General features: G+C 36.2%; 2 protein-coding genes across 2 annotated transcripts; both read left to right on the top strand.

The window, feature by feature from the left end:
* Positions 1 to 33,068: 33,068 nt before the first annotated feature.
* LOC145661468 (uncharacterized) lies at positions 33,069 to 60,704 on the top strand. Its single transcript, XM_081726780.1, has 2 exons — positions 33,069 to 33,135; positions 60,052 to 60,704. The coding sequence occupies exons 1-2, from the start codon at positions 33,069 to 33,071 to the stop codon at positions 60,702 to 60,704; spliced, it is 720 nt and encodes a 239-aa protein (XP_081582906.1).
* A 24-nt stretch (positions 60,705 to 60,728) lies between these two features.
* Positions 60,729 to 64,064, top strand: LOC145661467 (uncharacterized). The gene has a single exon (XM_081726779.1). It carries the CDS (start codon positions 60,729 to 60,731, stop codon positions 64,062 to 64,064), a length of 3,336 nt encoding a protein of 1,111 aa, XP_081582905.1.
* The last annotated feature ends 8,025 nt before the right edge of the window (positions 64,065 to 72,089 follow it).

Genomic DNA, 72,089 nt, shown 5'->3' with positions numbered 1-72,089 from the left:
TTCTTTTTTCTTCTTCCTTCTTTCTTCTTCAAGTTTCATCTCAAACACTATCCCTATCAAACTATAAGTGATATTCTCTTCTATTTTGTAAACAAATGAAGCATCTTGGACACTTTAACTTTGCATTAGGCGATGTATCGGCGCCTTCCTAATTATTGTTTTATCTCTACTGTTGATTGCAATATAAAAACTAATTAGTTTTCCTATAGTGTAAAATAACCTTCATCAATTTTTAGCAATAGGCAGCTCTAACTGTAGGGGAAAGCGTTGTACCTGTGAACACTTTTAGAGTTTTCGAAATTTTGGTGCTAATATTGAGCACTTTTGCCCCAATTTTTGTCGTATATTTGAAATGCCATCTCTTTGCTACCAGATAGGATGATTTTTAAAGGTGTTACATAATTGCAGTAGCTTTTAGAGGATATAATAAGAACATATCCGTTTTGTTCATAGCAGTGGCGTATTTAGGGGGGGCTTCCGGGCTTAAGCCCCCCCCCCCGAAATCTTACTTAGTATAGCAAAGTAAATGAAATATCTTGCAGAATTTTCAGATTCATAGGCAAAGCCCCCCCCGAAAGTTAGCAAAGCCCCTCCGGAAACAAAATCGTAAATACGCCACTGGTTCATAGTTACATTATAGTCATGTACCATTGAACAGACCCTCTTGTACCTTTGAACAAAGTGATAATTACAACGTTTCCGTGGCAATAATATAAAAAGAAGTCACAAATTTTACTAGTTATAAATTGCAATAAAAGGTTTAGCTATAAAAAGTTGCCCAGAATTGAAATTTTGTTAATTAAATTAAAAATTGAAGAGAAGTTCTAACAAAAACTTGTGAACAATAAAGTTGAGCATATACAACTCTTAACATTATGTTATACAATAAGCGAATATTTAGAAAATACTTAAAATCATGATTAATAACTTTATATTCTAACCTAACCTATATAAAATATATCAATTGTTTTAACTACTTACATTGTGTAGCTTTAAAAGCATTATTTATCGCTCAAAAGTACACGATGCATTAATGTTCATAGGTACAAGAGGGTCACCATTACGAAAAAAAAATCTCCACTAACTTAAATATTGAACAGAAGTTAAAACTAAAAATATTAATGTATTCACCAATGATTCTACCCTAAGTTTGGACAAATAAATGTCACAAGTCGCGAAGACCGAAGAGCAAAAAACTCAAAAGGTAACTACAAAAAATCTTCGTTTTGAGGGTGAAAAAATTAAAAGGATCATTACTCGGCACAATACTCATTCGACAACAGCCAAGCGCATTTGTAGTGCTTTTTTTCATTTACTCTTTCAAACGAATTTTAATCACTGCACCTAGATAGCTCTGAATTCGAGAAAAGCACAAGTGTTCAAAGGTACATTGTTTCAAAGGTACAACGCCTTCCTCTACTTAATAAGCTTGCTAAGTCTGAACTTCAGTGGTTAATAACCATGCAACTAAAAAGTTCTCATTATATCAAATTGTGATAGACAACAATAAACTTAGTGGGTATATACAATGTTGTATAGATGTTTAATCCTTAGTTTTTACTTACTAATGTTACGTTATGAACCACTCGCTACATCTAAATTCCAACTACAGTAAACCTGCACACCACATTTCTTATGCGGAGCAGGCTAGTCAATATCTACTACCATCCCAAATTTGGTCATGTTCCTGTCAGTTCCATAGATTGGGTACGATACATGTGTAAAGATTAATATTATAGAAAAATAATATGAATAACGAAAAGTTACGTAAAACAATTAGAATATTCGCTTACTATTCGATATTCCAATTACAGTCTATTTCACATCTCAAATATAACATAGAAAAATCCCAAATTCATTTACTTTGTTACTTATATATGCCTACTAATATAATATATGAATAACTATTGCACTTCTGTGATGACTTCCTTTCAAATCACCATCTTCTGATTTCGCAAAGAAAGAAAAGTTCTCGATAATTGGAGAAAAATACATTTTCGTACTAGTTAAGGAGTTATTTTACCAAGAACCCTTTCATATATTTACTCGGTATATCTACGTTTCCAAGAGACACAAAATCTCAAGAAAGTTCCAAAGCGTATTCACTGGTGGAGGTAATCCATCCAGTTGATCCCAAGATATATAAAAATCAGTTCCACATGTGTTTCGGGAATAATTATTGGTAGCATCCTTCCTTCTTAGACTCCCGCTATTAGGATAAGCGGGTTAATATAGTACTAAAGATACAAAATACTATCCAGTCCGTGAATTCTACGATTTTGATTTCATTTGATTTGATTTTTTAAAATTTACGCCCCTTTCAGGGACAAGGCTTCATGAGAAGTAGACCTACAGCCTAAAGTGAAATCTGAATCACATAAGCTCCCGCCGAGAAGCGAACTACGCCCACGCCAAAGGAGCATACGGCATAAACACAACGAACGAAATACTTTCTATTTGATATATCAAAGGGGGGCCTGGTAGCTCAGTGGTAGAGCGTTCACCTCCAGTGCTTGGAGTTTCTAGTTCGATCCCAGCTCGCGCCGTTTAGAGTTTGTGGTGAACAAACACCGTGTTCGTGGGTTTTCTCGGGGTTCTCCCATTTCCTCCCACTTTCTTCATTCCACCATTTTCACTCATCTCTCATCATCACCGTCTCCTTTAGCCTAACCGGCATAAGCGTGGGACGTAAAACTTAAAGATTTCATTTCATTTTGATATATCTAATATGTTCTGTTCTGAAACACCGATTCATTTTTAAGTATATTTCGTTTAGTTTGAAGTGGTATCCTATATTTATGATTGGTTTAAATATATCATTCCATAAAATGAAACTTTTAGCATGTTAACATGTTTGACTTATCTCAATCTAAATATGACTCCTTCGTGTGGTATACACTGTAAAACTGATATGTCTTTAGTAGTAAAGACGTTTACGAAAGCAGTTAATGTTGGTTCAAAACTTGAATACTCGAGCCGGTTGCTGGGCCGAGTTCTCTCAGTCGGAATCGATATACGCATGTTTACTATCTGTGTATTCAAACTAGTGTTTCCCAATGCTTATTTGAGTTCTGAGCAACTTTCAGTTACAAGTACTCAGCGTCACTGTCCTTTCTTTTCACGGAGAGGATAGGTATGTGTAAAGTATTTGAACCCTACCACTCTTAGCATATATGTTTCATTGAAAGTGTTGTGATAAAAATCAGTAATATCACCACTTACTATCACCACTCATCAGACCACATGCCGATGGTCGGTGAATTTATTTTTAAATGACACCAAGGATGTCACTATTCTTCAGTGTGATCTCAAAAACTAAAACACTAATAACATAAAATACTAATAACAGTTGTTTTAGATTATTTTAACATGTCAACCCCTTTCCATTGTGGGATAGTGATCTCTCACTTCTCTATATTTATATGTATTACATATATTATAGCATGGTTAGAAGAGGTATTTGGTAAATCGTATAACAGCGCTGTTCACCCTTCATCTTTCCGTTCTTTTTCCTGTGTTCTTTTTTTCTCTTTACTCGTCGAACTGTAGAAAATAATACATAGATATGTATATAAGCTTGCCATACGTTCTGTAAAAAACAGGAGAGTCCCGATTTGGGACTGGAGTGTCCCGCGTCCCCCGTAAACTTAGTCAGGACAAGCAAATGTCCCGTATTTTAACCTACTCTCATTTCTACTATCAATATCACCTTATTCGAAAAGTGAAAAATCAAAAATTCTGACAATAGCTGGGAATCCTGTAATTAGTGAATGAACAATAAGTTGTAACATGTAACAACTTCGAGCAAGCTATCACACCACCTTCTCCGATTTAATAGTGATCAAGCCAATCGACTCGCGGCGCAGAGTTGTAATTGTCCGTTAGCAGTCATGGAGATCTGTAATCTTTGATAAAGTGCACGAGCTAAGCGGTCGTTGATAATAGAATTTGAAAAAGTACCCGTTTCTGAAAGCAACGCGGTTGAACTATGAAGTTGAATGCAACATTTGCAATTTTAGTTTCTATTCCTATTTATCATGTGCAAATTCGGACACTCTCCAATACCAAAAAATAAGCAAACATAAGATGGCTTCAAGTGCTTCTACATCTACTATACAAGCACAGGAAGGATGAGTGACTTTTTCTACAGCAATGCATTAGATAAGTTAACAATGATTATAAATAGCCTTTTTGAGAGGCTAGGGGCGCATCATTCTGCTTTGGTCTAGGGCTTAGAAATATACGTATAAATCCGGGCCTGAGAATGACACACGACGTAAGGAGAAAAGAAAAAAACACGCAGCTAAGTTTTCATCAGATTAAACTGACAAAAATAATTTCGGTAAGTACAGCCGCATAAATAAGTATTGCCAAACACAAGAAGAATATTGAGGGTAGATTGTACCTCTGATTTAAGTTAAACGAGATTATTTGCATCAGCGGCGTATTTAGGGGGAGCTTCCGGGCTTAAGCCCCCCCCCCCGGAATCTTACTTACTATAGTAAAGTATGTGAAATATCTTGCACAATTTTCACATTTTCAGGCAAAGCCCCCTCCCCGAAAGTTAGCAAAGCCCTCCCCGAAACAAAATCGTAAATACGCCACTGATTTGCATATTGTTTCCCTGTAAAGTATTTTTATAAAACGTCATCTTGAATTTTTAAGTTTATTCTTTTGTAGATGGATTGTAGATGTCTTCACTCTGTATAATTAATTGCAGGAAACGAGGAGGGAAAAGTAGCTGCAGCTTATAGAATGTTCGTCTATTATGCTGTTGTTCATAATCATAACCAGGGCTACAGTTCATTGTGTTGTGTTGGAAAGTTGGAATTTGGGGGGGAGATCGCAGGTGTCCCGTATTCTCATGAAAAAAATATGACAGGCTTAATATATACAATTTTGTTACTTACGAATTACTAGATGTGGTACCATAGCTATTGGTAGGCGGTCATGTTATCGCAGTCCTGCATTATAATTGGTTAACCGGCCTTGTCTGAGCAAAGAATAGAAAAGAAGGAGTCCATCCCATCACTTTTCCTCTTTGATGATATGTAAGAGCATGAGTTGTATAAAAAAAAAAGTTTTCACTTTTGTTAGTGGTGTTATCACTTGTGTTATTGTTGTATGTGAGTACTGGTATACTTAATGGAGAATAATCTGTCGCTTGATATGTTGAAGAATATTGTTGGTTCGATAGCAACGAGACTGTTCAAAGAAATATGCCCTAAGTTCTTGCTTCAATTTATAATTCTGGAGGTAGCCACAGGAACAAATCTCAAGTTAGAACATGTGGTGTACTATACTAACATGGAAAAATTATTTGTAGATATGAACTCGATAATCAAAGGCAATTTAAGATTCGTATATTTATTCTACTTGCCAATTGTAGAAGTTTATTCTCGTCATTTTATTTTATTTTATTTTACTTTTGTTTGTAAATGAAATAGTGTTACGTTAACTTAATTCCAAGGTGTTATTTGTTAAATCAAATATTTGGTCTTTCCTACGAACAATGAAGGCTGAATATTTAAATGTGCTTCTCTGTTTTCCAGCTCTATTTTCATTTTTACGTGCGCTAAGCGACGTTAAAAAAATATATACCGGTTGGGGATAACTTTCTCAGGAGGACTAACTTTTATTTTTGCGGAAGAGGTTTTGGCTTTTTGTGAAAGTTGGGCTTTCTGGGGAGGGAGACTGGTAAATGACAACATTGCTTACCCACAACAACGGTACACCATTCTCATGCCTTACCCCTTTTCACTCAATGGTGATAATCTGATTATACCCTAAGCAAGGTCATGGCCCACTACTGCACCAAAACTCATCAAATGTAGTGACTTCACTCATCAAAATCTGACTTTAGTGTTCTTACAACGTTAGGACAAAATCTGACTCTAGTGTTATCATTGAATGCAACTCGAGGAAAATTGTAGAAACCATGTCAATCACACAGTTATGCTGACCGAAAATTAATAAGGACTTTTAGTATTGTTTTATCACAAGCTATTCATTTTGTTTAAAATTCTGAATTTCTAACATGATAAATTCTATCGACACCCAGATTGTAAAGCTCAGTTCTAAACTACCAATCATAAATTAACCTACTACTCATTGATATAATCATTACTACCTTTTCAAGGTTGCTCCTGTTTTATAATGAAATTGGAAAAGAAGTAAAACATATTTATATAATCTTCTTCAATGACACGGTGGAGAACCTCACTGAATTATCAATTGAAGGGTAAGGGGAAAAAACAAGGAATGTCCATGTATGTGCTTTTTCGGGTGCTTTGTCCTATCTGTTGGCGACTCTTGGTACTATTTGACTGTATATGCCATGCATGCCTAGATGTAAAAATGTCCATGTAAAAAGGGGCGAAAGATTTAATAATCCTATTCTTTTTACACGGTTTTCAATGTTAAAACGCCGTTTTCTCGAAAATGTAGTTTTGTGACATTCCTTCTTTTTTCCCCTTACCCTTCAATTGTGGTATATTGTTCTTGCATTGGTAATTTCATGCATATAATGCTATCCTCAATACATCTACATTACTACAGAAAAGGTGAATCATTCAATAACAAATACTATATTATATATTGCGTAGAGATGCAAAAAAGCCGGCTTTTTTGAATCGATGTTTTTTTCACATAAAAAGCCGGCTTTTTTGGGAAAAAAACCGAGAATTTTGGAAATTTTGGCTTTTTTCATTTTCATGATTTTTCTATCCAAATAGCTTTCTTATAGTATATTCTATAGTTAGATAAGATTTCCACGACCTGAATGCCATGTTTAGCTCTGTAATTCACCATCAAAATGGATGGAGCACATATTTTACGAATTAAAGCTAACATGAAGAATGTAGTATTTGAGGGCAATTTTACAGGCTATTTAACTTTATTTTAACTTTTGAGTTATCGACATTTTTTCCTTCTCTAGGTCATTTTAGTTTGTCATCCGTGTTTCATTTCTAAGACCTTAGTACTCCAGCTTCTAGCACGAAAGTTAAACTTACGTTTTTCTATATATCCGTCTAAGCATACGTTTTTCAATATGTCCGTCAAACCGTATTTCCACATTTCTGTTATACTGTAGTTGTGCAATGATTTAGCAATAATTTTTCAGATACAACCTTGAATACCAATTTATACAAATAATCAATAGCGGATTTAGAAAAGTACTTTGGGAGGGGTTTCTCTGATTGTTTCGTTCCCTAATTTTATTTGGGAGGTGCTCGAAGTTTATGAGTACAGGCATAACTAATATTTTGTTTTGTTTATATGTTTAGCAGTAATCTTCCGGATACAACCTTGAAGATCATTTTATACTGAGAATCAGTGGCGAATAAAAAAGTGTTTTGGGAAGGGTTTTCTTACTACTAATGTTTAGTTTTTCTAAACATTCGTAATTTTTATTTGACGGGAGCTTAAAGTTTATGAGTAAAGGCATAACTAATAGATATTTCGTTCGTTTTAGACATTCCACAACTTTGGAGAACAGGCTTCAGTCCGAAAGACCGATCCTCTAACCTTCGCAAAACCGTCACTGCTGGTAATTAGTAGTAATAACGATTTAAAAACAATAAGAAAGGAAGTCGGCCAACTCCTACACTCCTTGTCGGCCAGTACACGCACTATTTCTACATTCTCAGATGGAATGAAGGAAGGCTTTGTCAGAATGGTCGAATGCTGGGTTGAATCCCGGACTTCCCGATAGAAGCGCAAAAGCCAACCACTCAGTCACGTTTGTTGTGCAGTTGTATTTAGCTTAACTTAAATATATTCCGTAGTCTTTTTTTTTTTTTTTTTTTTTTGGAAGTTCCGTAATGATATGTTGAATCCCTCTTGTTAAAAATTCAGAAAACTTGAGGATTGGGTAAACCGTGATGGTGGTCAAGGGCGCCCATGTTGTGGTTTCCAAGGAGGGGCAAGTATAAGCGACGTTTCAAAAATAGTTTCAAGTTTTGCTGTAACTAATGTAAAAATCCTATTGGATTTTCAATATTCTGAAGTACATTTTCCTCTAGGGGGGCAAGCGCCCTCTTAACCCCCCTGATGGGCGCCCTTGATGGTAGTTATAAAAAACTTGACTGTAGAATTTCAAGAATATACAGAACCAAAAGTTCCAGATGTGCAGCCTTTAATTGTATCATATAAATCTAAGTATTTCTCTTATGTTTTATTTTAATTTTATTTTGTTTCAAAAAGAGGGTATGAAATATTTTGAAGTAAAAATACTACATACAATTTTGCTAGTTATTTGTGTATTTTTTAAAAAGTTTTTACTCTTAGGGTTGGCTTGTTTACACCAGCTGTTTTTTTTTTTAATAACTGGTTTAAACTAAAAAAATTAAAAGAACAAAAATGCGAATCGTCTGAACTTCATGGTGACGTTTCACATGTCAAACCATTTGCATTAGTCTTATTTCCTTTTCACCTTTTAATCAAGGTGTCCCATGTTCAATTCTCGGTCGAACCACAACCCTTCTTTCATGTGTAAACCAAGTACTCTTTCGGATGTCACTTTAAGCGAAAGAATTCTCCTTGATAACCTCGGTATTACGTAAGGATGTTAAGCCTAAACATACGAAACGAAACCAAATTATATATTTCTGCATGCCTGTTGTTTTATAAAGAAGCGAAGATTGCTTAAATATATTGATTAAAATTGGTAAAATTTATCGATTGCCTACTTAGCTTCCAGCATTAGCTTGGATTGGACTTTCAATGATATCTACATACTAAATTTGTAATTTAATACCTCAGTTTTAACATACTGATTATAATACGTTGACCTTTAAATTTTACATGCAAATTAAATTTTACAGGATTTTCCCGTTATTGTTTTACATTTAAAAGAATGACGGGATTTTCCCGATGCCTAGGGCGGGAGTTTCTCAATTTAAGAAATTTACTGACCGGACTTCTTTAAGCTTATGGGACCTCTTCCAGCATAACCCCGTTGTTGAATAATAACACCAAGGCGAAACAAACTTATTTCTGTGAATATGTAATATAAATACATAAAGCAAAATATCTAAAGCAAAAAACCTGGTTTAAACCCCAAAAAAGCCTGGTTTAAACTGCCCCCCAAAAACGGGTTTTTGGCACTTTCAGAAATAACCATGGTTCTTGCCAACTCTGCTTACTTTTGTATATAGGAGGTTAAAATGTGTTTATTATATACATTGGTTAATCCTTTGGAATTCATAATGTAAAAATGTTGAAGTAAAATTGTTTAAAATATCTTTTCGAAATTCATGGTTTACTTTCGAGGTTTTATATTATTATCGGCATCAACCACTAATTAAATGACTTTCTGGGTTATAGAGAAGCGAAACAAAGTCTGCTTTATCGATTTAAAGCAGAAGTTTGAAAAAAGCCCAAAATTTCCCAAGCAAAAAAGCAAAGCAGAAAAAAACGAGTTTTTTTTTCAAAAAAGCCGGTTTTTTTTCCGAGCCCTTGGATCTCTAATATTGCGTTCTTTGTTAAGCTCTAACAGATTAAGCTGCTTATAACATGTAAATTGCAATTTTGGAAAACTGTTTGATGCAGCAGTGATACTCTCTGCTCTCCCGTCCCATCATAATCGTCAAGTAACTGAGATAAACACAAAACCACCGCCTCCTGTCAAAATCAGCACTCCTATCCTGGTCAGATAATACAAGTAACTACACTAAACATTCTCACTCTAATGTATATATTAAACTTAATTATATTGTATTGAAATAATTATTACTAAAATTATGGTGTTTTCAGAACACTTCGTTTGAAGAAAACTTTCAGACTTTCCGCAAAAGTAATCTAACTTTTGTTTTTCATGATGACTGTTTTTCATGACTTTTGCCACGTATTACGGTTATTAATGAAATTTTCGTTTATGAAGAGACAACATTAAATCGCATACATTTTATTTGGAAAAAATATTTTAAGAAGAGAAAAGACTCACCTCCAAGAATAAATTGCCGTTTGTGAATATTTTCACGAGAAATGATTTTCACAACTTTACAGGGTTACTAATGAATATTTTTTTTTTTCAATTTTTTTATGAACTGCGAAATCACCAAAGTATCTTTTGCAAATCGTCCTTTAAAAACTCACCTCCAAGGGTAAACTGCCTCTTGCGAAGCTTTTAGAACAAATTAGATATACCATATTGTAAAGTAATTAACTACTCATTGAGATACTTGAGGACGTTATTATTATTATTTTTTTTGTATGTATGTATGTATGTGTACGTGTCAGGGATGCTCGTTCGCGTAACTGTAACCAATTGATTTTTCTTTCATTAAATAATCTAAATATATTAATATTTGCATGGTTCTTTTTGAGAAAACTATTTAACAAATTATTATACATAATTTGAGAACGATGTTTCGTTTAAAATCTTCTTATGAGAAAAAAGAACAAAACAGTGTATTTTTAAATTTTATTTTCAGAAATAATGCGGTACACGACGAAGAGTGTAGAATTTGATTGTACTCAATGATAAATGTACGATTCATCCGTATTTTAGTGTTCTTTAACATGAACATACAAGTATCAAAATTGTTACATCTTAAACCAGTTCTATACAATCATGTTGTGGCAATATCATGATCACATGTGCGAATATAACACGTAGAAATGTTATTTTTCCATTTGAAATTGTATTGTGTATATTTTGTATAGAATACTCTCATTCACAACCATCTTCACCGTCACTATCATCAACAAGTATCATTGATATTCGCCGCTCGGCAGGGCCGTAACTTGTGGGGGGCACGGGGCAACTTCCCTCCCCCCCAGGAAAGCTCCGGGCCGTTCGAGAGGTCCCTCTTTAAGGCAAAATATTCTTACTTCATATACTATACTATACGAATATAAAATTATAAATGAAGCATCAAACAGGTTCACTCCATTAAATGAACAAAACTGCACACAAAAAGTAAATAAAACTATAATGAGTCGTGGGCCATTTCAGTAAAAAAAAAGTTTACTATTAGGGGCCCTAGAAATAATATTTATTCGTATTTCTTGGAGGTGTGTTAATATTGCCCCCTTAATTAATTTGTCATGTATGAAACGGGCCCAGGGGCCTAATAGTTCCGCAGACTTTGCAGTGTGGGAGGACCCACAGGCTCCTAGGGATCAATAAAGAGTAAGAGAAATATGGAAAGTTGATGCCCAAGAATTAGAAAAATAGCTTTTCAAGGGGGCTCAAATACGCGTATTAATGCTTGCTCCCCCCGGAAAATCTAAGTTATTGCGCTGCCGCTCGGAATTCGTCGTTTCTTCGGTCATCTCCATTCACATAACCGTCCTCGTCAGAACTGGTATTTGTTAATTCACCAACTGTCTGTTCAACACTTAAATTACGCGCACTAAACTTTCAACGTTTTGAGACATAGCGACAATACTCGCGCGGAATACAGATATAACCCATAGGACTTTCAGAAACAATAACGATGGGTTCATTTCACTTTGACATTCGATCAAACACTAAGAGAGCACAAAGGTGGTTAATAAAAAAGTAAACACAGACCCTTTGTCTTAACATTTCGAACTACTGTGTGAAAAAAGAAGTATTACGGCTGGGCTAGTGGGTGCTGCAGGGTTAATGAAATATTTTATGAAAGATGAAGCAAATCGGGTGAGTAGAGTTTCTTAAGAATATAGTCCAAACCAATCATTCTGGATTTCGCAAAGAGAACCAAGCCTTACTATAGGGACGCTGTTGAAATATTTTTATGCGAAGCATAAACAAAATCGCTAAAGCTGTTTTTGAGTAAATCGTAATTGTTTCACCCTTCAGTAAACTACCCTTAATTTTAGAGGTAAGAAGAAAACATCTATAAAACGTCTCTAGGCATTCTTACAAGAAAAACGTAAGTTTAGAAACTTTGGACCTTATGCGGAGACTTTCTGACGCGTGACTAGTGGCATATTAAAGAGTTCGACTAACATATGTTTCCTGCAGTAGTCAGTGCTTTAGAATGACGCTAATCATACGTTGAGACGACTCTGCATAAGGAACTCTAAGTTTTAACTCTGGTATAATTACATTGAATTGTACACTCTCGACTAGAGGTAACAAATTTACATCGGTGTGAAATGACGGGCGGACGGACAAACACTCAAATATTACTGTTACTGGCTTTTAAGGGCCATGGAACGGTTATACAGGTGAAAGATGTGCACAAATTCCGAGAGCCAACTTGGAATCAAGAATCGAATCTTGACAATTGGAACGGAATAGAAAGATGTGCACAAACTATCTCTGTCTGAGCAACTGCCTCTTATATCATTTTGCTGATGTTCATAGCACATTTCACTCTTACACGACGAGGAATTCGACAATATGCAAGAGAACTTTTTTGTCTTCTTTTGATGTCACGAATCACCTGACGGAGTTTGCGTTCATCTTTCAGGTTCACCCTGTATATGGTATGTTGAAATGTCGAATTCAATTTTAGACGATCATAATACTTTTCTTCGTTACCATCACTCGAAATTAAAACAAACTGAAAATAAATAGAATTAGTCAAATCTGGCGTAAAGGAAATTTGGAAATTCCAACTATTTTCAAGATCTTACCAAAGATACTAACGGCACTTTATTTCCATATATCAATAGGTTACACTCAGAATTCATACTTTTTCAACCAAGTGGCTTATTTATTAAAAGAGCTAACTGTATAAAATTTGTGACTCAATGGGCTTTGTTTAAGAGAACGTAATCGAATGTTGTTGTTACTAACTATCTGTAGAATGTTTAATTGTGATATTGTGTTTCATAGAAGTACTAAAAGATGTGCTAGCATTTATTTCAACTCAAAATAAGCGTATAAATAAAATAAAAGATTAAAAGCATACATTTTACGGTAACAGTGTGCGTTTGATAGCCTCAAAGTTTAAACATGAAAATTCAACTCTTGTAGGACTCCTCCGTATATGTTCCTCTTAAAATCTACTGGAACAAGAAGTGTTTTATTCAAGATAATTTAACATATGCTTGTAAAGGAAAGAAGCCCTGATTCAATTATATAAGTCCTAAAAATTAGATGAAGCAGGTTCGTTCTTGCACGGTATCATTAATGGAGTACCAGCAATGTGCGACGAGGAAGAAAAGGGTATAACGTAACAAATGAAGTCGAGGAACTCAAGTGCCTGGTTTTCCACTTGTGGACCAATAACCTTAGATTTTAGAGCTCCTTCCGCCATAGGATTTTATGTTCCCCTCTGTATTCTTCTTCCACGGCGTTTTAACATGCAAGCGAAATGGCTTCCTTGCTACCCAACGGTTCAATGTCGTTAACTAGTGTCTGTGGCTGGCGGTTAAGTGTGTTTCAGTTGAAGACCTGACTTGAATGAGGTCCAGAAAATTCTAGTAAAAAGGGAAGAAAAGAAAGGAGAAAGAAAGGAAGAAGGTCGCTCTGACACTTTCTCGTAACGGCTATACGTAGTAGAGGGCGTGGAAACACTACAAGAGAAACTACTTTTCTAGCGGTACATTTCTTATATTCATATAAAACGGAAGAAAGAGAAATTTTCGTTGTAATTTAGTGTACTCTCTCTCTCTCTATGTATAGATACATAGAGATACATACGAATCCTCGAATGTTATACACACTAGAATAGGAAGGAAGCAATAGAGTCAATGGTTCAAAACAAAGAAAGTTGGAAAATTTACGAATCGTAGAGTGATCATGGTCTAAGATCTTTATGTTACACGGGATAAGTTCTCCTCTGTATATATAAAATAAAGGAGATATGCTTTGAAACTTGTACAAGTCTAACATGTGACTTCATGAGTAGGTTACCATATACAGGGTATTTACGAAACCATCTATATATTAAAGTGCTAGGTATATGTGTTTGTCTCCAAAGAAGAGTTTATATGTTTGTCTCTATTTCTTTTGACAATGAGATCTCAAAATTAACAAGTGCTAGAAACTTAAAGTTTTCACTGGTCGATTCCAAATTTTGTGTAGGTTGTCCAGTTCTACTGGAATACTTAAAAATCATGGCAGTTATTTCTTTATTACATTTTTTATGGGTATACTGGGAGTGTTAAAATTTTTAAAAAGTAAAGCATCATATCCTACGAGTTATACATTTCAACACATCATAGTTGTGTAAGGTAGTAGTATGTCTATCAGGCGTTTGTTTCATGGCCAAAAAATAATGAAAAACGAAGGATAACCATTACTCCAGTCTAAGATGAATCTCTATTGTTTGGGGGGTGTCTTGCCCAATGAACACCATATATCACTGACATAATTAATTGTGCGTGTAATGTATTTGCTGATTACGTACTGCATGCAAGAAGAAAGAAAATACTAATCATACATGAATTAGAAATTCCAGCCAAATGTGGGCTCAAATCTTGCAAACAGTGCGAGATTTTGAAAAAAAATAATTGAAAAATCTCCCTTTTAAGGTATCTCTTGCCGATTTTTATCAAGTCGTCCTTCACTTGTATCTGTAAAGGGACATGTACAGATGTGAGGAATGACAAGGAGATCCATACTCATATGAATGATGAGCTGTGTAGAGAATTCAGGTTGAGCTAGTGATATTAAGAAAAGTGTAATAAATATGAATCTATAGTTACATGCTCCAAGATTATTTACTTTATACTCAAGTAGACGAATAATTAACGGTACTGAATAATAATGAAACAAATAGTGGTAAAAGAACGTTGGAGGAAACAGGAGGAGCCCTACAACTTAAACAATAACGATAACATGCAGTTGGAAAGGATAACTGACGAAGACGATGTTGTACACTGTAAATTCACATGACCTTGGAGAGATGCAGAAACTCCTCGTGTCATAGGTGAGCGTACATATACTCCGCACCATTATATTAGCTAGAAACCTAATATAGCTAATATAATGATGTGTAGCATTATCCATATTATGCTATTAGCTAACAGATGTGCTATATCATATTCATTATCCATATTATACTATTAGCTATCAGATGTGCTATATCATATTCATTATCCATATTATGCTATTGACTAACAGATGTGCTTCACTATTAGCTATATCATAGTATTCGCTATATTATTAACATAATATACCACTCATCTATAGAAAAATAGGTCGAAACATAGAACATAAGCGTGATAACTGAAGGGAGAATGCAATGCACACATTGAGAGATAAAGAAAATGAGTGAAATATGAGAACTACAAGAGAATCATCAAATGTGATGTTCATTTACCACAATATTCACATGACATATACGACATAGGATCGAATGAAAATTCAATAAATCAGAGCCACAAAGACAACTTGTTCTGCTTCTGTTTCGTTATGTTCAGCGACGAACTTTACACAGTGTACATAGGACAAACCAGAAAACCGTCCGGGGCCCCTCCCATATAAGGACCCCGCGCTTGTATTCTTAAAAAAAGGACAATAATTTAATAAAATTGTGAATGTTACAAACTACCAGAACAGACAAGCTGATTACAGCTGTATAAATAGTCCATCTGTAGAACACTAACACCTTTACCATGAATAAAAATATTCCAATTATTTCCTCCAACTAAATCAGAGATCTCCAAACTACGGGCCGCGGGACAACACTGCACACTACACCTTGAGCATCACCAATCCGACCCTACACAGTTCATTTGGATTAAATTGTAAAATTTACAGTCAATCATGGAAATGACAATCAGATGTTTTTATACGACCAATTCAGAAATAATAACTCGCATACAAAATGAACTATTAAACCGTAAATAAAGATGGTGAGTTTTATACTAAAAACCTACAATAAGTGAACCCCAATAGAGCTAATTTACGTACTGGAATTAAATGTTATTTTTGCGATTAAAACCTTTTCAAATTATATATATATATATATATATATATATATATATATATATATATATATATATATATATATATATATATATATATATATATATATCCTATTTTTAGTATATTGAGCAATGTCTTCATTATTCACTTAAAAAGAACCAATAAAGCTTTTTACTTCTTTTTCTTTCAAGCATGGAGGCATTGTAGGATACGTTTCGTATGGTTTCACGCCTTTCTGTGTCGAGACATAATAGATGACGTCATAACTCACAAAAATAATTTTTGTTAGGCTTACTTTATAATTTTTGGCGGGCTGACTTCTGCACTTACTCGTAGAAGACTGAAATTTTTCACACCCATCCAGTTCACACCCATTCAGTTCGGATTCGTTTCAGATCTCTGTGTTAACACAGGAGGGTTTAGAGGGGATAAATGTAAAAAAAAAAAAAAAAAAAAAAAAAATGGTATTTTTTTTTAAAAACAAAAATCCCCTTTTCCGCGCCCGCCTCAGGTACTTATGGAGACATGTCAATGTACCGTTTGAAAGGCTGTTCTATGCTGAAGAGAACAATATACGAACCTAGGATAAATAAAGATGTCTCAGGAAATTATTACCTGAGATCCTGTTTTATGCAGGAATCTGAGATATTGTCAGGGGTAAAAGTTAGGGGCAACGCAAAGGAACGCCGTTACCCCACTTCCAAAAAAATCTATGGCGTTCCCCACATCCTATAAAAATTACAATGAGCGAAGGTACGCACGGGGGACGTTGTGACGTCTTCCGTCCCTCTACATTTTCAGATCTACTTGTACCCCTGCGTATTATGGGGATATTATTTTTTGGTGGGCTTACTATTACACCTACACTGAGAAAAAATCGTATGTGACATACGTAAAGACGTAGGTTATATGTGTAACTCCTGTAGTTTTTGGACTTAACGTACAGCAAATGTATAACTGAAAAAGTATATTCTTTACGTACTTTCCGCATAAGTGTTCCGAATAAACATACTTTAAGTACGAACGAAAGAACTGTATACAAGACGGCCCATTTTAATCTGTCCATGGAAATATCTCGAAAATGGTTAAACATAAATGAACTGAACAAAAACTCAAATAAAAAATACCATCGGGCAAATCGAAGGATAATGTTGCGGTGCCCCCCAGAGCCGCTCTTCAAGGGAGCCCGGGGCCCAACCTTAAAATTTTAAATGGAAACGTGGGACAACTGACACCCCGTTCAATAGATCTTTAAAAACTAAAACGCGGTGTGGCAAAAGATTTTTCATATCGGTCACCGTATTCAAAATGGAAGCCAAGATATGTTACAGGTATCAGATAAACGTCCAGTACCACTAATATGAAAACAGTTGAAAATAAATGAACCAAACAAAAACTCAAATAGGAAAGCCATGGAGCAAATCGAATGATGTCGCGGTGCCTCCAAAACCGCTTTTCATGGGGGCCCAGGCCCAACTTAGAAATTTTCAACGAAAATATGAATCAAGTGATACCTCATTCGATAGATCTTCATACACTAAACAGCGTTGTGGCAAAAGATTGTTTATATGGGTCACCGTTTTCAAAATGGCCGCCAAGATATGGTGCCTTTAATGTCCATTACGAACGACAGATAAAACATCCACTACCATTAATATGAAAACGTTTGGAGATAAATGAACAGGATAAAACTCGTACAGGTAATCACAGAAGGTATTTATCATTCCACGCCTTGAGAATAATCCAACGCTGAAAAAGATTACTAAAGTATAAGTGACATAATGCTAAAAAGGAAATCTAATTGTTAGAAAATTATCTTTCCGATCACCCTCCGTAAGTAGGTGAAGCGGGAATGAATGGTAAAATCTCAAATGAGAATCTCACTTTTACTTGCAATAGGTATGGTTTGTCTGAAACACTTGGGTGTACAAGTGACTGGTATTGTAATGAACCCGACTTTTGAGCAAATCCAATATTTTTACACATTATTCTAAAATTGCATTGTTCAAAAATTGGTTTCGCATATCAGTTGATTCATTTTTGCAGAAATCATTGGCTGCAAACAAACATTTCAGATAAATTTGTTGTGTAGATACAATTTGCAAAAGCTAAGGTTCTCATTTGCAATTTCACCGTTGCTTCTCGTCCCGCTTCACTCTCTTACGGAGGACGTTGGAAAGATGATTTTCTAGGAATTAGACTTCCTCTTTGCATTATGACACTTTTACTCTAATCATCTTCCCCTCTGTTGCAACATTTTCGAGCCGTGAAATGATAAATACCCTCTGTGATTTCCTATAGGAGTTTTACTCTGGTCATCCGTTATTATCTTCAACCGTTTTCATAGAGCCCCTCCGTGGCTAAGCGGTTAGTGTACGCGCCCTTGGCGCAGGAGACCCCGGTTCGATTCCCGGCGGGAGCTCATGTGGTTCGTATTCCACGTTAATCAGTAGGTCCACGTCTCAGATAGACTCGCTGCTGAAAGGGACACTAAACTGAAATTCAACTCAATTCAACTCAACTCAACCGTTTTCATATCAGCGGTACTGGACGTTTTACCTGGTACAGGCACCATGTCTTGGCGGCCATTTTGAAAACGGTGACCGTGAACAATCTTTTGCCACAACTCTGTTCAGTGTATGAAGATCTATTGAACGAGGTATTACTTGATCCATATTTTCGTTTAAAATTTCTAAGTTGGGCTTGGGCCCCCATCAAATGTGGCCCTGGGAGGCACCCCGACAATCTCATTCGATTTGCTCCATGGCTTTCCTATTTGAGTTTTTGTTTGGTTCATTTATGTTCAACTGTTTTCATATTAATGGTACTGGACGTTTATCTGATACAGGTAACATATCTTGGCGGCCATTTTGAATACGGTGACTGATATGAAAAATCTTTTGCCATATCGCTTTTTAGTTTTTAAAGATCTATCGAACGAGGTGTTAGTTGTCCCACGTTTCAATTTAAAATTTTAAGGTTGGGCCCCGGGCCCCCTTGAAGAGCGGCCCTGGGGGTACACCGACATCACCATTCGATTTGCCCCATGGTATTTTTTTTTATTTGAGTTTGTGTTCAGTTCATTTATATTCAACCGTTTTCGAGAAATTTCCGTGGAAAGACTAAAATGGGTCACCCTGTATAGGAGGACGGGATCTCACATAAAGGACATATATAACACATAGCTGACGTTTGTAACATACGTATATATATATGGAACATATGTATAATATATGGAAAACTGTTAGACGTTAGACATCCTGCAACCTCATAATGTAACATCTAAGTGGGAAAAAGGTGAGTGTATATATAAGATATGGATAATATATTCTCCCTACTGATTTTTGTAGGAAACATAAGGATACAGTATACTTGTACAGTATAAAGCTGTCCGGATAATGGGCATTTCTCAGTGTAGAAGATTGAAATTTTGCACACATATTCAGTGTACCCCTTAGTATGTTTCAGTTTTATCGGATCTCAGCGTTAGAATTGGGGGTCTCAATATGACCAAAAAAATTTAAAAAAAAAGGATACGTTTTTACAAAAATTCCATTTTTTTTTCTTTTGCGACTTCCCTGCCTCAGATACCTGATGGAGACATGTGAAGTAACGTTTCAAATGCTATTCTATCCCAAAGAGAATGATATACTAACCATGTTCCTAGGATAAATAGAGATGTCTGAGGAAATTATTACCTGAGATCCTGTTTTATATGTGAATATGTGGTGTTGTGGGAATATTATTTTTTGCCCGGCTTACTTTTGCACCTAGAATATTGACATTTTGCACACACATTCAGTGCACTCCGCAGTATTTTTCATATTTGTTACAGATCTCTATGTTAACACACGGGCCCAAAGAGGGCAAACGTTTAGAAACTGGGATATTTTTAAACAAAAAAAGATCCCTTTTTCGCAATATTTCCTCCTCAGGGATAGGATAGGGAAGTGTGAATAGATTTGTTTGAAAGGCTGCTCCATTCTGAAGCTAATGAGATACGAACCATGATTATAGGATAAACAAGGATGATACTGTAGCTGCTTGATTGAAACTCTATAATTTACCTTTAAAAAATGAGATTTCCCTTTAAAAAATGAGTCATGTTGCAAAAAAAAATGAAATAATTAACTTTTACGTCCCACGGTTATGCCGGTTTGGCTAAAGGAGACGGTGATGATGACAGAAGAATGAAATGGTGGAATGAAGAAAATGAGAGAACCCCGGGAAAACCCACGAGCATGATGTTTGTCCACCACAAAGTCCACACGGCGCGAGTTAAAGTCATTTTGCGTGCTAAATCGAGTCTGGAGATTCCAAATCAAGATGCAAGGAAGAGCGCCCATCAGGGGGGCAAGGTAGGGCGCTTGCCCCCCCTAGAGAAAATTGTACTTTAGAATATCGAAAATCCAATAGAATTTTTACATTAGTTACAACAAAATTTGAAACTATATTTGAAACGTCGCTTACACTTGCCCACCCTTGGAAACCACAACATGGGCGCCCTTGGATGCGAGATATTTCATGCACGTAACTTCCGCGAGGGACGTCATGAGTAATTCGAAGAAGATACTTATATTTTATCATTATTATTGACTTCACTCAAACAACTGTACTTTTGACAATGTTTTATTCATATTTACCCTACGTGCTATACATCATTTCTAAGCTCTTCACTATGTCTTTGCAATAAACTTTCAATTAACCATCTCCTTATTACAGTTTTTGAGATATGTGGGCGACTTTATTTTTTCACTGATTTTCCATTGGCTTGACTTTTCCATGTTTCGTGATTTTTTGACTATGTTTCATCCATTTTTTTTTTTTTTTTGAATGTAGAATAGGCATAGTCCATTCTATATTTAGTCTAATTTTCAGCCATCTCCCTCTTTAGGCTCTTGAGATAAGTGGAAAAAGTGTCTTCCATTGATTTTCCATTAATATTAATGTTAATGTTGAATGCTTTTTGACTATGTTCCATCCATTTTAGGACAATTTGCTTTTCTAATATAGAATTTGTATAGTCTCTTCTACATTTCAGCTGAATTTCAGTCATTTCCCCCAATGTCTGTTTACATCATTGAAACCGGATAAGCCCAATTGATGAAACTATGTGAGTGAGAAAATGGAAAAGCTTATAAAATTCCAGGAATAAAGAATTCAAATATTTTTCTTTTAAAATATATCTACACTGCAAATCAATCACTTCCATTTGAAATTCTAAGTCAAGGACTTTTATGTCGGTTGAAATGATTTTGAAATACCTTGATGAAGTTTGCAGTTGCATCAACCTCTGTACAAGACACTCAAAATTTATTTTTAAGTACCCAAAGCTTCAAGTGCAAAATCTACCAAAAATGGAGTTTCAGTTTGCTGATTGAATATTTGGCATGTATTAAAATGCTTGGAATTTCTTCTTTTTAAAAAAAAAAAAAAAAATTAAAGTCGGATTGAAGCGAAACAAGTCTTTTGTGGGAAAGACTTAAGATCAGTGTGTAAATGAGGCAGAAGGTAGTTTTCTCCTTGTAATTTTAAATTAAGATCTTCCATATGTTTCGTTAAATTTTGTATCAAATACTAACTTCCGTAACTCATTCCTTGTTGTGTAACTCAGTCAGGGGACAATTCTCTCAATTCAAGAATATTTTAATTGGGTTCGAGTTAAAACCTTGCATTAGAATCGCGTTAGAACTTTTCCGCACTTAATCCAGTGTACTCCACTATAGTATGGTAAGTCATTTTCTCCAATCGTTTCAATAAACTATAGGAAACTATCGTTTCCATTTTCTACAACCTTTGATACGAGATCAACGACATCTTTATGTTTTTCATACATGGTTTCGTCACCATCATTAGTGGTATATTTTAAAATTTTCAATGAAAATTCCTTTTTCTGAACATAACTTTTTACTCCGACTTAATGTTTGTTGTTCAGCATTTACTTTCTTAGATAACAATTGATGAGATTTCAACCTACTTTTCAAAAATTCATATTTCTCTAACTGTAACCTTTCTTTGAATTCAGAGTAATTCTGTGAATGTTAAATTTAATAATGACGTTTTTGTATTGTATTCTTTGAGAACTGATATTCTATTGCAATTACACAAATTGCCTTATTCTTATTACTTGAATAAGTCACAAAATACAGTATTGATATCTTCATCAAGGGCGCCCATGTTGTGGTTTCCAAGAGGGGGCAAGTTTGAGCGAAATTTCAAAAATAGTTTCAAATTTTGCTGTAACTAATGTAAAAATACTATTGGATTTTCGATATTCTGAGGTACAACTTCCTCTAGGGGGCGAGCGATCACCTTGTTCCCCCCTGATGGGTGCCCTTGATCTCCATTGTTCTTTAGATATTCTGCACTCACTATCTATTTTTCAACTCTTATATATATATATATATATATATATATATATATATATATATATATATATATATATATATATATATATATATATATATATATATATATATATATAAATCTACACAAAAGAACATAACTTCAAATCAAAATAATGTTAATTATTACCTTTCCAAGCAGGGATTCTTAATAAATAGAATACAATTGTTTTATATACTCTCGACTAGTGCTCTCAAACGGGTCGGGTCAGCTCGGATCGGGTTACGGGTCGGGTCGGGTCAGGTCAACTCGGGTCGGGTTATCGGGTCGGGTCAGTCCGGTCAGCTCGGGTCGGGTTGTCGGGTCAGGCTAATCGGGTCGGGTTATCGGGTCGGGTCAGTCGGGTCAGCTCGGGTCGGGTTGTCGGGTCAGGCTAATCGGGTCGGGTCGTCGGGTCGGGTCAGTCGGGTCAACTCGGGTCGGGTTGTCGGGTCGGGTCAATCGGGTCAGCTCGGGTCGGGTCAGTCGGGTTATCGGGTCGGGTTGTCGGGTCAGTTCACTTTGGTCAACTGAGTTTAGGTTGAGTTTAAACTCGGCTGGAGTCGAAAGCTGCTGTTTTTCACTAGCTGCCTAATTAAAAATAGCCTTTTTCAATTGATTTTATAGAAACCATAAATCTATTTTGAACACTTGCAGCTAGTGTTTTTATGATAAATGCTTATTTTTCTACTTGCGTGTACTTTAATTTTTAAATGTGGAAGATTGATTTTACCAATCGACTGTAATATTAATATCTACGCCAATATGGAGTCTGGATTTAGAACAAAACTAGAAGTTGTTTAAGCAACGCCAAAAGAGAGATTTTATATGGACGACCAAGCCCAAGCAGGGCCGCGGTGGCTCAGTGGTAGAGAATTCATCTCTGGTGAATGATGTCCAGTAACGTAGCTAGAGTTTTTTTTTCAGGGGGGGGGCATGAAAAGCCCAAGAGGATTTTGAGGGGGACATCTCCAATATATATATATATATATATATATATATATATATATATATATATATGTGTGTGTGTGTGTGTGTGTGTGTATTCAAGGTAAATGTTTCCATCTTTATTGTTCATGATTTTACTCTTTGGAAAACAGTGAAAATATAAGAATTTAGTACCTCAAACAACTAGGATTCATTAATGCAATTGATTTCTAATATAAGTAAATAGTTATTTAATCATGGCGTTTAAAATATGTGTAGCTGGTTGACTTAAGTGGAAGCAAATACACTTTTACAGGTAAAGAAAATAACTTATAGGTTCATGCCTCTACTTGAAGAGGATCTTTCTATTCGTGTGGGCAGCAGCAAACATATTCACAACTTGTTAAAGATCTAACGATTTAGCAATTTTCTTCTCAATATAAAGTAACACTAAGTTTTTCAACCCAGCATGAGTCATTGACTTGCGTATACAAGTCTTTAATCTTTTCAAAGAAGAGAATGACCTTTCACATGTAGCACTAGAAACTGATATAATCACAGAGATGATACCTAGCTTGTAGGCTTCTAGGAATGCGTTTTTGTAGACACAAAGAAGATCAACGAAATTCGTTAAGGAATCAGCTTTCGTTTTCTTCTCGTCTTCATACAACTTAATTGTTAGAGCAACCCACATTATGCTTTATTTCTTGTTTAATTATGCTTTTTTTAAATTATGCTTTATTGTTAATTTCAATGATTATTTTACATTAATCGTGTATAATGTATATTTATTATACATCAAATATTCTAAATATCTTGATCTATTTATTGATATTTTTTTGCAACTAGTTTCTCTCATATTTAATGAACTTTCTACTTAATTCATTGTAAAGAGATGTGCTTTGCTCGAATAAATTTTTTCTATCATTTGTGTGCGCCTTACAGGTACATATATACAGAAAGGGAAAGTAAAAGATACCACCAAAAAGTACAGAAAGTGCTTAAGTTCAAAAAGTAAACATAACAATACAGTGATGACGCCAGAGGGGGGCAAGGGGGCGAGCGCCCCCCTAGTAGGTACTTCTGCCTCCCTGACTGCCACCTAGACTGCCCCCCCCCCACCAGACTCGTACAATCTTTAAACATTCTTAATGTAGTAATATATATCAGTATCATAACCAATCTCATTGACAAATTGTAGTCTACTTTCCATGAATTTACTATGTGGCAGATTAATCCTCAAGCATTCTTCTTTGAGCGTCTGGGTATGCACGCATATTTCTGTTTTCTAATTTAGCCCCTTTTGAGGTAAATTTTAGTTATACTTCTTTCTTATGATTTTTAATAATTGTGCCTAGCGAACAATAGTAGATTTGGTCGACTTGTTTTCTTCTCATTGGATCAACTTCTATTGGAAACAAAAGAAAGGTAAAACCAGTTACGTAACTTGTTTGTATTTGTCCAGGTTTGAAGTTTTCAGTTTCATATTCTGTTTTATTTAAAACTTCTTTTTTTCTGAAACATTATTCTCGGCTTCCAATATTCAGAGGATGTGTTTATAATAGCTTAGTTTGCAACTACCAGGGCTTAATTTTTTGAAGGAGATAAAAAGAGTTGTTTTCCTTTCCTGCAAATGATAATAATAAAATTATGGAATGAAATTGATTCCCAATAAAATGTATTGTCAGAGTGCTGATCTTTAGTTAGTAATTGGTTTATACTAGTGCTCCTTTACTTATTTTGTTTCAAAGTACTGACGTGACGTCTACCATATTGACTAGGAACTGCTGAAAAATTCGTAGCCCAACCCAGAAGGAGTGCACGTGGATTGGTGAAGTTTTACTTCTTCTTCTCTTCCCCCGAGTCAATATACTACCTTGTACAGTGCTCCAGCTTTTGCAGAAAAGTTAAAAAAATCTAGCTTTCCTCGCACCATTGTTCGTAGCACTACCCCTATCAGATCTAAAATGGCGTCTTTCAAGTGTTATTTAAGTTTGGGAAATAAGTACACGTAATAGTTAGACGGAGCTAAATCTGCGGAATAAGAATGATGATCTAGACCAGCGTTTCCCAACCTTTTTCAACTTGCGGCACACTATGGGCGTATCTTGAATTCTCGCGGCACACTCATTATTATTATTATTATTATTATTATTATTATTATTATTATTATTATTATTATTATTATTATTATTATTATTATTATTATTATTATTTGCTAATCTAAAATAAAATGGTAATTTTTATCTGTGATTACTGATCATCTTCTCACAGAGATGAAAGCTCGATCACTGGTTTTCCCCTATGCTAATTCATTATGCTTATTTTTTATTATATTTTTAAAATAGAAAACAATTGCAATGAAATATAGGACTCAAATTTTTAAAAATACGTTTTTTTTTTTCGAAATCTGTATCCAACCTTTCACTAAGAACGAAGATCACTAAATAACGAACGAACAAAGAAATGTCTTGTCCTTTTAACTTTGCTGTTTTAGCCAAAACCGGTGCATATTATTGCAATCACACAGCTTGCGATGCGTCGAAGTCAAAACACAGCTGTTGAACAAAGTGTTGTTCTGTCATTCACGTCCGAATGAGTGTTCTATGAACGTTCACTTGACGCGTACCGTACAAGTGCTTCCATTTTTCGGTGTTAGCATGACTCTCAATTGAAGCGTAACATAGCAGCTAACCGTGGAAATGTGTACGAGCCGAAATACTGTCTGCTACCAGTAATAGATGTAGAATAATATATTACAATTACAGTATTTTTTTCCATGGTAGAAATTCATAGTAATGTGAAATACAAAAATATAAATTTTCCCCTATGTCTTGCAATTTGGTTGCTATAAAATTAATAATTTTGATTCAATTTCCTCAGGGCACACCAGCGGTCCATTCGCGGCACACCGGTTGGGAAACGCTGATCTAGACATTGAAATCCTAGATTATGCAATGTCAGTTATGTTCGCAGGGGCTTGATGGACAGGTGTATTCTCCTGAAGGAACAGAATTCCTTTCTTTTCATTTTCCGCAGCGTTGAACTTTGAATTTTTCTTTCAGTTTTGTAAGTAATGTAGAGATTCTGGATTAAATATCTGACCATTGAGGAGGTAGTCTACCACTCCATACTTATACCAGAAGAATGTTCCAAACAGTTTCTCAACCTACTTCTGTGTCTTGAACTTCTTGGGGCGATGGAGAAATGAGTGCTACTACTCCATTGACTGTTGTTCCGATTCAGGATCATAGTGATACAACCATATTTCATCTATGGTTACTATTCGTCAGCGAAATTGATCAGCATTACGGTCAAATTGGAAGAATACTTCACTTAATGCCGTTACCCTTTTATTCTCCTGACATATATTTTGGGAACCCATTATGCCGAGAACTTGCGCATACCCAAGCCATTCTGAATTATGCTACCGACGAGTTCCAAAGAAATGCCCAGAATCCCTGACACAAGTTTTGCTGAGAAGGTAAAAACTGAGAAAGCGGGGTGCAGACCTCAGACTATAATAAATATAAATAGCTTGAATTATTTTTGTCACACAAAAACTGGGGTGGCCTAGGCCCTCCGGCCCCGGGCTATTTCCACCACTGGCTGAAATGCTGCAATTTTCAAGAATAATGTCACAAATTGCATCCATGATTCCAGGAAGAGTCATTGCTTTTAATCATCCTGGATGTAAAGCATAATTTGTTGAGAAATTGCTACGTTTATACTAAGCCACTTGCTTCTTCACCACTATATATAACGGAGGAGAGTCCCGTGGTGTTTCACTGATTTCCTAATTAATTTACTTGGGTGACTTTCCTTGGTGGAACAAAAATGTTATAACAGTAAGGATCTGGATGTTCGTGAAATTATCTGTTTGGGCACACATAATCACTTCAGAGGCCTGAGAAACAATAAGAATTTCATTACTAATATGAAAATTTATATTTGTACATACAGAGATATGTTTTTCTAAACTACGGTTTCATTTTTCTACCTAGCACCTACACTCCTTGTGGATTGGACTACGACATTTTCAGCAGCTCCTCGTAAATTCTCTCTCTGGCTCCCTCTCTCTCTCTCTACATATATATATATATATATATATATATATATATATATATATATATATATATATATATATATATATAGAGAGAGAGAGAGAGAGAGAGAGAGGGAGAGCGAGAGATACATAGCATATAAACGGATGTGTTACTTGTAGCATACGCGAAAGTAATTCAATTTATGTTTAGGCTTCAAAAGTTTCATTGAAAAATATTTCATGTGCAGACGTTACTTATTTGTTAGTTACAAATTTTATTTGAAATAAGTTTAATTTATAATCATATAGATCTAACATAAAAACAGCAACGAAATACACAATGTAATGTAAAATAAGTCAAACGTAATAAATATGTCATTTTTGGTATGGCAAATAGCCGCCCCCCGAAAATGTATCTGCCCCTCCTTTGTCCCCCTAAGAACTTAAAGCTGGCGTCGTCACTGTAACAATATAGTATGGAGTTCTTGCATACTATTCATTGTTGGCGGAAAAATTTCTTCTTTTACTTTCTTTTCTCCACATCAAAGGATTACACCGAAAAGTTTACCGAAGAAAATAAGCTTTTCATTGTTGCACTGTTATGTTCTAAGAGATTTTGCATTGTAAATATTGGCTTTAAAAATATTAACACAGTATGTTAAACTTTCAGTTAAAGAGAATTTTCCAAGAATTGTGCTATATATTTTAAATTATGCTTTATTTTCTAAAATTATGCTTTTAAAACTAGTTTCCCAATGTGAGTGCATTTTGGCGTTCACCCAGTGTCGTGACCATAGTGCTCTCAAACGGGTCGGGTTGTCGGGTCGGGTCAGTTCGGGTCGGGTTGTCGGGTCGGATCAGTCGGGTCAGTTCGGGTCGGGTTGTCGGGTCGGGTCAGTCGGGTCAGCTCGGGTTGGGTTGTCGGGTCTGGTCAATCGGGTCAGGTCGGGTCGGGTTGTCAGGTCGGGTCAATCGGGTCAGCTCGGGTCGGGTTGTCGGGTCGGGTTATTCGGGTCGGGTCGGGTCAACCGGGTCAACTCGGGTCGGGTTATCGGGTCAGGTCAATCAGATCGGATCACGGTTCGGGTCAGTCGGGTCGGGTTGGGTCATCGGGTCGGGTTGGGTCATCGGGTCAGGTCTGTCAATTCGGGTCACGGGTCGGGTCGGTCTTCAACCCGACCCGAACCGACCCGTTGAGAACACTACTCTCGACTAAGCACACCGTATTTTTACTAAGAAACTAGTCACAAACACACTAGTCGCGCTATATTTCGCTTTTCAGATCGCACTTGTAACACGAAACTCAAAATTTGAAATTGTTCAACTGTCGGACGTTTCCTATATTTATTCTGCATCCTTCGTGCGCAGAACATATTCAAAAACACTAGCAAGTACTCGAATTTTCCAGTCAAGTGATCACGCAGCAGAACTTTCCCATAACTTTTCCTACTAGATAACACTGTATATAACTCAAGGAACCAAACATAATTAACGATTTTAGCGTTTCGCTGGAACTATCACCTGAATAGCGAATGAGTGCAGGCGGCCGGTTTTGGAACTAAAATGCAAGTAGCAGTGTTTCTAACCGGGTTATCTGTAATTAATCTATCACAGTCCCAATATTAGGTACGTAAGTTCAGTATTAACCAAAAAAAAAAAAAAAAGCCACCCAACTTCTTGCAACCATGTGTAGCACATTTTAATACTTACACTTAAAATAAAAATACAACTGGATAAAGACGATTGCCTTTGTCTTTGGATTTCATATGTGCATAACAATATAGGGCTTTGCAGATAGAAGAGGAGGAGGGGCAGGTTTTATTAAACAAGACCGTACATCTCATATGTTTTAACTATAAACAACTTGTGCTTATAGGCTAAATTCAGTCCTCTGAAGTCAATCGAATGCAAACATATCGGAATTCTTCCCTGGCCAAAACTCGAGAAAATAATTTATTTTTCAACCGATAAAATACACTTAAAACAAACACAAGCATCGTGAGCCTTAGCTTAATTTGATTTAAAGTTACAGTTAGAACCTATTTCGCAAAACTCTAAACTGTCAACCTTAAATTAACCTTTTAGTCATTGACATTGTCATTCCTGCGTTTTACCAGTTGATCCTTTTTTATAATGAAATCAAATAAAACGTAATCAATTTTTATACAATCTGCTTAATACACGGTAGAAGCTCACTGAATTGTCAATTGTGCTATGTTGATCTTAAATTGGTAATTTCCATTCATATATCACTATTCACAATACATCTGTATTACTGCAGGAATGGTTCACTACAACTACATAACTTACGGCTTTCTTTATTAAGCGTAAACAGATTAGGCTATGTATAACATCTAAACTGCAACTTTTTAAAAACCGTTGAATACACTGGAGGGTGAAACTCTCCGCTCCCCTGTCCCACCGCGCTTGCTTTGGAAATGATGTAAACACAACATCAGCGCCATCCCTTCAAAACCGCACTGCTATCCTGGTCAGGTAATACAATATGTTTGTATTATGAGCTAGGTAAGTGTTGGCTCTTAGGACTTAATGTATACACAAGTCAATGTAGTCCTTAGACTGCAAGTTCAATAATCCCTAATCTAAATGGTCAATGTATTAGTGAGTCTCGTTACCCTACAATTGATGCTGTAATCTTACTCTGTAAGATCTTTAGGATCGGTGCAAAAAGAAATTAACATGTAAAACAGCACTAGAGATATACTGCACAAGTGAAGAGAATGTATTTTGTCGATAATGTTTTGAAATTAGTCAAATAAATTGTTGGATTTCATGCAACTTTACGCCAAATATCTAACAAGATGGATGATTGCCATCTCTGAACAAAAGTACTCAATATGAATTATAAAAGTCATGGCAAGTAAAAAGAAAAATAATAAGATAAATTATTAAACCATTAGTACTATTCTGTTATTCTTGATTCTACACGAGATATCGTTTGTGTTCAACATTTTCCTTCATTATTACTATTTGTAAACAACCACCGACGAAATCGAGAAGAATTGTATATTTGCTCGTAGATATTTTGGCAGAGCTTGTTCGCCCTAAACCCTGCAAAGGATAAGGCCACACAATAGTGCCGATCTCGGGGGGACGGGGAAAACGGGCCGCACAAAACTCATGTGGGTCAACGTGTATTTTTATGAATATGTATTTTATATGTATTTTTTATTGTTGTATGTAATTTTTATGAATTTCCCCCAGACAGATTTCAATAAAACAAATGTCTTCACATGCAGAAGGGAAGAATGTACACTTACCAGCTTAAACTTCATGATCACCCGCTTAATATATAGTATGCCCACCTTTGTCTAGCAGATCAATACCCGTAGTTTTTGGCATTGAAGCAGTGAGGTGGCGAGAGGCATGGCGCACTAGAAATGCACACGTAAGTCACTTAATTCATTAAATTCCACAGAATTTACTTTGAAATAAAATATAATTTTTGCGCTTACAATATTTTTCAAAACATACTCCTTTATCTGATAAATGTTCAGTGCATGTTCATTATAACTGCCCATTTTGTACAAAATGAATATGCTCATATTGTAGGTAATGACAATGTTTAGTAATTTGCAACAGTGCAGTTAGAATGTAATCAGGCAGTTCCATAATTTGCTTTGTAGTGATAATGCAATGTTTGTAGATTACCATAAATGAGTTGAAGTTTGTATTCAAAATATTATAGTGCACGAATTCCGTATATCCATGACACAGACATTTACAAACAACAAAATGTGCAAATCAAATAACGACAATTTCTCACCTTTATTGTTCCAAATAACACAAAATAACAGCACAAATTTCGTGCACATCCCTGTGAAGCTTTTAACTGGTGTACAAAATGTTATCAACAAACAAAACCAGTTTCAGATTAATTCTGGTATGAAAAATACTCTGAAATCCTTAGTTCTGCCCATATCGAACTACTCATATTACCCAAGATTATCCTGCTTATAATGAAATTGTCTTACTGCTATAAACATAGTTTTAATGCACTGTTTACTTTTTGGTTATTTCAGTCAATCCGGACTTTCGTTAATAGGTAATCTTATCCCCTAATTAGTTCGGATTAACGATGTTTTACTGTATGTGAATTCATTGGCATACTTGCCATATATCCAGAACACAAATCCTCTCACATTTAGTTACAGAATACAAAATTACGTAGTATCCGCGATTAATAAAAAATCATGAACATAACTTGTAAAGGTACCATTTTAATCTCTTAGGTTTTTTTACCTACTGCAGAGAAATAAATTATTCTCTTTCATGAAGCGAGGCAGAACATTTAAGTTGTAGAGAGTACTGTATATACATAGATGGTCTTAAGTTGTGTCCATTCATTGCGACCATTGAAACCACAGAAATGATAAAGGTAAAAAATAAAAAAAAAGTAAGGTAGAATGAACTGCGAAAAAAACTGTCATTATGAAAGAAGTAGGAAGGGACAAGGCAGGCAAAAGCGGCGACGACTCTGAAAACATAAAGCTCGGTGCGACACAATAAGTCAGCATTAATCTCAATTAGCAAGACACCTCATTTTCTGAAAGCGAACAAAGCTGTCCAGACTTATTGTGATATCTGCTTGGAAGAAGACAAGTAGTCCAACCCTTAAATCCTACCTTTATCATGCTTAAAAGGCCTCTGAAAATTCAAGAGAGAAACCCCTATTCTGATGACTTTGTTCTACACGAGAACACACAGAGAAAAGAGGTACTTTCATCTCTCATATAAATATTCACTTGTAATTTATAATTTAATGGAAGGTAATTTTAGAGATAACATTGTATTAGGCCATTAGACTTATATATCTTGACAATATCTTTTAAGGTGGGTGTATATAGGGAAAATTATAAATGGGCAGCAGTTTTGTACTGATGAATGTTTCTTTAATTACGAGGACGGTTCAAGTTTTAAAAGAAGTTACTTCTTATGTGCAATCTGTACTAAATTTGATCTCAATTTTGTTTCTAAAATTACTGTAGGTCATTGTGTGAAATAATACATGTAGGAGGGGAAGATTACTCAATTTTTTGTGAATTTTTAAAAACGTATTCATACTTTTTGGTCAAAAGATCTAATATATTCAGGCAAAAATTCTCTTGTAGGCCTTATATCTGGAGAACTGCATATAGTGTAGCAAAACCCAGACTATTAGTTAACTCAGTATGATGTGCATATTCCGCAAAAAATACAAAAACTCGATTTAAGGGAAGTTTAAAACTTTTATGGCCCCTGATCCAAGCCTAATTATTGGCCAAGATCACAATCGTTTGGTCCATTTTTGGTTTTCCTCCAACTTTTGTCAACAGCCAGTCATTAACGAGCATTACATAACATTTTTGAACTATTAAAACCATGAGTAATGCAATCTACAAATTTCATTTATTTTCCAAGAATCCTTGCTTTTTTTGGAACACTACTTTTAACACTCTTGTACTTAACAAACGAAAGCATTGGTACCCTTCCGCTATGCAAAACATGATTGGCTAGTGGTGCTTCATTCCCATGCTTCCGGAGAGAGAAAGAGTGAGAGAAAATTCACATGTGCATTCTAATGACGATGGGTCTTGTAGTAAAGCATTCAACAGACAACTGGAAATGCTTTGTAAAACTATGATTTTTTTTTTCCTTTACAAGAGTCTGAGCAATCAATGGCTAATCAATTACTGCACTCAGCATAGACGTTTCGCTTTAGCACGTAGCTATCTCCCCGACAAACAACATACGTATATTCAAATGTCTATATTCTTCTAGAGTTCTGTGGACAAACAACTAACAGCCAGTAAGATCCCGGAAATATCCTGAAAGAGCGGGAATGTATTCGTCACTTCCATTTGACGTACTTGTGGCGTTAAAAACAGAGAAAGAATGAAGTTCGCTGCTAATCATGCTTTGCTGCTTCAGCGTGAAAGCACAAAGGAGAAAATGGAAGACTGTAAGTACTTTGAGTTTGGGTAACAAACCACAGCAATAACTCATTTCTCTAATCAAATTCAGAAGTATACTAGAACATTCTCTTTTTCTCCTTATACGTGATCCTCAAGAGAGCTCTCTCATGACTTACTGTAATAAGCCATCAGACCGGGAGACTTAGGTTCAAATCTCGGTGGGAGCTCAAGTGGGTAGGATTCCGCTGTAGGCCCAAATATCTTATAGACTCGGTGCTGAAAGGGACATCAAATTATAATGCAACTATTAATGCTAAAACTGTATTTGTGTGTGTGAGTATTCTAGTATAGAAGCCAACTCTGCACCCCGTTCTTCTTTCTCTGTGCCGAGAGCCTTCTAATGACTCCACTACATAATATAAAGTCTATAGCAGTTTCCCTTGTTGCAACACAGTTAGCCTATTCGTCTTTGGTACATGACATTTAGGTTCGATTCTCGGCGAGATATTAAGTGATTTGGATCCCACTTTCAGCTGTAGATCCAAGTCTAATATAGTCACAATACTGAAAGGGATGCTTAACTCTTAATTAACCAACATTTATCAAACTTTATTGTCTGTATTCCATGTTTTTGCCACCCTAGGTTTGTTTCACAATAACATTCGTTGAACTGGCAGTATCACCGCATTTTTATCTTACAAGAAGAGCTCAGGCCTGTTACAGTTTAATTGTCCCTAGCGTTATTTCAGATTTTGCAGGAGGGACAAGATTATTTTCCGATATGAGAGTTTTAGCCATTTTTATTAATATATTAGTATAAAATCAATTAAGAAGAATGTGTTTTCCAAACTGAGGGATTACTCCTTGTTATCCTCAGATGACACCCATGGCTATGAGGAAGTCGCGCACCGTTGTCTTTATGATATTATTAAGTGTAGTTTTTTTTTTTTTTTAGCATTATAACAACTTCTATTGTATGTTGTAATATAAGTAAAATAAAAATAATTTTAAATTATTCTTCCATACTACAGTTATATGAGCTAATATGAATAACGTATTTTTTTCTTTTTGTTTAAGAGTTTGTGAATCAGTATCTAAACTGCAATTCACTAAGGGCCGCGGTGGCTCAGTGATAGAGCGTTCACCTCTGGTGCTTGGGGTCCCGCGTTCGATCCCAGACCCCGCCAAGTAAACCTTGTGGTGGACAAACACCGAGTGCGTGAGTTTTCTCGGGGTTTCTCCCGTTTCCTCCAACTTTCTTCATTTCACCATTTCATTCATTACTCATCATCACCGTCTCCTTTAGCCTAACCGGCATAACCGTATGTCGTAAAACTCAAAGATTTCAATTCATGTTTCCAATTCACTAAGCATTAGAGAACGGGGCAAGACAGTCTGCTAGCATTGAGCAGCGTGCCGGAGAGACCTTGTCACATGAGTGATTGCGGGATGGGAAGGCTTGAGCTCGTGGATTTAGGAATAGATTTACCAAAGTAACAAAGATCAAATGTTGATAATATTTACACCCATTCCCTGTCTCCTTCCACTCCCATTCCCATACTCATTCCATGGGATCTTATGTTTTCTAGAAGTTGTTATTAAGTACAATACAGAATCTGCATCTCATCTATATCGTAGCTACCAAGGATGTTATAAATAGAGGATCTGCCCAAATGTATCTTCATCCTATTAAATCGATGAAGCCAAAAACAACAACCGAGCATAGACACGTCTGATTGGCTACTCTTGTTTCCGCCATAGTCTGATTGACAACTTTCGTTTCCGTCATGATTGTTGGCTCAAAACATTGCGATCCTATTGGGCGGAGTGGGCAGAGTACGGGTGGTGAAACTGTGACGTATGGCTTCAAGATTTTGTTGTAAGGGCAGATCCTCTATTTTATAAGATCCTTGGTAGCTACCGTATTAGTAACGCAATTATTCTTACTTAGGCTTCAACTGTTCAATCAAAAAAATGGGTAAATAAAAGATAAGCATAAAAGATGAACAATTCCAGTACATTGTTGCATATTAGCCTCTTCAGTATGCATTGTATACGAATTTGCATAATTAAAATGTTTCTTTTATATGTATAAACTAAAATAATTGTTGCGCCGTATATATATATATCTGCTATCAAATATCATAAACATTCATAGGTGCTAAGGACTAAACATAAGAAACACTAGCCGGAGGGAAGCTTCTCTTTACTAGACTTAGGCGTTGTTGATGTGGATACCAGGCCCGTAGCCAGCCCAATAAAGTAGGGGCGGGCTGAAGTTAGGGGGGCCCGATCAACCATATTATAGTTCATTTGCATGCCTACCGTGAAAATTTTAGGGGGGAAGCAAAAATTTAGCCCCCCCAGACCCCTTTGGATACGGGCCTGGCGAAAACTCCTCCGAGATGTCTGGACCGTATTTTAACCAAAGTTGACGTGATGGTTCGAAAGCGAACGTTGAGTGTCGTAAGGAGTTGCATGTCTTAATCGGATATTCCATTGAGGAATAATCTCCGGAAAACGGGATGGTCATAGACTTATAATTGGAAAATAATTTGGTGCACAAATTCTCGTTGTAAACAATGGAAATCTAGAATTTTCAACATTAGAAATAGGGCGAAGCCCTTTTAGTTTTGTTCTACGAACACAATATTCTAAACCCACTATCCTTTTCGCTGATATGGCAAATTCAATTATTTGTATCCCGTGTTTGTTAAAGAAACCAATTAATACATTAAATATTTGAATGATCAATAAAAGTTGATCGGTTTGCTCCAAATCTGCAATTAAACGTATACTTAGGTTTAATATTATCTTTAATTATTACAATGATTTAGAAACAAAATAAAAATGATTATTAGTTTATGAAGTTTAGGTACTTCTTCAGCAACAAGGCTAAATGCTGCGTGAACCTGCAGTTTAAGGTGTAATTCGAACTACCGTAAGCTGTTCAAAATTTTGAAGTTCTTCCACCGGGAATAAAACCCGTAACCTCATGCGGCGAAAGCACGGGGGCTAACCACTAGACTAGCGGGAAGGGCTTCAAATGTATACTATCTTGTGTGTTAGTAATTTATCGTATTCTTACCGTATCTTGAAATAATGTTCGTGAGCGGGCCCAAAGTCAGGAGGCTGACGGAGACCGGCCACCAAATTTTCCCCTTTCTCACAATACTCAACAACTGAAGTTTCCAATCTTGTTTGACTGGCGTCCCAATTGTTAGCTAGCTCTGAATACTTCTCGTCCCTGCATACTTCACACCACCCTCACTGTCATGCATTGGTCATAGGATTTTTTTCTCTTACTCCTTCTGTGATTTCAAATGCAGTATTCAATTCTTAATTTTCAATTATAATAATAATCATAAGTACAAATGGTTAGAATACGATTATTATCAACAAGACTTCTGCTTATCGCTGTAGAGCAGTATTAATTTTTACTGGCTTTGTTATTGGTGAAACCATTCCTTACTCAATAGTTATTTCGTGCTGATACACTACTTAAAACCTTTTGTTACAACATTTGTAATATTTGTAATTACGAATTTCTTTTTACTTCAGTACTTAGCGTCCTTCTTGCTCGCTGTTCACGCTCCACAGGTTGGAAGCCACTGCTCTACACCGTTCTTACGTCACAGGCAACTATGGTTCTATTCTGAAACGGGGCAACGCAGCGATCGCTATACAGGAGATCGGTAGCTTTCTGCTCGGGCTTGATCTAAAGTAATTATATATATATCCTATAGACAATTGCAAAAGTGAGGGGAAACGCGGGGTACCTCGTTACCCCACTTCCAAAAATATCTATGGTGTCCCCCAGTTCCTAAAAATTACAATGAGCAAAGATAGGTATCGGGGATTACGTGACGTCATGCGTTCCCCTACCTTTCCAGATTCCCTTTTACCCATACCTATAGATAATCTAAAAATCCTGTAGTTAACTCTTAGACAGGTAATTGCTTCCATTATTGAAAAAATCCTAATATTCTACGTCTAGCTGCAAGAATACATTAAAATAATAACTACGTTTGAACTTGCGATACGGGTTAAGTTCCAAAGTTGGGCGTCCGTTTCAAACACAATTTTTAAAATTTAGAGGAAAAATATGGATAATTTGATCGTTTGTGTGCTTGATATAATATAAGAACCTCGAAAAATCTGTTTATTTGTTATATATAAGCGGTTATAAACATGGGACTATACGGCGAGCGGAGAGAACTACTTGGCGCAAGGTAACCGAACAGTTGCATTGTGGGAAAGAAACGAGCATTTATGCTATCAACATGACGAATGTACAATGGCAATGAAGCAATACGTTGATAACGAGCAAAATCTTTTAACGCCCAACTTCGGAATACATGCCTGGGATACTATGATTAGGGTCTACCTGTTGAAAAATGACTATGATTACTTCCAGCGAGAAACGAGTGGGACGTGGCTTGCTACTGTCATTTCAAATCCCAAGACAGTTGCTCCCGAGTCAACTTACATGTAACTTAATTTACAGTTGTTTACAAGTAAAACGAAACACATAACATATTCACAATTTCTACATACAGATAGCACTAGTTTCATAAGATTTACCCACATTTTTTTTTAACAGTTGTCACTACCACCTACTGTGCACTCAGAGAATCAAAGTGGGTTTACGCTGCAAATTTTCATAGAATTCAAGAGAACTATTGTCGTTACGAGAATTATCCGTTTCGCGGAAATCAATCTAAAATTGTGTACAAACAAATAACTAGTATCATGTATCAAATACATTTTGGGTTTCAGGATGTTTATTACAAATAAAGGAACACAAATAAGGACTAAAGCTGCCAAATTTCAAAACGCCTGTTCGTTTATTGATCTTATATCGCATTCATCCTCAATTATCCGGAATAAACACTCATTCTCAAAAGCAAATTAGCTCTTATGCATTTTACTTCTGAGTAATTGTTTAAATCACATTCTAGCACACATCAACTGTGAGCCTTGAGTAGAATGGCATCAGTCGTTTATGAGAAAACCGTTCTACACTGAGCAAAAAATTGTAAGTGGCGTACTTAAAAAGGTAGGTTACATGAGTAATTCCTGTAGTTTTTGGACTTACATTAAAGTACAGCAGACGTATAACTGAAAACGCGTGTTTTACAGTAATTTTCGTATGTGTTCCATCTATACGTACTTTTCGTATGAAACAATATAGGCGGTTAGGATCTCACATACAAATGGATATACTGTATATAACATACAGCTGAGGAATGTAACATAAGTATATGCATTGATATACGGAAAACTGTTAAATGTCAGACATCCGGCAACGGCATGATGTAACGTCTAAGGGAAGAGTCTATGTAGCATACGGATAACGTATGCTCCGTACTGATTTCTGTAGTAAGCAAGAGGATACCGTATATTTGTACAATATATCACTATCCGGAGAACGGATTTTTCTCAGTGTATAAGGACTCACTTCAGAAGTAAGCTACTCCTTGTACAATTTCTGAAAAGAAAGGTTTATATCAAATTCTATTTCCGTTAACAAAATTTTATGACTTAAATACTAGCACAATACCCATAACTTTTCTTAAAGTTCCAAAAGAAAGAAGTTCTAGAGTAAATTTCTTACATATTTTTTTTTTTTCATAGGAAAGCGACTTACACATATTATAGAATTGTTAATGAACTATAAATATTTAAGAAACATAATGCAATCTATCAGGAAAAGTTTTGAGGAAATTATAAATTTCACTTTTCATCTTTTTATTCAATTAAACTTATTTCTCTGAATAAAAAGGAAAGTCAAAACATTCCAGTGAAGAATCTTATAAAAGAACATTAAATTTGAAATTGAAGACTTGAATTGCGAAACATCCCAATTCCATCGCAGTATTTTTTTTTTTTTTTTAAGAAGAAAGACAAGAAGATTATACTCGCATGCTATTCTGTTTAGCTGAAATTATTTTGTATTTTTTTTTAAAAAAAGTTTTGATTTGGACTTACGTATGATGCAAATGGATAGCCCTTAAAACATAGATGTCAACATAAAATAAACAAAAAACGCAAAATACGAAGAAAAAGAGTGGACTTGGGATGTTATGCAATTCAGGTCTTCAATTTTATTCAGCATACATTATAACCTATAGGGAGCGAGAAATAGGCATAAAAAAAACTACTATTTTTCGTTCTGTAGTGGGGATGAAACGAGTAAATCGATTTAATTCTCGAATTTAATTTTTCTTTTTCTTTTTAAGATCACCATACTTTTTCCTCTTCTACCATTGCTAGAAAGTAAAAGGGGAGACTAGATTTAGAAATAAAAAAGTTTTTTTTTTTTTTTTTTTGAGAAAATGAAGATATGTTACGTAATTGTAGATTATGGTTTTGAAAAAGGCTCTCCAAATTTCAATGAAGTTTGAGACTTTAAGAAAAATTTTGAAAATGGTTGGGTTAGACTCGAAGGTATGAGAACTCTGAAAAGAAACAGAGAGAAATGAATGTATCATCTGTAATGTGACCATACGTCCCGTTTTGACAGGGACAATTCCGTTTTAGGGGCGTGTCTCGGCTGTACCTTTACTCAATGTAAAATTGTTAATAATTAATAATACCAAAGAGGCAAGAATTGAACTTAAATTTCCTACATTAAACATGATCTATAGTTCGCAGTACTGCTCAATTCAAGAGTCAACTACTCACCTAATGTAATATCAAGGATTCGAGCTAGGGCAAAGGAGCAAATCCAGGCAGCATCATGTCCTACTATATTGTAAGTTAAATGCTGTTTACATTTTATAGCTTATATATATCTTGTTGTATTACAATATAAATGAAATAGGTACTTATATTGGTACAAGTAGACAGTTAGATAGGAACTACTTTTTAGACAGACCTGTTTCACATTTCTCATGAATTTTAAAAACCCGGAACATGTCCCGTTTTCAACTGGAAATTTTTTGTAGGTCCACTGGAACAAAAACGAATGGAAATACTCCAATACTCTGGCAGCGTGAATATAATTATACCCTAGTGTTACATTGAATTAACTCGTGCGCGTTAGCTATTAGAGCAACGTGGATGGTGCCAAAATGAACAGATTATGTAACAAAGTATCATAACGTAATAAGATATTTAATTTGCAAACAGTCATAATACAGTATATTGAAAACTCTGAATAAAGAGGCACAGATAAAACATGGTTATTTGTCCGTAAGTGAGACTCATCTGTTTCAGAGAGATTACACGAATTTATATTATGCGGAAATTGGATATTATATAAAATATATCCATTAGTTATAAATGCATATGTAGGTTAATATAGAAAGACTGTACCAGGAATCCAATTACTGGTGGATGAGGGCAAATTCCTTTCTATATAGGCCTACAATCAAAAATATGGACAATGAATGTGGAACATGGGCGAGAAGAGCAAATCTTATTGCATAACTGGTATTTTTTTCGGAAAAGAAGGATAATTTTGTCAGGGAAGGACAGAATTTCCACAAAGAATTCTTTGCCATATGACTTGCTACCCACGATCCTTTTCACGTTGAGGCTTTTTAAAAAATTTTGTTCTAGTATTCTTTGTAACATTATTGTGTTTCCCTGTTTTATATTTTCTTATTTATTATACCGTTCACACGTTTAGAAATCGTATTTTTGATTGTTGCTTTTAGCTTGGAGCAGTGACGACCCCAGCTTTCATTTCTTAGGGGGACAAAAGAGGGGCAGATATATATTTCGGGGGGCGGTTATTTTTCATACCAAGAATGACAGTTTTATTATATTTGATCTACATTACAGTATTATAGGGAGCTGGCTTTAATGCGAGGCTGAGGAATTCAGATTTGATTGACAGGTGCTACCCCCGTCACCAAGAAACGATCATTCGACGGTCGTGGGCAGAGTTGCCAACGCGTTGTCAAAAAAAATCACCTAATACTCACTTAATTCAAAGAGTTTTTTTTAACTCGTCATTTACAAATTTTCATAAGCAGTTAAAGTATTTGGGTACATTTTGCATATTACTCATCTTCTATATTTTATAACCACACGCGTGGCGGAGCGGTCTAGCATTACTTCTCTAGCTTCGCTGTGTATAGTTTGCCCTCTCTTACGCTGTGAAGCCATTGTCAAATGAATAATAAGCAACAAAACCGAAACCACAACAGCACCCAACAAATAACCAACTCACACTCTCTTCAAAATTACATTCACGTGACAAATTTCTATCTCTGGCAACGCTGACATATAGAAGGAGGGTAAGGGAGTGTCGCAAGAGTCAAGCATAAAAAGTGTTGAAATTCCCCCCCCCCCCTCTGCCTCAGACCCCGCTGGCAAACAAGCTAGCTCCCTATAATACAAATATTTCGTTGTTGTTCTTATATTATATAATTATAAATTGAACTTATTTCAAGTAAAATTCATAACCAATAAATAAGATAAAGTCTCTTAATGAAATATTTTTCAATGCAACTTTCGATAGCCTAAATATAAATTAAATTAATTTTGGGCATGCTACAAGTAACACATTCATTTATATCATAGGTACTAATATATGCTATATAACGAGGGGTTGATGAAAAACTCGTAACCCAAGCAAGAAGGAGTGTAGGTAGAATGATGAAATTCAGTTTTGAGGAACATATCTCTGTATGTGCAAATACAAATTTTCATATTAAAACTGAAATTCTTTTGTGTTTTTCATGACTCTGAAGTGATTGTGTGTGTCCAACCAGCAAATTTCATGAACAACGAGATCACAGCTGTCATAAAATGTTTGTTCCACCGAAGTAAATTCATGAGGAAAGCAGTGAATCACTACGGGGCTCTCCTCCGTTAATACAGTGGTGAAGAAGTGAGTGACATTCGAGAAGCGAGTGACTCGAGCTTTAACGTGACGATTTCTCAATAGATAATTCTTTACATGCAGGATGACCAAAAGCAGTGACTGTCCCCGAAAATCATGAATGCAATTCGTAACATTATTCTTGAAAATTGCAGAATTTCAGCAAAACGTGTGTCAAAGAATGTGCACATTTCTGTGGAACTCGTCGGCAGCACAACTCATAATGATTTGGGCATGCGCAAGTTCTCGGGATAATGAGTTCCCAAAAATCCAAAAATCCAAAAATCTTTCAGGCGATTAAAAGAGTGATCCTTCAGGAGAATGCTTCAGCTCATCAAGCACTGATGCAACTGACATTGCATGATCTAGGATTTCAATGTCTAGATTATCCTGCTCATTCTCCAGATTTAGATCCGTCTAACTATTATTGGTACTTATTTCCAACACTCATGTAACACTTGAAAAGATGCCATTTCATATCTGATAAGGGTTTGCTACGAACAGTGGTGCGAGAAGGTCTCTAGATTTTTTAATCTGGTTTACAAAAACTGGAGCAATGTATAAGAAAGTGTATTGAATCTTGGGAAGTATGTAGAACAACTAAAATTTCATCATTCAGGCCCGTAGCCAGGATTGCGTGAAGGGGGAAAGGGTCCGTGACATGAAATACTGTGGTCATCACACCAGGGGCTCGATCATTCTAAACAACTTTACTGGAACATATATTTTGTTTCGTTTAGCCAGGATTCCGTAACCGGGGGACGTGACATGAAATTCTGAAGGCCCAGAAGCTCGATATGTTGGTTGTATTGATTTGTGAGGATATGTTGGTAAGTATTTTAATAAACTATGAAGACATCTCGAGTAAAATTTTAAAAAAGCTTATTGAAAAAGATTTTACAATATTTACATCCTTCCTCTGTTTATTCAAATATAACAATTTTCCTTTCATTATGACCTCAACTATTATAAAAAAGTACATATTCACTATTTTAAAAATTACATACTCAATAATGTCTTGTGAAATATTTTGCAATATCTACGTTCCTTTTTCTGTTGAATCAAATATTAACATAACTTTCTTTCCACATATATGTTTGTTTTTATTATTCCGTCAACTACTGTCTGTTCCAAATGACAGGTTAAAGGAGCAGTAGAAAATTCTTTTTGAAATAACATGTTTGATATTGCAAGGATGCGATTACGAAAAATAGCGATAAAAAATGTCCACGCTCTTACACAACGGCATTATGCTTTGGGAACCTTGAAATCTCCCTGACTAGTAGCAAAAATTCTGAGAATTCCGCAACTTTTCTAGAAATTTCAAATTCCCTGACTCTTCCAGGATATATCGCTCACCTCGCCACCATGTATTGCAAGTAATACAAATCTCCTCATAAGAAAGAGTAACCAAAAGCTTCCAGTAGTTTAATTTTAAAGTTGATACATCTTTTTCTCATTTTATTTTGTTTCATTCTTCCTTAATTTTTTTCATTTCTGCTCTCGAAGGGGGTGGGGTGGGGTCCGGACTTCCCCTTGGCTACGTGCCTGCATCATTCCACGTGCACTCCTGGGTTTGACTACGAAGTTTTCAGTAGCTCCTCGTACATTTCTACTCAATATGCTAGATGTCACGTCAGTGCTTTAAAGCAAAATAAACTAAGGGAGCACTAGTACATACCAATTACGAACTAAAGATGAGCACTCTGACAAAATACATCTTATTGGGAGTGAACTTAATTCCATATATTTATTATTGTCATCATTTCCAGTAAGGGAAAGCAAAACTAGTTTTATCTCCTCCACACATTAAGCTCTGGTACTGGCAAATTAAGCTATTTTAAGCTCATCTTATGAATATTGAATGCCGATAATATTATTTCAGAAAAAGTATAGAACCTTTAAATAAAACAAAATGTGTAACTGAAAACTTCAAATCTGGATAAATACAAACGAGTTATTTAATGCGTATAGTATAATTAATGGTATTACCTTTTTTTGGTAATTTCTAATCGTAGTTTATCCAATGCGAAGAAACAAGTCGATCAATTCTAATATTGTTGCTAGGCACAATGAAAGTTCTGGTTTCAGTTGAATCGGGTCTACAGTGTTGTCTATTCTCATTGTTGGAAATTAAAAATCATAAGAAACAACTAAGCTAAAATTTACGGAAAAAGAGCAAAATTAGAAAAGAGAAGTATATATGCATACCTAGACGCTCAAAAAAGAAAGCTTGAATATTAATCTGCTACATAGTAAATGAATGGTTAGTACAATTTGACAATGAGATTGGTTATGATATGTATAAAATACTATTTGTAGAATGTTAAAGATTGTATGAGTCTGGGAGGCGGTCAGGAAGCGCTTGCCTCCCTTGCCCCCCTCTGGCGTCGTCACCGGCTTGGAATTAATTTTTGAACAGGAGTGGCCTTTTCGTAACAGGTTAAAAATAATGAATATGATGACGTCAGCATTAAACACTGAAAGCAATCAATCAATATATTATTTTTACTAGCTTAAAATTTTCTTGAATACCTGTCGGAAAACAATTTATTTTGGAGAAATAATTCAAGAATCTTAAGTTCATCATTTTGAACTTTTCTGCGCTGTAGTTCACTATATCCTTAATATATGACAAAGGTATTTTGTAAGGGTTTTTTCTTCGTTATAGTTCACTATATCCTTAATGTATGACAAAGGTATTTTGTAAGGGATTTTCTTCGTTATAGTTCCTTATAGGGTCTATCCTTAATGTATGACAAAGGTACTTTGTAAAGGTTTTTCCTGCGTTGTAGTTCATTATATCCTCAATTTATGACAAAGGTATTTTGTAAAGTTTTTTTTTCTGCGTTATAGTTCACTATATCCTTAATGTAAGACAAAGGTATTTTGTAAGGGTTTTTTTCTGCGTTGTAGTTCACTATATCCTTAATGTATGACTAAGGTATTTTGTAAGTTTTTTTCTGCGTTACAGTTCACTATATCCTTAATGTACGACAAAGGTATTTTGTAAGCTTTTTCTGCGTTATAGTTCACAATATCCTTAATGTATGACAAAAGTATTTTGTAAGTTTTTTCTGTGTTGTAATTCATTATATCCTTAATGTAAGACAAAGGTATTTTGTAAGGTTTTTTTTGTAGTTCATTATATCCTTAATGTATGACAAAGGTATTTGTAATTTTCGTTTTTTTTTTTTTTTTTTTTTTTTTTTTTTTTTTTTTTTTGCCCACTGGACTGTATAGAAGATTTATATTTAACTCCCAAGAACTTTCTGCATTAAATGAAGTTATATGTGAGTAATTAATTTCTGTTATGAGGCCCTTTATGAATAGGTTTCCGAAACGTTAGGAGTAAAAGTGGGCTTTCAATGCCCATATGTGAGAGTATCTATAAAAGGGTTCCTTTGTGTAATGATACATACTCTTCTTTTTTGGGCCGCGGTGGTTCAGTGGTAGAGCGTTCACCTCTGGTGCTAGCTCCCGCCAAGTGAACTTTGCGGTGGACAAACATCGTGTGCGTGAGTTTTCTCGGGGTTCTCCCGTTTCCTCCCACTTTATTCATTCCACCATTTCATTCATCTCTCATGATCACCGTCTCCTTTAGCCTAACCGGTATAAACGTGGGACGTAAATCTCAAAAAATTAATTTCATTTCATTTTCTTTTCTTTTTCTTTTCTTTTTTTTTTGTGTGTTAGGAAAATACAATTACGGAGATATCTCCTATTTAGAAGAGAAATTTCACTGTATTTACCATCATGGCAATAACAGCAGTGCTGAAAATTTAAGCAAATAATTGACGCACTATATTTGTTCCTAAATAATGAGCCTCTTTAAAGAAATCACAGTTTCAGGAAGTGAATTACAATGTTTGGAAAGCGCTTTTTCCTCACAACAGAGTTGGATACATTGAAAGATATTTATTTCAGTTAGTTATCACCAGTAGCGGTTCGTGGTCTGTAGAAGTACCGGTTGCAATGTTGCAATATCAAAGGTATGTAGTTACGCGCAAGTGTTCCCCTCCCCCCAGTATTCTTGAGTCTTATCCAAAAAATATTCAGGAAATATGAAGAGGATAGTCCTTATAAGCTCCATTTGTATATTTATTGATTAAAGTGTATTCTTTAATATTGATTTAATATATGTTATTTCCTTACGTTTATACACTATTTATATACAAAAACTTCTACGTTCATGTTATTGAACAAGAAATAAATCGAATATATAGCATGTGGTGTAAGCCATGAATGATATCGTTAACCCAGAAAGAAGAAAAAAAGCAAGAAAATTGCATATATTCATGCACACAGTTAAACAAAATTATTTAATTAAGTAAACTATGCATTATTTTAGAATGAAAGGTCTTTCTTCGTTCTTTTCGAACTTCAAATTCTTCTATGACTTCATTAAAATCTGAAATGTTGCTCGCCAAGTTTTTCTGAATAGAAAGCACTGGAAATATTTTCCGCTTTATTTTCTTTAAGGTACAGAAACACCCCTCTCCTCCGACAATATGCATTTTGTTAGCATTTCTTTGTATGAATATAAGGAACAAAGAGTTCATTTTCAGTAACTACGTATTTTTGTCTGCTGTTCTATTATAAAGAAGCATGAAATATAAGATTTTTTCCTTCAAAAATGAAAAAAAAATAATAATATTTTAACATTCCAGCAATTTAGGCTAAAGAAGACAGATGAGTATTGAAAGTGAATAATTTGAGATTAATTTTTTATGCTCTTCGCCGGAAATTGAACACGGGATCATGTGCACGAGGGACACACAGCTAGGAATTAGACCAGTGGTAAGACATTCTCTTCTTCGAGTCAAGATCGCCCCTTCCCCCCCCCCCAGAATAGGATATTTTTTATTTTAAAAATAAAATCTATCCCAAGAATTTTTACCTTTGTATTATAAATGTAAAATAAAATCTATTGACTTCGAACGACTGCCCTCTCCCAAATATTCAGCTTGGATCCGCCCCTGCTACCACCCGACGCGTATTTGCTCTTTGCGAGTTTCTGTTTGGTGACTAACTTCTTTCTCCCAAGCGTCTATATCTCACTCAACCTATCAGTTGAGTCAAGCGCTGCCAAACGGAGGAATTCGTAACTACTACAGAAGCTGACTATATAGCCTACCAGTTGCAACGAAATAGCAACTGGAAACGTGTGATACGGGAGGATAGCAGCGATGCAAGAATAAATCCACTTCCTCATGTTAAGAGATAGGAGCTCGCTGCCATATGCTCAATGTTACTGCTTCCAGTGGCAACGCTTGCTGCCACTGGATTTGTATATCACTCTCTTTCTTTCAGTTTTTTTAAATTAATTTTTTTAGAAATGCATCAATACTGTTTTGCGCTCAAGAGCAAAGGTTTATTTTTTACTGATACACTACTTTAATACTTAAAAATATCTTTAGTATTAAAGAAATATCCGGTTGCACAACCATGCAACATATAGTACCAGCCGCCACTGGTTATCACTGTAAGAGTACTTAAAATTCAGGATTTTATCTGGCCAATTAAGAGTGGAGTAACGAGTATCCATATTCATTAACCACTTCCATAACTTTTAATGCTGAATTCATTGTCGCATCACCTGACGCCACTTTTATTCCGACAATTAAGAACTCCCTCTCGCCATAAAAGATTTCCTTCCTAAGTGAGTAATGCCACGTTATCTGGTAAGTGATTACGCTATGCGTTTTTTTTCTTTTAAAATGCTGAGATTTCTTTCTTAGGCAAAAAAAAAAAAAAAATGCTTGAAATACTTCTCATTTACTATGGGTAAAACGGATAAATATTGTATTAATAATGTTGAGTTTTGGTTTTCTTGTCATCTAGGTAAGTTTGATTGTTTCATAGGGTTGCAATTCAAACCAACTGTTCCAAACATTCGTTTCAAAACTTAAAATGTTTGTCTTTTCTATGATGGTATTAATTGGAAAGTTGATATCCAGTACGATTTCCATGTTACGACCACTATCATCATCATCATACACACAATTGTCATCAAAATCATTAAACTATTCTGTCATTAATGATGGTCAATTGCTGTCAATCATGCAGTTTATTAACTCCTCTTACCTCTTTGTCTCAATGTAATAGTTGATTAATTAGTCATTTATAATGTGTTTCCACTTCCTCTTGTTCCTTCCACAGCGTTTTTCGGTGAAATGTAATGACATCTCGTATCATTTCATATAAATGTGTGTACTCGTGTCTACGCGTTCCCTTGCAAACAGTAGATGTTTTCTCTTGATAATTAGAACTCACATGAAGTGCAAGAATGTCTCTTCCTTGCAGAGTGCACAGTATCAGAGTATCTAGTGCATTTATTTATTTGATTGTGTACAGTAAAATGGTTTGATGCTAACTTGTTACTTATTTGCACGAGTGGTTACAGTAGTTTGTTTTAGTATGAACAGTTCCAAAACTGTCTTGGCAGTTCGCTTTTCCTTCGATACACGATGTATATGCATATTAGTTTTTCATAAATGGCACGAGATATTTGAAGCTCTTTCTTCTCTTCTTTTTTAATCGTATTCCTACATGCATTCCACAGATAATGAATAGGAACTTCGCGGTATCGCATTGTCCCGATCAGGCAATTCGAGAAATGCTTTCCTTATTTTTTTCTTCAATAATTTTCACTTCAGTGAAATCTTTCATTTTAACGTACCAAGATTATGTTGCTAAGGCTAAGGAAGACGAATATTAAGTCAATCATAATGGAAGGATCGGTGGGATGAGAATGTGGGAGGGGATGGGAGTACTCTGAGTAAAGCAACGGACGCGATGTTGTCCACAACCACTTACAGGGTCGTGAATCGAACCAGGGACTACACATACATTCCAGGGGTAAGCGTAGTCCATGAAGGAATATACAGAATGTTGACATTGTGTCTTCTACAGAGACAGTGAAGTCAATAGACAATACATTCGAGTTGTTTCGTACTTAGCACACTTTCTATCAATTGACTTTGATCACTGTTTGAGGAAAATTATTGAAACATGACCTAACAAAGAACAAGTCAAGAAAGTCAACGACTAACTTGTGCAGTATTGACTTCAAAATCGTACCGTGAAAAGTATATGAAAGTACTGTAGTCAATAGAACAGGATCATACTCTACATACTGTAGAAAGCTGGCACGTTACGTTAAACTGATAATTGAAAAGTGCCAACCGGATGCTATACAACTGGCTTAATCCTAAAGGAAGATGCAGTACATTACCATGCACTACTGATTTCGGCAAAATTGCATTTGCGGACTAAAAATGTAAATATGAAGAATACTAATTTATATTAGAGGATTGCTTGTTTTATTAAGCAGTGCCAAATGTACAAACACGAGAGGGGGGGGGAGGAAAACCAGAAATGTTTAGGATACATGTTTTGGCGCAGGTTCGCACCCGGATTATTTTTTTTGGGGGGGGGAGGTGTCCAATGTCTGAGGCAGGAGTTCCAATTCTACAATATACTAAGCCTATGTAGTATTGAGCCGATGTTTAACTGGTTTCTACACCCTAAAAGACGATAAGTAATTGTTAAGTATTGCCTCCTATATTTACAAGAATTAATTTATGGAAATAAATCATTTTCACAAGAAAGGAAAGAGTACAAATGAAGTGTAAAATAAAATCTTTACTCTACACCAATCATTTCACTGCTAGAAAAGTGTGAATAGGTGCGCTCGTGCATTGGCGTAATTAGGATGTTTTGCTACGGAATGTGGGTAATGACTCCATACTTCTATGAAGTGAAAGAACCTTCCAATGGCCACAGTTTCAACATGTATTTTAGCAATATTCTAGGGGAAGGGGATTGTTCTAAAGGATCTGACCCAGTCTAGTTTCACCTATGATAAAGCTACAGTGAATCCGGTTTCTCTTGACAATTGGTCTAATATCATGGGCTGTCTTTGGAGGCGCTTAGAGATCGGTGTTGGATGTTCAATATTTGAAATTTTCACTTCATTTCTTTCATGCGCCTAAGGAAACATGTATTTAAATAATTGTAAGTATAGTTCATTCACAAGTAAAACTCTTTGATTGCGTATATATTTCTATTCATGACAGTACTCGATAACAGAAGCACGTTATTATGATATAATACTCGATTTTGAAAATGAGATACAAAAATAAAAGTATTAAAATTTAGGAATACACTGCTTGGTGGGCACTCAATCAATAAATAATTAAACAATAAACAAAAATTAGCTGTATTTTTTAAATGTAAAAAAAATAATAATTTTTGAAGCCAGTTCATCGTACATGTGTACGGACCTCATGTTGCTTCTAGAGGTGGTTCGACGTACACGTATACGTCCCTGTAGTAATGACGAAATGATGAATATTCTTCCATTTGCTGCTTTCCAACATGAACGAAAATGCATGTCACTCAAGAATAGACTGCAATGTCCTACCATCCATGGGCGCTCGAAGAGGGGGGGTGGCAGGGGGCTCGGGCCCCCTGGCTCACGAAAATGTAAACCTAATATAGTAAACCACTATATTAAATACCAGAAATAAAAGACGTAATGTAGCAACCATGGAGATGGCCCCCAGTAGAAAATTTTCTTCCAGTGCCCCTGATACCATCTGATAGTTTTCTAAACTGTACCATATAAGTTGGACTTCTAAACCAGCAAAAACACAAGGCGGAAGAAGTACTTTGTAATTGCAATCTAACATTTTATTATTATTATTATTATTATTATTATTATTATTATTATTATTATTATTATTATTATTATTATTATTATTATTATTATTATTATTATTATTATTATAGTATAAATGCTATTATAATACATTTTCTTTTGTAGTGAGAACTTTTGTGTAGAAGTCCTGAAGATTTTTATTATCATTGTGCAAATGATTTTTAAGATGTGTTCAATTTTGTGATATTATGCGAAAATTGCTGTTTTTGTGATTTAAAATTACCGCCTCTCGCAGCGGCTTATGGGTATTTAACTCCAAGCTCGAAGAGTTAAACACGATTTTAATCTGTAATTTATAGCTGGCCGAAGGCTCGGCCGAAACAATTAATATAGGACTGTGTGTTGAAACAAAACTGCAAAATTCAACGAAAATCTAAAGCACATGCATTTTTGAAGACTTTATTTTTTCTCTCTCAGTAATCGTCTTTTTCATTTTTCTATCTTTGCTAGATTTACAAACTCACTTGCTTCCCAAAGGAGGTCATCTTATTATCAAGACTTTATATTTTCATGAGAACAAAGTAAAAAGAAAAAAAAGTCACTCATGTATTCTCTTACGCATCCCGTGTACCGCATAATGGGAGAAAAGCAAGTTGTATTACATGAAGAAAATGCCCATGAGGAGGTCCTCGGTTTAATCTCGCGATTCAAGACATGGCTAGAACCAACGGTGGGATCTTTTTTTTTTTTTTTTTTTTTTCGTTTAGTTCTTCGTTTCGTAGACCCAGAGGCGTGCAACGAATTTAACTGTTTTTCTTTCTCATGTTTAATTTCTTTTCCTTTTTTCTCCTTTTCTTTGGGAGCAGTGATATTTTGTGTTCCCTTAAGGAAATTCTGCAAGATTATGTATACAGGTCAGTAACTACAAAGGGAATGTAGGCTTGCGTACGCCGGGTTTCATTTCCTTCAGATTGTTTCAAGTTCCAACAAAGAAATAGTCTACGCATGGAATGAATTTAAATGATGATGCGTCTTTTTTTTCTTTCACTTCTTTCTTAACATTCTTTTAGGTAATACTTTAAATATATACACCATATATGAAAATTTTAAATTCATGGACATGTTAAGAGTTCCCCGTGGCTACATTTTCTATGGTTAGCGTACGACACTTCGAAGCGGAGGACCCAGATTCGATTCCAGGTGTCACTTTACGTAGACCGGTCGCTTGATTCATTAGTGCTCATTGTGCAGCAAGGCTATTTGAGACATGGCCTACAGATTAACGTGAGATCCGAATCGTAGAGCTCCTACCACGAATAGAACCTTAGTCTCCTGCTTCAAAGAAGCGTATGTAAATCGTATAGCCATGAGGGACCTCTCCCAAGCATTTTGGTTCCAAAATTAAGTTGTGGATTAATGCCTCCTTTAATTATTTTTTCTTATCAAACCTGTTAAATTGGAGTTCCCTCGTGACTAAGTGATTTGTGTACGCGCCTTTGGCGTAGGCCCGGCAGAAACTCATGTGTTTAGATTTCATGACAACTGTAAGTGGACGCCTCATATAACCTCGCTGCTGAACGGGACGCTAAAATAAAATTAAATCAAATCAAACCTCCTGCTAAATTTACCGATAATTAATTATCATACAATTAATCTTGCAATGCAGCTCGAAATACACATTTAAAAGCAAGATATTAAGTGTAAACTTAAAAGCAACAACTCAAAAATTAGGCAAGTTTCTTATATTCCTAAGCCCAAACTCTTTCGCCTAATTTTTACCAATTCATTGATATGGCCCGTACCGAGCTCATTCGTGCCTATATGGCTCACAGGAATGTCTTCCGCACGGGAAATCAAGATTTAGCTCTCGAAGGAGGAAGCTCCGGGTATGAGTTGGCCATCCGGACCCGAAATAATTTTCTGCATATATATTTCCTAAAAAGAATACAATTCATTTCCAATAGTTCACGATAATTATCAATCTGCTGGACACAACACACTCCTGAGAGTGGTAGCAAACATATTATTAAGAGTGACACCTACTTGTAATGCCACAACACGATTGACGTAAAAAAAAAAAAAAAAAAAAAATGTGCCAATACAAGCCGATCATCCTTATGGAGCTTATGTACATTTAGGGATAATTGTTTTTCTCTTTTTTTCTTTTTGTATATCTTAAAATTGATTATGTTTGATAACGACGTTATACATTAAAAGGATTTGATTTGAGTTGAGTTTAGTGTCCCGTTCAGAGACGGGACTATATGCATTTAACATGGGAGATCCTACAAAAATCGAATCCGGATTTTCCACGCCAAAGGCGCGTACGCTAAGCGCTTAGCCACAAAGAAACTCTCCATTAAAACGAAATGGATACCGAAATCAACCTATTTATTATGGGATGACACTAGAAAGGTGATACTACATAGAATATGGTGAATGAGATGTAATCCCAATATTTGATTGATTCTTAAGCTAACACTTAATTCTACTGTAGAAAGGAATTTGAAAAAAGAATAAAGCAAACAAATTAATAACGAAACAATCAACAACAAAATTTTGGAAGGAATTTTAGACTAAAATATATGTTATACTACACACGGGAAAAAATAAGAATGATGTCTGAGTTTTTTTTAAAAATAAAATCGAACAGGCAATTTACACTGCAAAGAACTAACTATGAATAGTAGTAAAGAATTTTGAAATCAGGTAGACCGGACATTTAACACAGGAAGGAACTAACAATGAAGTCTGCGAAGGGAGTTTGTAATAAAATCATTCAGGACTTCCATATGAAAGAATCAGCTTAACATTTCAGTTGTACGATTCAGTGAAACTTGCTGAACCTACGCTCTCTGCACAGCGCACCATTCCCATATGAGCATGAATCTTATTGTCATTCCTTACAGCATGTCCCTTTGCAGACACAAGTGAAAGACGTCTTGATAAAAATCGGCAAGAGATACCGTAAAGGGAATATTTTTTCGATTACTTTTTCAATATCTTGCACCGTTTGCAAGATTTGAGCCTACTTCCGGTTGGAGTTTTTAATTCATGTATGATCAGTGTTTACTTTCTTCTTGCATGCAGTATGTAGTAAGCAAATACATCACACACACAATTAATTAGAATGTCAATGATATATGGTGTTCATTGGACAAAACACTCCAAACAATAAAGATTCAACTTAGACTGGAGAAATGGTTATCCTTCGTTTTTCATTATAATTTGGCCATGAAACAAAACGCCTGAGTGGTATGCAATCCACATATACAATTATGTTGTGTCGGAATGTATAATGCGTAGGATATGATGCTTTAAAATATGAAATGAAATGTTTAAGTTTTACGTCCTACAGTTATGCCCGTTAGGCTAAAGGAGACGGTGATGATGAGAGAGATGAGTGAAATGGTGGAATGAAGAAAGTGGGAGAAAACGAGAAAACCCACGAGCACGGTATGATGCTTTAGTTTTTTTTTTAAATTTCAATACTTCCAGTGTACCCGTAAAAATGTAATAAAGAAATAGTGGCCATGTTTTATAAATTTTCAGTTAGAACTGGACAATCTACGCAAAGTTTGCAATCGATCAATGAAAACGTCATCTTTCTAGAGCCTGTAGTTTCCGAGATCTCATTGTCGAAAGGATTGGCCAAAAACATATGAACGTCTACAAACGTATAGTTTAAAAAAACTCCAAAGATATCAGCACAATTCATTTTCATTGATTTTGGAGAAGGCTTATTAAAATACAAAGGCTTTGTACAATAATTTTAAAACATAAACTTTATATATAAAAAATATGTATTTAAATAATTTACTTAAAGTACACACAGTTTAAAATATTTGTTTCTGTTAAACGTGAATCACAAATAACCGTAAATCAAAGGATTGAAATCCAAAGTTAGAGGTTGGCGTTCAGAAGTTTTTATTCCAACTTCAAGGTGTCTTTACGCCTCTTGGACCTGCCCTCTCAGCTCGCACTCATCCTACTGATCGGCTCTATCTCAACTCGCCATCATTCCAACCTCATGTTGATCATCTCTTACCCGACGATTCATCATTGACAGCTCCTGTTACTGTCACCGAAATTACTACCACTGTCGCTCCTAGGCGTAACACCGCTCCATGGCTAGATTCTATTACATATCGCCATATCAAAGAAGGGCCATAGATTCTCCATATTCTTCCGTCTCTCATATTCATGTTCATCCTCCGTAGTGGTTTTATTCCTAATGGTTGGGAAACCTCTAAAACTTTAATGTTCATGAAACCGAACAAACCACCCTCGTCTGTGTCTTCCTATTGCCCAATTCAACTCTCCTTGTTTTCAGCAAGATACTCGAACGGATACTTGTCTCTCGTCTACACACACATCTCGCTGATCGTAACGTAATTACCTTTCATCAGGCCGGATGCCGTCCGAATTACAGCATTAATGATGAACTGGTCCGCCTGACTACGAACATCACTGCTCAATTTAATCAATCCAAGCCTTGCTGTCTCGTCCTTTTCGATTTAGAAAAGGCTTTCGATAAAATTTGGCATCTAGACTTTCTATATAAACTATTTTATTTCCGACTTCCAATCTGTTATATTCGCTTCATTTACAATTTTCTCTCAAGTCGCCTGACCTACGTTTCCATTAGTAATGTTCTCTCTCACCCTGTATTTAACCATTCTGGTTTTCGTCAAGGCCCTGATTTGTCCCCGCTTTTTTATTTACTTTATGTAGCTGACTTCCCTACCCTTCCTCCAAACGTCAGTCTTTTTCAATATGCGGATGATACGGCTTTTCTGGCACCGGGAATACTATGCAACACATCAACCACATCCTTCAAACTGCCATCGATGCTTTCCTTTAATTGTGATACGTGGCGACTCAAGCTTAACGCCAATAAAACTCAAACCATTATCTTTCTCCCACCAGGTAAACGCAGTCGGGTCCATTGCAATCCATCCAACCTTAGTACTGAGATTGCAGGTACACTACTTGCTGCTAGTTCCACAGTCACATACCAGAACAATATCTGACTCCCATCTGAAATGGTCTGCTCATCTGAAAAGTCTTGCTCTAAAAGCGACCAACCGACTGAACTTACTTCGACGCCTAACTGAGACTACCTGGGGTCTGAAACCTAAAATACTACTTAACATCTACAAGGCATTTTTACACCCTGTTTTGACTTATGGCTTTACAGCCTGGCTTTCCGCACCGCTACTACCGCTGACTCCAAATTCTTGAGCGCCAGACCCTACGCCTTGCCTTCCGAATTAAATTACCAAGCCTTACACGGGACTTATATGACAGGACGCCTTTCCCATACATTCTCTATCATGTAGAAGACCTCAGACTCAGGTACGTTTCAAAGCGATTCCAGATTCACCATCCATTGCTCTTTGACGCTATGCACTACAAACCCACTCTCCGCAAACCTTCCACTATTTTAAGGCATTTTCCACTATCTCTGATGTTTACTCTGTACCACTATGTTCTCCCACCCAATAGTCCCGACTTTCAACTTCTTGAAGACTTCCTCATTGCAATCCCCCCACCATATATAATTCCATCTCATGTTGCACAGTGACCTCACCGCACTAACAGGGCTCTCCTCGTCTCCATTGCGTTCAGAGCAACCCCTGGACAGAAGATAACACTCATTCGTCTCTGTAACCTAGAGACCTGCACGGGCCGGGCTTGGGCGCGCCGACTCTGCTATTTCGTTGGGTCGGGCCTGGCTTGGGCGGGCCGACACTGTTATTTCTTTGATTCCTCACTGATTTCTCTTCAAGTCGGGCCGGGCTGGTGCCGATCAATTGCAATTCTTTAATAATTATTGACTTTCGTTAAACGATAATTAGAATAAAGCCAAACGTTGAAGAAGTGTGTCCGTGAAAATGTTACAAAGAATGCAATAGCTATTTACAGTTTGTGTTGCTTAGCGGCTCCACTTTCACTATAGAGGATTGCAGGCATTATGCGGTAAATTGAGCTCTGACTTTGACCTTCACTGAATTCAAAATATAACAAGAAGGGGTGGGAATGTTTTACCTGTCGCTAAACAATATTGCCATCTTCACTTTATGCTAAAAATCAATTAAGTTAGATTTTTGTTACAGGGAATAGAGTTTTTGTTCTTTCGATGATAGGCAAAGTTCTAGGAGGCAATGGTACCATTCGGGAGGCAAGCGTCAGGTTGTGAACCAGAGTTTAGAAAATGAATTTGAGGGTTAGGTCGAATTTAGTACTAAATTTTGGAAAGATTGGGGCTCGAGCTAAATTTAAAAAAAAAATTATCGGGCCGGGGTCGGGCCAAAAACTTTGAAAATTTATCGGGCCCGGGCCGGGCTTGGGCCAAGAATTTTAAAAAACTTATCGGGCCGGGCCGGGCTCGGGCCGAAAATCTCCAAAACTTTTCGGGCCCGAGCTGGGCCGGGCCTAGGTACGTTCGGGCTAGATTGGGCTCGGGCCGAAAAATTCGGCCCGTGCAGGTCTCTACTGTAACCCTCTTCTTTGTGTTGTGTTGTGATGTCAAGTGCACTTCATAGTTTCATTTCCATTTTCACCGATGCTCTGCTCTCATGTTGAATTGTTCGCCAGTGTACATTTCCTTTTCCTGACCTGATGATTATGGTTAACGGCCGTAATATCCTCTAATGTTAGTGAAATTACGATATAATAAAGTTAATAAAATCTCCGCCTGACTACAATAGCTCAACTCCTTGGGTGGGTGCTAGCCGGGACTAGCAAACAACAAAGCGTTTTTATTCCTATTATAGCATTTTAAAAGATAGTTAATTGAGTTTAGAATAAGTGCCTGACTAAAATTTACGTTAGTTTGCACTTACTCCGTGGAAACACCAACTATTTATTTATGTCTATTCGCTAAATTAACTTTAAAAGATAATTATTCTCTCTTAACTGAAAACAGTTAATTAGTTTCAAGTATAAGAAGAAATGCAATCCTTAGCATAATTTATTAGTTTCCACATCTATTTAAAAACCATATCCCTTACAAGCACTTTTGTAGTAGATCAAAGAAAATAATTCGTTCAATTTGTGTACGTGACATCTGTTTTTGAGTCTTAAATATTATCATTACTACTACTAGACTATAATAGGTATATCATGAGTTTACTATAAACTTTCAAAAATATAAAAATAAATAGCTTAAATATTTTTATCTCTCAAAAAGTGGGCCCCTAGCTTCCCCAAATCCCAGGCTAGATCCGCCACCGCGTACAGAATTACGCCATATGCTTACGTCCTGTAGACTAAAGGATTCAGGTTATTAATAAAAGTAATTTTTTTTATAATTCAATTGGTGGAATTGAGAGTTTGAGAGGAAACAGGAGAAGCTCGAGAAAATCATGAACATTTTGTTGTACACTACAAATTAACATTGGCTGGGACGGAAACAAGGATTCCTCGCACCAGACATAAGAGCTCTGGTCCACCAAGACATCGTATCCCACAATATTTCGCTTAAAAATAGAATTCTCAGCATTTCGTAATACAACGTTGTAGTAGTTATTCTAGCTGATCTTTAGTAACAGTAGATTGGATCACGTCTTAGATTAAGGAATATTAAACAGCGGATTCAGCCCAGTTCAAATCCCTTATCACCCGTGTTTGGGATTATTTGTGTATTTAACAGTGTGTGTGCCTTTAGCTGGCAACAGTGTTCAAGTTGCTTAACGCTTTTCTATTGTTTGGTGTGGGTGAGTGTGGTGGCAGCAAGAACATGCAGATTTGGTGGACCATATATTATGGTCGAAGATCAAACATTTTAGCACAAACAATAAGCCATCGTATTACAAACATTTACAACTAACAACCTTGTGAACATGTTTATTCTTGTGTATTATTATTGTGTGCAAACTGAAATTGTAATCATTAAATACAGTGAATTTATATTGGGTTGCATTCATGTGGTGTACGAATCAAGCCTTACAGTCCACTACTATGAACATTGTTTTTAGCATTGTCATTGTACTTGAGTGAAGTTAGAAATATATACATTCATATTGTACATTTGGTCCTATCCGGGCCACATGAGTGCAAAGATTTCTGAGAATTGTTCTGTGCTGTTGTGAAGAGAAATGTGTTTGTGTCGACCTATATGTGGTGCTATCACGTACGTTGGACAATAATCACGTTTTGTGTAGGCGGACAGCTGTTGTACCAGGACCACGCTTCTGGAGTATATTTCATAGGTAAAAAAGAAAACAAAACATCAACTTCAGGTCAGTAGTTTTTTTTTTATTCTTCATATTTCTGCGTAGCATTTAATCATGACTGAATCACACCAGCGTCTTTTAAGGCAAAGATCTGCATACAGAGGCCAGTTAACCAGAATAAACACCTTTGTTCAGGCCTTTGATCCAAATGAAGGCAATATAGAAGAAATACGTGCACGCTTAAAACATCTAAATAACGTTTGGTCAAAGTTGCAGGAGGTGCAAGATACTATTGAAATTGATCAAATCGAACCCGAAGCGGAAGCAATAAACGCTCGTGCAGAAATTGAAAATGTGTATTTTTCTTTAGAGGCTCAAATGCAAGCACTTGTTTTAAAGCATGGAAATAAAGAATCAGCTGTTAATAATAACACTAGCAGTAGCGCACAAGTTAAATTACCGGTCATACAGTTGCCTGCATTTGACGGGAACTGTAAACATTGGTTATCATATAAGGACACTTTTATATCTCTTATTCACGAGAATAAAGACATTTCCACAGTACAGAAGTTTCAGTACCTCCGAACTTCTCTTAATGGCGAAGCGTTAAACCTAATTGAAAATTTACCAATTACCGAAACAAATTATTCAGTAGCATGGCAATTACTCGTTGACAGGTATTCAAATAAAAAGCTAATTGCTTCTTCTTACATTCACGAAATACTACAAATCAAGCCAGTGTATAAAGAAAATGTAAGTGAACTTCGCGCTTTTATAAATACAGCTACTAGCAATATAAATGCGCTACAAGCACTTGAGCCAAACGTAAACCTCACAGACGTAATTTTGACCCAACACTTTGTATCAAAATTAGACGCAACTACTAGAAAGTCATGGGAGCTTCAAAATACGAATTCTAATTTTCCTGCTTTATCAGAATTCTTTTCGTTTCTCGAGAAACGTTGTCAGGTGCTTGAGAACATGAGAACTAGTATTGATGGTGTGAAGCAGGGTAGTAGCGTACAAAACAAACAAGCAAAAAGTATTCAGTCATCAAAGACTTATTTATCAACATTTTCAAATGCATGCGAATTTTGTAATAACCAGCATCCCTTATATTCTTGTTCGTCTTTTGTGAATGCGGCACACAGCCAAAAGTTAGAGTGCATTCGTAAAAATAAATTATGCATGAATTGTTTGAAAAGTAATCATTTTTTGAAGAATTGTAAATCGAGAGGTTGTAAAAAGTGTTCCAAAAAGCACAATACATTATTGCATGTAGACGTAACAAAGGACAAATCAGTGCGGTTTCCAAGTTTAAGCAGTGGCGCGGTACAAGAGCGTAGTAACAACTCAGATTCCAGTGAAAATTTAGGGCAAGTGTCATATTGTGCATTAAAGGCTAGGCCTAACGCAAGAGTGTTGTTATCTACTGCAATAGTAAAAGTAAGGGATAACAAGGGAAATTTGGTTCCTTGTCGCGCGCTTCTAGACAGTGCTAGTCAGACCAATTTCGTGACCGAGAATTTGGTGCAACAATTGAACATCAAACGGTATAGACAGTATACTCCAATTCAAGGCATAAATCAAGCAACATCTAATACAAAGTACTCTGTAGATATTTGTGTCCATTCATGTGTTAACACATTTTCATTGAATATAAGTTGTTCAGTTCTCCCTCACATTACAAGTAAACTACCGGAAGAAAGAATTAATTATGACGATTGGAACATTCCCAAGGACACTGTTCTAGCAGATCCTACTTTTAATACGCCTGGAGACATAGATATTCTTTTAGGTGCGGAAGTATTCTACATAATTATGAAGTCAGGACACAAAACACGGCCAGGTGATTTTCCAGTGCTTCAGGAGACAGAATTGGGATGGATCGTGGCAGGACGCATTCCTCAAGAACGTGACCCCCATATTCCATGAACAACATGTTTTGTGAAGACAAACATGGATCTACAGCAACAACTACAAAAATTTTGGGAACTAGAAGAAATTACCGTTACACCTAGATCAAGCGAAGAGCTTGCATGTGAGCGACATTTCGTTCAGAATACAACAAGAGATCATACAGGGCGTTTCATTGTACGATTGCCTTTGCTTGAAGACCGTACAGTTTTAGGCGATTCTTATCAGCAGGCATTGGTTAGATTAAAGCAATTGGAAAGAAGATTCGATCAACATCCGGACTTTGAAGCTAAATATACGGAATTCATGCAAGAATATGAAGATCTTGGTCACATGGTAAGGATAGATGAGAGTAAAAAGGAGGACGTCAGCGTTGCATACTATTTGCCACATCATGCAGTTTTTAAGCCTACAAGCTCTACAACGAAACTCCGTGTGGTGTTTGATGCTTCAGCAAAATCTGACAGCGGAAAAAGCCTCAACGACATTCTCTTAGTTGGTCCTACAATACAGCAAGATTTATTTTCTATCATTTTGCGCTTCAGAACTCATTCGGTAGTATTCACTGCAGATATCGCTAAGATGTATCGCATGATCAATGTTCATCCAGAAGACACGCCATTACAACGTATATTATGGAGAAGATCTAGAAATGAACCGATTCAAGTTTTTGAGTTGAAAACACTGACGTATGGTACGGTATGTGCTTCATTTGTGGCCACAAGATGCCTACAGCAATTAGCAGACGAAGAAGAGCATAATTACCCTGTAGCAGCAGAAATATTACGTCGAGATTTCTATATTGATGATGTTTGTAGTGGCATGAGCGACATACAGCAAGCTTTAGAGGTCCAGAAGCAATTGATAGAGTTACTGGGAAAGGGAGGTTTTATACTTAGGAAATGGAGTTTGAATGATCCAAGGTTATTGGAATCCATCTCGCCAGAGCTTCGAGAAGTGCAGCGTCCAATCCAGTTCCATGAGGGCCAAGGCGTCAAGGCATTAGGATTGTCATGGCATCCAGACAAGGATATATTTCTCGTTGAAAGCAAGACGTCAACAATGAAGGTTCAAGAGTGCATTACTAAACGCCAGATTGCTTCCATCATTGCCACTATATTCGATCCATTAGGAATAATTTCACCAGTTGTCATTTCATACAAAATATTTTTGCAAGAATTGTGGCGGCAAAATTTTCAATGGGACGACAGTATACCAATGGAATTAGCAAAGAAATGGACTAAATTGTACAAGCAACTTCCATTAATCAATCAGATTAAATTCGACAGATATGTACTCGTTGAAGGAAACATAGCGGAGATTCAGATCCATGGTTTTTCAGATGCTTCTCAAAGAGCATATGGAGCTTGCATTTATATGCGATCGATCAATCAACAAGGAAAAATATCAGTTAAGTTATTATGTGCTAAATCACGTGTGGCCCCAGTCAAGAAAATCACTCTCCCACGTCTGGAGTTATGCGCAGCAGTTGTTTTGGCAAAGTTAGTTCACAAGATTTTACCAATTTTAAAATTGAACATAAGTAGCGTCCATTTATGGACCGACTCCCAAATCGTGTTGGCATGGCTAGCTTCTCCGTGCAACAAATGGAAACCTTTCGTGGCCAACAGAGTAGCTCAAATTCAAGACTTAACTGACGTTAGCTGTTGGAAACATGTAACTTCTTTAGACAACCCTGGAGACTTGATTTCAAGAGGAATAGATGCAGTTTCCATAAAGGACAATTCATTATGGTGGCACGGTCCACAATGGCTTTCTAGTTTAGAATCTAATTGGTCAGTCACAAGTAAGGATTCACTGCAACCAGATCAAGTTCCAGAGAGTAAGGGAACCATAACATTGACAGTCACTTTAGACAATTGGTGCAATGAAACCATAACAAGATTCTCAAAATTGTCAAGGTTAGTTAGGACAATAGCATATTGTAGACGTTTTGTTCATAACATCAGACACAAGCAAAACAAACTAACAGAAGGTCTTTCAGTACAAGAACTACACACAGCGCTCCATGTTTGCATCAAATGGACACAAGAAATTGGGTTTCACAGCGAATTGCAGCATCTTCGTAATGGAAACATTGTTCCGTCAAGAAGTAAATTGAACAATTTACATCCATTTTTAGATAGTGAAGGCATGATCCGAGTTGGAGGAAGATTGGAGAATAGTCAGCTTTCATTTGACGCCAAACATCAAATAGTTCTGCCTTCAAACCAACACTTGACAAAACTTATAGTGGAAGCAGAACACTTAAGATTACTTCATGCTGGACCCCAATTATTAATATCATCACTACGCCAGAAATATTGGATCATCAGGTGCAAACAGGTAGTAAAACAAGTGATCCATCATTGCTTCACGTGTTTCAAGTTAAAGGCCAGTGGTTCAAAACAACTTATGGGACAGTTGCCAGCAGCTCGTGTGCAGCAAGCCAGACCATTCCTAAACGTAGGCGTGGACTACGCTGGAGCGTTTTACATAAAATCAGGAGCAGTTAGAAATAGATCTGTACGTAAGGCATACGTTGCGTTGTTTGTTTGTTTATCCACCAAGGCAATACATCTGGAATTGGTAACAGATCTTAGTGCGCAGTCATTCATAGCAGCTTTACGCAGATTCATAGCCAGACGAGGAAGATGTCTCAATCTATACAGCGACAATGGCACAAATTTCGTTGGAGCCAACAACGAATTGAAAGAATTGTATCAGCTGTTTTCATCAGATCCTTTTAGTTCTCAAGTTCATGATTTTACATCGACCGAAGGAATTCAGTGGCACTTCATACCACCAAATTCGCCGCATTTTGGAGGACTATGGGAAGCCGGTATAAAATCAATGAAATACCATCTAGTTCGTATTACAAAGGGTGCAGTGTTAACATATGAAGAGTTTGCAACATTACTGACACAGATTGAGGCCTGTCTCAACTCTCGACCACTTACAGTGCTATCAAGTGAGCCTAACGACATCAATATTTTCACCCCTGGACATTTCTTAATTGGAGAAACACTTACAGCTTTACCAGAGCCTAACCTCACCGATCTACCACACAACCGCTTATCTCGTTGGCAGAAGATACAACAACTAAAACAACACATTTGGAAGAGATGGTCCCGAGATTATTTACATGGTCTTCAACAACGCTCTAAGACAACTTCACCGCAACAGAATCTCAAGGTCGGAGATGTAGTTTTGCTGATTGAAGACAACATTCCTGCATTGCAGTGGAAATTGGGCATCATTGAAAAAGTGTTCCCAGGAAAGGATTTCTTAGTTCGTGTAGTGACGGTTCGTACTACAACTGGAACATATAAACGTTCCATCAACAAACTAGTTGCATTACCATATAACAAGGATTAGAATTGAGATTTGAGTAATCTAAAAATAAGTACAGTTCTTCAAGTTTTGTGTTTGTTTCGTTTTTTATATGTATCATTTTGTTTTATTTGGTCAGACCTTAGCTGACCAACAGGGGGGAGTATGTTTGGGATTATTTGTGTATTTAACAGTGTGTGTGCCTTTAGCTGGCAACAGTGTTCAAGTTGCTTAACGCTTTTCTATTGTTTGGTGTGGGTGAGTGTGGTGGCAGCAAGAACATGCAGATTTGGTGGACCATATATTATGGTCGAAGATCAAACATTTTAGCACAAACAATAAGCCATCGTATTACAAACATTTACAACTAACAACCTTGTGAACATGTTTATTCTTGTGTATTATTATTGTGTGCAAACTGAAATTGTAATCATTAAATACAGTGAATTTATATTGGGTTGCATTCATGTGGTGTACGAATCAAGCCTTACAGTCCACTACTATGAACATTGTTTTTAGCATTGTCATTGTACTTGAGTGAAGTTACAAATACATACATTCACAATGTACAACCCGGCTAATGAAGTGTAGTTACTATTTATGAATTAGGGAAGAAACTCGAAAATTCGCAGACATTAAGTCATTATGGCAATAAGTGCAACATGAGTTACAGTTGCAATTATCTCAAAATAGATTGAAAACTGTCTTTGAATCAATACCATTGACAAGTCAATTTCTCATAGAATCTTGACCTAGCCTCTAATAAAAATAGAAGAAAACCAAGTTTGAGTAGAATGAAGCTATTATAGGGAGTTAGCTTGTTTACCAGCGGGGGCTGAGGTAAAGAGGGAAGAATTTCAACAATTTTTCTGCCTGACTCTTGCAATACTCTCTTTCCTCCTTCTATATGTCAGCGTTGCCAGGGCTAAAAATTTGTCATATGAATGTCATTCTGAAGAGAGTGTGAGTTGGTTATTTGTTGTGTGCTGTTGTGGTTGCGGTTTTGTTGCTTATTATTCATTTGACAATGGCTTCACAGCGTAAGAGAGGGCAAACTATACACAGCGAAGCTAGAGAAATAATAAGGAAGGCCATAGTGCAGTGCGACGAAGAAGCGAGAGAGAAAAAACTGAAGCATTTGTTATCACAGCCTAATTCGCGCGTGTCCACGTATACATGGATCTTCGATAGGGATTGCATAATTGCATAAACTCTTTGAATTAAGTGAGTATTAGCTGAATTTTTTGAGAACGCACTGGCAACCCTGCCCAGGACAGTCGAGTGACCGTTTCTTGGCGACGGGGTGGGGAACCTGCCAATCAACTCTGAATTCCTCAGCCTCGCATTAAAGCTAGCTCCCTATAATACTTATTTTGCGTTATTTCACTAAAACTAATGGAAAGTTCAGTCAAATCTTACGGTGTCTAGTTACGCTAATCCGAAGAAGCAAGATGTACTCCAAGAGGACAAACGGAAAAACAGTGCTTCCGTTTTAAATTGTTTGTCTTTGTATCAAAGACAGATCACGGCCTTGCACTGAAGACCATCGTGATCAATGGTTTCATTATTTTTACTGTTTATATTCCGCTAATTTGTCACCCCTTAGAATAGAGATACAATTTCTTAGGGGTTCTAAGCAACAACGAACTAAAAGTATTGTTTGAAAGAGTATTTTTTGAATTAAATAGACATCCAATACTTTTCTTTCAAGCTTTTGTATAGCGATCATGTAAATAAAAGTGGAAATAATAAAGTGATATTTTTTTCACATAGGCTGTACTCATGGTCTAAGAATATATGAGGTGTGGTCATACAGTAAGGTTACGAAGCCTGCAGTAAAATGTGGATACCGGTATATTATTTCATACAACGAGTACAGCCTCAGATAGTGCAAAAATTGGGTTATTTTTCGATATAGTCCCCACGTAGATTGAGGCACTTGTCGTATCGTGGGATGAGTTTGAAGATTCCCTCCTGGTAAAAATACTGTTTTTCCGTGTTCAGACACATTGTCACGAACTGTTTCACCTTCTTGTTTCAAGCAAACGACGGCCTCCTAGGTACTTCTTCATGTGCGGAAACAGGTGACAGTCACTTGGAGAGAGGTCCAGGCTGTAAGAAGAGTGGTTGATTGTGTCCTAGTGAAACTTCTACAACTGCTGGTGGTCTTCTGGACTGTGTTCCTTGTCAGTGATGTTTTCTCTACCAGCCGCAAACTTCCGACACCATTCTACGACATGTTGACGAGACATTACAGTCTCGCCGTAAACCTCTGCCATCTGTCGGTAAATTTCAGCTGTGTTTATATGTTTCGCCCACAGATATCGAATAACTTCTTCGCGAGGTCAGTTTTCCAAACGAATCACCATTCTTCGCCGCCGTAGAGAGAGTTGCTGAAACTCTGCACGGTTGCCAACTGCATTTATTAAAATTACCGCCCACTCCTCATTCCTCTATAACAGACGAAACTCCAGAAATATTGGCCTTGTAATCTTAGTTTCTGATTCTTCCTCGTTAAATATAACATGCTGTATCAGATAGTACAATATGTTCTTTAGACGTAAAACATTCCCTCCTCTCCCTATTAAAAAAATATGGCTGTTATATTACAACGACACTTTGTATTTTAACATCTTTATTATATCTTTATTTGTATTAATGGGCAAAATATACTTTTAAAATATGCACAAGCTGTTCAAGAAAAGGAAGAAGAAGAATATGAAAAGAGAAATAGAAGTAATTTCTTTTCTGTTATTACGCGATGATTTTTTGTTATGATAGTGATTAGACGATGTGAGTTTAGTTGTCATAGTAACGAAATATAAATAATAATAACAAAGGATTCATCTCGTGAAAACTACTTGTATAATTTTTAAGGTGTGTACACGTTTAATTTGTTACGTACTATAATAAAAAGGTAATATCATGATACAGAGTTTATACGAATTTTGATAAATCAGTAACCTTGTTTATATAAATATATGAACTGTGGACCTTACGTTATAAATTAGCGTCATCCGCTCCAGGATTACGTCTTAATATAGATGTATCTAAGAGAAAAAGTTACTATCTACTGCCCAATCGCCTATCATTAATGAATATATTGCTTGAAGCACAATATAGAGGGTAATAATAATGCAACTTAAGTTACTTAACGTCCTTCAATGCGGAGCAAGCGAATTGGTAAATGATTGAGAGCTCACGCCGACCAATGCAATGAACAGTAAGACTGATTTGGCCTAAACTAATATCTAAAGAAAACGTTTCTGACCTAAAACAAGAACAGAGTAGTACCATATTCTTTCCTGAGAATATTGATAAATCAACTATGATTCTAGCTCCATTTGTTCGTATTTTACAGCTGTTTTTTCCCCTTATGTTTTTATTGTAGTTAATACTTCATTATGAAAGTTTATTGTACCTATAAGAATTAGTAATCAGAATTAATGATAATTTTAATAATTTTAATGAGAATTATAACCCGATTTAGTTAATTTGGACCAGGCCCATAGCCAGCTCAAAATTGTAGGTAGGGCCCGGCTGAAGTTAGGGGGGGCAATCCAACCATATTATAGTTCATTTGCAAGCCTACAGTGGAAATTTAAGGCGGGGCATCAGAAATTTAGGGGCGCACAAGCCCCCCTAGACCCCCGGATACGGGCTTGATTTGGACTCACCTGAAATGTGGATTCACAGCAAGAAACAATATATTTCGCATTTCGGACGTAGAAAGACAGAAGTGAGAGGAGATAGGTAAAGTTGAACGGGGATGGCTTGTATGAGGCACGTCGAGAAACTCCGGAAAGAAGGTTTTTAGAGGGAGACAGTTCGGTACGAGAGAACTAAATCTATCGTTGTTAATGTGCAGAACAGCAACTCTGAAGGAGAGATATAATCTGAAAGTGTAGACGATTTACTCTATGCTCTGATTGCAACGAAGGATTACCAGTAAAGAACATGTAAATGCAATTTTATTTATATTTCATGAAATGAAGTTATATTCTTTACTAAATGTCCTGCAGACAAAACCAGATAGATAATGCATGTGAATTAGCAATGATGGAAGACTTAACTGCAATTAAGATAATGAAAGGAAAATGAGAAAACCCCGATAAAACTCACGAACACGTTTCCATAACATGCGTATGAAGATTTGAATCAACATTTAGAATCAAAAGAGAATGTTCTATTACTAGGCCACTTATATATATATATATATATATATATATATATATATATATATACAGATGGTAATCAGAAAAATGGAAACACCTGAACGAAATTGCAACTTATCAGATTAATATGGTGTCAGGCCACAGCCTTGATGCAACGTGGGATGGAAGCATAGAGGTCGTGAATGGTAGCAAGTGGAATTTTACACCATTCCTCGTGCAGGGCATCGGCCAGTTCTGTGAGAGAGGATGGAGGTGGAAATCGTCTCCGGAGTCGTGTTACGAAGATGGACCACAGATGTTCAATTATGTTGAGACCTGGGGATTGGGCGGGCCAGGGGAGGTGTTGAACTTCATCCCGATGTTCCCCAAACCACGCTGTAACAACGCCAGCTGTGTGAATGGGCGCATTATCATCCTGGAAGATGGCGTCATTGTCCGGGAACAACATCCGGACCATAGGATGCAAGTGGTCTCCTAAAATTGCGACATAATCGTTGGCAGTGATTGGTCCGCTAAGTGTGACCACATGACCCAATGAAAACCATTATATGGCGGCCCACAACATCACCGAGCCGCCGCCATGTTTCACAGTTGGGCGGAGACACTGCAGATCATAAGCTTCTTTTTGCGTTCTCCACACATAAACACGGCCCGTGGTTGGGAATAGGCTGAAGTTGGTGACGTTTTTCTGTATTTTGGGGTCTCTCGAGCGTGAGGTCTCATTCATTGACTATAAATATACAAAATAATAACCAATTGTCCCCGTTCAGGTGCGTGCAAGTTTGCCATGGCGCACCAGCGGTACAATTTTGGACATTATATGTTATTCTAGGTTAAAGCGATATCTAAAACCTATTTTTTAAAATAATTTTCTCGAAGAACTTCATAGGTAAAGAGATAAAAATATTGAGTCGAATGTTTTGAAAGGGGGAAATGGTGGGGGTGAGTTGTTACATTTTTCAGACGAAGCCCTCGTGTATACCTATACGTACATCAAAGTTTGATCAACGTTGATCAAGCCAATTTTGAGAAATAATTCACACCACATTTTACGTCATCGCTCACGAACAAATCAGATGGAGAATCAGAATCAGAGTTGAAACTTGAGGGATTAATATCTCCTCGGGGTACCTACATTACCACCCACTTGTTGTCTCAAGATTGATCTGGGGCTATTTTACTATAGGTCTACTTATCCGTCTATGCCCTTTCTTCACCAAGGTATGAACGGCTTTTAAACTTGGATTAGTTTTACACCAAGACTTAAAAAAAAAAAAATAATAACAAATCGTAGTATGACTTTAAGCCTTAGGTTGTCCAAACATAGAAATCGTGCATAAACCCCCTGTGTTGAATGTTTGGAAGACAGGCCCAGTTTTAAATGTAAAGTCTGCAAAACGTCATCAATTTTCAAGAACCCAATCAAGTTATTGTGTATTTTCATTTGAGAACAGATATTTTGAGAGTCCTTCAATCCAACAGTTTTCCTGAAACATGAAATTTTGAAATTTTAAAACTCTCAGAAATGTTTCACAGAAAACAACTCAGGCACCCGACACATAAATAAAAGATAAACGAAAGCTGGATCATGTATCTAAAGCATTACATATCAGAGGCTATAACTAATTGAATAAAGATAAACAAAATTATCAAAATCTTTCCGAGTTGAATATTATGGACTTCAAGTTAATCATGAAAAAAGTGTGCCCTATGTCTACTAGTTTCGAACTAAAAGGACATTTTAAAGTAGTTTTGTCATGAAAGGAGAAAATGAGTTCGATATATTTGATGTAGTCGCACTTACAGGTATTATATGAAAATATGCTAAAGTAAAAAAAAAAAAAAAAAAAAAAAAAAAAAAATTACATCAATTTCCATCAAATGTACAGGTTTTCCTTAACTTTTTATTGCTTCTTAGGATCAATGTTACTATTTAGGATTTTTGATAGAATCTCAATATTGACGTTTCTTAAAACAAATACCGACGTATAGAAGGGTAACGAAGTCTTACAGGAAGTATATTACAGGAAGTGTTGAACGAAAGCCTTGCCAACGCGATCACATTAGTGAGTGTCCCCTGTCACTTCTTGGTCACTCTTTGTGGATTGAATTTTTTAAAGAAAATTCGTCCTTCGTATGCTCCCCATCAAGGTATCGCCTGGTTACAAGTTACTTGGATGCTCAATACAGTGAAATGCAAGGGGAAGTTTAAATGAAGTTAGAGGAATTCTCCAAATCTACATTTACAGTGTGAGGGTTGGAGTAACTTGAGAAATGAATCTAGCATTTATTTCGTCATTTCAAAGTCTGGACCTGTTTTTGTTGATTTCGCGTTGTCAAAAGACGCAAATTACTTGTCTGAAGAGATCATGAATGTTCTGTAAACAATAAAACCCTGAAAAAATTTTAGTAATCATAGGAGACATGAGAGCAGCTTTTATATTAGTAAAACAGAAGTATTGTAATATAGTATCTTTGGGTTGTCTTGCTCATCTCCATTTGCTTTGTTCTGACATCCTCGGGTGTCCATCGGTAAAGACATTACTGGGAAGCGTAACTGATGTTGTTAATACAAACATAGACATCACTTGCAAGCACTATTTACATAAATATCAAAGGAAAAAAGGATTACAATTTCGTTAAAGTTGCTTGGAAAAACAAGATGAGGAAGCCATTTACACTGCCTCCAAAGTTTGCTTGTCAATAACACTAGGCTTCAGACGCTCGCTGTGAGTGAGGAATTGTCATTACCTTCAGAAATCAAGAGATCGAGAAAAATGGAGAAAGCAATTTCATCAAACGGGAACCTAAGGAAGAACTTAAATTTCGTGTCATTAATACCAGGAGCTGCTGACAGACAGAATACTTAATAATAGTGTATGGTTAGTTTGGTGACAACTGACTTCACTTTCTTTGGTCATCGTCATGTTTTGTCATAAATTTTATATTTTCATGTTGGTTTGGTTCACTATCGAATTCTATACCGTGCAACTGATTGGACGCCTCAGGGGCACACTAAGGTAAGAATTTACGGGGTAGATCGACAATTATTTTCTGTCAAGGATAATAGAAGGAAATTTAGTGTAAGTAGAAAGAAAAATAATGGAAGTAGCTAGGAAATCCGTACTGTGTTACTTAATAAATATCAAATTCATTCTTTAATTGCTAGAAAAAATGATTAATTTAGTGGTTATTTAATGCTCCTGTTGCAGGTGATACAAATGACCATTATATTTTTCATTGACAACGATAAAATTCATTTATTGGTAATTGAAACATAAAATACCCACTAAAATACCCATTTTGGGTAAATACCCGGGTATTTACCCGCTGAAATAAATACCCAGGTATTTTACATCCCTGCTCACTCCACATAACCGCGCACCAACAATTTGCCCTCTTTGAAAATCTGAGAGGTCTCTCATTTTACACTACCTCCGCCTGCTACAGTCACTGGACACTGCTGTTCCACGCGCCTGACGTAGTATGGAGACCGACCTAATACACCACCACCAGCGGTCCGGCGCTGCGGGCGCCACGACACCACTGCCAACCCATACATCTGACGTGTTGCCAACTACAGGTGTTTCCATTTTTCTGATCATAATCTGTATATATATGATGACATATATTTCATGAATCAAGGCTCAACATGTAACTGAAAATGAAATCTTTAAGTTTTACGTCTCACGATTATGCCAGCTAGGATAAAGAAGAAAGTTTTTTTTATAAGAAATGAATGAAATAGTGGAATGAAGAAAATTGTAGTAAACAGAGGAACCCCAAGAAAGCACACGCACACGGTCTTTGTCTACCACAAAACACAGGTGGCGCGAGCTGGGATTGAACCAGGTACCACATGCACCAGAGTTGAACGTTTTACCACCTGAGTGAT

This window comes from Thermobia domestica, chromosome 10 (genome assembly GCF_964235325.1).
Source record: "Thermobia domestica chromosome 10, izTheDome1.hap1.1, whole genome shotgun sequence".
In the NCBI taxonomy this organism is placed as follows: domain Eukaryota; kingdom Metazoa; phylum Arthropoda; class Insecta; order Zygentoma; family Lepismatidae; genus Thermobia; species Thermobia domestica.
This window is presented reverse-complemented; position numbering and strand designations above follow the sequence as displayed.

Coding starts and splice junctions, on each gene's coding strand:
- LOC145661468 (XM_081726780.1), top strand. CDS start 33,069: ATGAAGTTCGCTGCTAATCATGCTTTGCTGCTTCAGCGTGAAAGCACA. Junction 33,136..60,051: donor AAAGGAGAAAATGGAAGACT/GTAAGTACTTTG, acceptor TATTGCATGTAG/ACGTAACAAAGGACAAATCA.
- LOC145661467 (XM_081726779.1), top strand. CDS start 60,729: ATGGATCTACAGCAACAACTACAAAAATTTTGGGAACTAGAAGAAATT.